This window comes from Folsomia candida, unplaced genomic scaffold, assembly GCF_002217175.1.
Source record: "Folsomia candida strain VU population unplaced genomic scaffold, ASM221717v1 Fcan01_Sc022, whole genome shotgun sequence".
Taxonomy (NCBI): Eukaryota; Metazoa; Arthropoda; class Collembola; order Entomobryomorpha; family Isotomidae; genus Folsomia; species Folsomia candida.
Window position 1 is genome coordinate 711,401 of NW_019091214.1, and position 70,370 is coordinate 781,770.

The following is a 70,370-nucleotide window of genomic DNA, read 5'->3' on the forward strand; positions in this document are numbered from 1 at the left end:
AATACACAGGTTTGGCGGAGATATTTGCATTCAAAGCAGAAAAAATGCGCAGGAAATTTGGAAAATGAAAAATATGCCAGCCTTTTGGTGCGTTTTCTCCTCTTTTTATGCAAATATCTCCGCCAAACCTGCGCATTGGCAGATAGTTCCATTTGCAAATTTCATACTAATTATATTTCTGATCGATTGACACTAGTTTGGTCCAAATCAGTGAGCATACGTTGGGAGACCTCCATTGTTAGTTACAATGGGATAGGAAATTGTTTTAAAGATAAAATTAACACATATAACTCCTTAGCTTTTGCATAAAATTAGATTCCCTGAATAAAATTGAATTTTAACCATTTTTCCATTTGCACTTTACTTTTGGAATTCAACACAGTTGGATCTTAATTATGAAACCGCTATAAAAATTTACGAAATATATTAACTTTGGCGTTAATATTTAACGAATTTAATGTGTTTTATAATAATTTTGTAATCATCTTGTTGTAATTGATAAATATAAAAAATTACACAGTGTGAGTGTGAAAAGTAGACAATCCGATCATTTGATTTTTTTTTATTATTCCATAAATTTGATAGAAACTGATAGTCTAAATTTGCTTGCGAAGTTTCTTTTTGTAAACTACATGTGCAAAATTTACACATTTTACGCTGTTACATGGATTTAAGTGCAACAGCCTTCAAAATTATTAATTTTTTTCAAGTTTCTCATTTTTCCGTGAGTAGAAACGTTTTCAATTGTGTGAGTTTTTAATCTGTAAATTTCCAAGAAATTATTGATAACTACATTTTTTGTAAAACATTCTCCCTCAATATATCTGAAACTTTAAAATTCGGATAAAAATTTATGGATAATATCAAATGTTGTACAATAAATTTAGTAATTATTGTTACCAAAATTGAGACATGCATGAAAAATCAGGGCAAAATGTTTCTGATTAAAGTCTAATTCGATATTTTATTTATTTTTATTTGCAATTTGGCAATTTAAGAGATGGGAAACGCCACTTCCATTTGTTGAGTAGTTATTGTGAAAAAATTGAACTCATATTCCGAGCTTTGTACACTTTGAAAAGTTACGAACTTTATAATGAGGTAATTCAGTTAGGCTTTGGTAACATTGTAAAATCGTAGAAATATGTATTTAATATTGCAAACAAAAACGCAAAAATATTTACGAAATGCATATGTACTTCAATAAACGTGAAAAAAACAATATGCGTAACGAAACTATTTGTGAATTTAATTAATTGTTTAATCAATGTCTAGTTCATGTTTGGATAATTATAATTAATGCATTATGCAACTAAAGCATAGGAAAGCATAGGAAATGAAGGAAGGAAGGACAAGTACTTAATTGATGAAAAAATTCTATCCTTCGCAAATTGTGTACACTGTTTTTTTCGTAATTTTACATTTTTTTTAGATGGATGGAGCGACCTTTTCAGCTGAGTAGGTTTTTATCTATGCTCCTAACAAGTTCTTACAAATTATTGATTAATTTGTTCGCAAAATTGTGGAAAATATTATAGAAATATCTTTTCGTATGCTTGGAAAATAAAATGGAAATAAAATATCGCATATATATTTTCGCAATGCGAGAGTTACACACCAGGTTTAAAATTTTGTGAATTTTAGGTTGCTCAAGTAAATTAGGTCAATTTTTTGTTGATATTGTTGAGGCAATTAAGGAACTTATTTGTAAGTTTGTAAAATCCGTGCGTTTTTGTAAAATAATTTACAAACTTTTACATAATAAAAAAGACGCCCGTGATCTGAGCATGTTTTACTGTTTACTGTTTACTGGAGTTTACAAAAATTTGGGAGCTAATTTTCCTCAAAAATATTTGAAAAATTTGGTAAAATTGTGGAAGTTTATAGAATCTACGAATTTTACAATCTTACCAAACCCTGGGTGAATTGTCTTATTATAAGATTCAAAACTTTGCAAAGTTTATAATGCTCGGAACATGATTATAATTTTTTCAGAATTAATTCAAACAACCCGAACTGGAACTTATGTACATACATACCTGAAGTTGTTAAACATTATATAAAACTACGAAAAATATGGAATTTGACTAATCAAAATCTTTTTGCCATGATTTTTCGTACATGTCTGAATTTTTAAAGAGGTAACATTTATGCAAATATGGAAGGGGAATCAGGCAAAATTATTCAAAATTTGGCATGTGTAAATTTCCAAGAAATTATTGAAAACTGCATTTCCTGGAGGACTCCACCCACTGTTCATCTCAGATTTTAAATTGATGTACAAATTTATGAAAAATATAAAATTTGGCGTTAACATTTTACGATAATTTTTGTGAGTGCAGCAATTCACGAAAGGTCTTGATCACTTCGTAAAATCGGTAAAATCGGTAAACTTATAATTTCATATGGGTAAATACTCCCCTCAATATTTCACCCAAGCTGCGTAATTTTACAGAGTTTATAAAAAAACCTGACATTTCTCCAATCACCCAACATAATTTGGAAAATGAAATCTAATTAAAATCAAAAATTCGACATTAGCCATTATTTCGCAAAATTGTAGTATAGTTTTTCATTTTTTAATTTTTCGCAATATTATTTTCGTTAAGCAGTAAGTATCAAAACTAGCTTGCTAAAATGGGCCAAATACGTCACAGGATTCCATCTGGGTTATGAAACTACTATAAAAATTTTGTAATTATCTTGTAATTGATAAATATAACAAATTACTAGACGGCGGATATGTATGTATTTATAAGTTTTTCATACCAAATCAGATCGTACTAAAATTTCGTATCCATCTAAGCACGATCGCAAATATTCAAACATAGTTTTCCATATTTTAAGGTTTTCGTACATCTTACATATTTTCATACATATTTGGTGGATTTTTCTAAATATAAATATTTTAGTAGATATTTCGAAGTTTTTTTTATGTAAAAATATGTTTCTTCATTCAGCAATTTAGGTTTCGTCAAATTTATATTTCATAAATGTAGCAGAAAATTTAAGTTGAAAAACATTTTTTATGTGTATATTTTCAGGTTTTTTAAGCACATATTACATACATACATATTTTGCGGAGTTTACAGACATATCCGCCCTCTGCAAATTACACAGTGTGAAAGGTAGAATCCGACCATTGTTTTTTTTATTATTACATAAATTTTTAAGAAATTGATAGTCTTAATTTGCTTTCTAAGTTTTTTGTAAACCATATGTGCAAAATTTACACAGTTTACATGTTACATGGATTTAAGTGCAACAGCCTTCAGAATTATTTATTTTTTTCAAGTTTCTAATCTTTCCGTGAGTAGAAACGTTTTCAATTGTGTGAGTTTTTAATCTGCAAATTTCCAAGAAATTATTGATAACTACATTTTTTGTAAAACATTCGCCCTCAATATATCTGAAATTTTAAAATTCGGATAAAAATTTATGGAAAATATCAAATCTGGCGTTAATATTGTACAATAAATCTTGTAATTCACGCAGGTAACTTTTTACAAAGTTATTGTTATCAAAATTGAGACATGTATGAAAAATCATGGCAAAATGTTTCTGATTAAAGTCAAATTCGATATTTTTTCGTATTTTCATGTGCAATTGAACAATGGATGGTTTCCAATTCCTGCTTAGAATTAATTTCGAATAAATTATATTAATAGTCGTATTCCTAGTTTTGTAAACTTTGCAAAGTTACGAATTTTACAATGGGACTCAGGCTTTGGCAACATTGTAAAATTCGTAAATTCTGAAAGATTTCCAAACTTTTACGAAATTTTATAAATATTTCTAAGGAAAATTAACTTCCAAATTTTTATAAGTCTACACTTCCTTAGGCCACAAGAATTTTGTAAATTTAGAAAGTCTGATAATATTAACTTCTTAATGACCAAGTACACATACATATTTCCGTAGTATTTTATTTACCGTTCACGGCGAAATCTACAAATAGATGTTACTGTATAAATTAACCGGACACGAAAATTTCTAAAAAAGGAGCATTTCTTTTGGACTTCGTGGAAAACTGAATGCTAAAAAGTGGATTTTTTCAACATTTTTCTTCTCAAATCTTGGAATTTTCCATAATGTTAAAAAGTTGATTTTTCTCGTTGTTTGTAAAAGAAAACAACAAAAAATTGGACGCTGGTAGAAAATTTTAATTCGTTATTATAAAATCAAAGGAAATTTTAAGAAATCAATAGTACGAAAGAGGTTAAAACAAATTTGGAATCATTAAAAAGAAATATTTTTTTTGTTATCTTTGTTACCTTTATTTTGTTGATACTTCCAAGTCGTTTTGTAACTTTTCGAAGATAGGAATATTATAAACTCGGTTAGATAGGCGATTTCTTCAGTGGAAAATTGAAGATTGAAAACTTAAAATTTGACCAAATCAAATGGGAAACCTTCACGCCGATTTATAAAACCTTTTTAAGTACTGAAAGATATAAATTTTACATAGGTATATATTTTGTCCGACACAAAGATATGAAAATTTGTCATGCTTTTAGCTAAAAAAATGAATTTTACTTTTGAAAGTTTTGTATTTTTTTTTCTCAAGTTGTAAAAAAAGATAAATTGGATCCCATGGAGTTTTAGTGGAAAAACGATGAAACGGTTTACTTTATTTGTCAATATTTCGAATGCTATTTGCCCTTCATTATGTTAAGACATGCATAGAAAAAGATGAGAAATTTGTCACAAGATTTTCGGAAAAATTGGTGGTAAATTATTGGAGATTCGAAAAAATTGTTGTACATAATTATTAGTTATTATGCAAAAGATAGTTTTTTATAATGCGGCAATTCACAAATACTTGGTAACTTTGTAAAATCCGTAAATGAATAAAATGTCAGGAATGAAAATTTGGCGATAAAAATTTAAAATATTTTTTGATAATAATTTAAGAAGTTTTGACATTTTTTGTGCAATATAAAGATTTGTACATTTTTAAGGATTTTGTGCAAAAAAATTGAAAATTGCTGCGGAAATTTTGGGTAATCAGTTAATCTTGGCAGCTGGTAAAATTCGACTTGGTTGGTTTGTGTATTCGAGTGTGCCAAATTTTAATGAAATAATGTAAATTTTTAATACATTTCGCAAATTTTAATCCAAAAAGTAACAAATTACTGACAATGCGATGGTGTGAAGTGTAACCCTCCGATTTGGATGAAATTTCGAAATTATGTGGTCCATGTCAATACAACTAACGATTCCTCCGGCAATTTGTGCGATGATCAGAATTTGCCAAAATATTTGAGGTTAAAGTTGAAAAATGTGCAATTTTTAACACGGGAAGAGAATAGAAGTTGAGTTTGCTTCCTCCACCTGGTAAAAATCGCCCGTTTTTCAACTTTAACCTCAAATATTTTGGCAAATTCTGACCATCGCACAAACTGCCTGAAGAAACGTTGGTTGTATTGACATGGACCACATAATTTCGAAATTTCATCCAAATCGGAGGGTTACACTTCACACCATCGCATTGTGAGTAGTACTTTGTCAGTACTTTGCTCCTAACATAATATTTTAAGGGATGATTTTCTGTGTAGGGATTTGACGACGAATTATGTATTTTCGTTGACCAAAAGTACTTATGGAAAATTTTAGATAGAATGTGTCGGATACTAATGAAAATTTATCCGTTTTATATTGTTGAAAAGTTTACAGAATTTACGCAATTCTGATATTTTTAGTTTGTCGAAACCATGCTGAGTTTAAAAATTTTACAAAATGTTCACTATAATGGACACAAAAATGATAACTTGTAGGAAATTTATTTATTTGTTTGTAATTTTTAGACAATTAGTTCCCGAAATTTGTGTAAACTTAAGCTTTAATTGGCTAATTATCATTCTTACATTTTTGGCCTTTTGAAACCTTGCTAAGTTTACAAAGTTTACAACGCCTTTATACTATAATAAATATTAAAGTGGTTCTTAAAATTTTTAGGAAATCAATTAAATTATGCATAATTTGTCCATAGACAATTTGTCCCCCAGGTTTTCGCAAACTTTATACATTTTACATAGTTAACCGCGATTCTTACATTTTAGCCTGATGAAACCTTGCGAATCTTCAGTTTACAAATTTTACAAAGCTTTCACTAATATAAAAACCAAAATAATAATTCCGATAATTTTTACGAAATCAATTAAATTATTCTCAATTTTTAAACAATTTATCCCCGAGATTTGCGTAAACGTTACAAAATTTACTCGATCAATGGCGATACTGTGAGCCATCCCCGGTCCGTTGCATTCTGAGTTCGATGACACGTTTGGGGATGGTTTTGAGGTCGTAGGCCAGCCCGAGGGTGGCGAAAAGGTCGATAAAAGCGGTTGCCGGTGAGAAGGCGTACAGGCCAAGTTCGGAAGCCTTGTAATCTTGAGGGTACACGTGGTGAAAATTATGCCTTGGGGGGGGAGGGGGGAATAATATGGTTTAAGTATGGGGCAATTCACGTCAACTTTCGTAAATCAGTAACTACGTAAATTTACCAAATTTTGACGAAACTTGCAACATCTCAAAGGCAATTTATAAAGTTACAAAGCCTTATACGAAGATAAAAGGCATGTTTTTTGTTCATATGTACATAGATTAATCTTCATAAGTTTACGTGATCACGGAGTTACGAAGGGTGACGTGAAATGCTTCTATATTCTTGTATTAAATGTAATGAGATTTAATTTTGTATGTATAATTACCACCCTTCACCCCCCGTCAGAATCGAGACCGCCATGTTTTCCGAAGGATTCAGCCCCCTGAGGAAAGAAAGCACGTATCAAGGAAGAAAACATCAAACCATTGTAAGAAATGGTGGAAACGTGGTTAAGGTATGCTTTTTTTGCTAAATTGAATTAAAATTCTATGGTCAAATTTATTAACAACATTATTTACAAAGATTTGCACATTGAAAAAAATATCACAACTTTCTTCATCAAAATTTTCGAAAAAAATAATATAAAATTATGAATTTCTTGGTAAATTTGGTTTATGAAATAAATATCTAAACCAGACATATTTCTGGCATGGCATGATGTTTGGCATAGCAAATTAAATTTTAGTTAAACGTTAGACAAATTACTAATACTCTAATACTATCTGAAGTTACAAATATTTGCATCAAACCATATAAAAATATTAAATTTGACGTTAACCAGCAACATTTTGCAAGTTTGCAAAAGTTTTGCAAAAGCTGGAGAGTATATTATTATGTAGAATAACGAAGTTACGCAATTGAAAAATAATTTATGGATATTTATCCATCTTTTTTTTTCAAAGTCATACTTTAAAAAATTTCAGATAACTAAATTATCTATTACTGGAAAAATGCGTCCTTATTCTTTGCAATTATTTCGAAACTTTGTTTCCAAAGATTTTTAATATCGCTTAGAAAGATAACTTACTTATCGTACGGTCCTTTACGATGGTACATGAAAAAAGAAGGAAAAAATCATAAAGTTTTTCATAAATTGTATAAAGCTTAAAAAATTTGTGAGCAAAAAATCTTACTTGGACCCCACAAATGCGCAGCGGAATTTACAAGCCCTGCAAAGTTAAAAAATACTACATGATTGTAATCTAGGCCACATAATCAATTAAATAAAATTAGAGTTGTAATCTATTACAACTCTAATTTTATTTTTCTCTAGATCTAGAAAAAATTGAGGCGATTAACGCAGTCATTGGTGACTTAAGTCAAAATAAGGTAGTAATGAATCATTACCATGCGGAATAACTATATGACTCTACCACGTCGGTTACGATTTGTCGTAGAAATGGTAATACTATGTTCAGGGAAATTCAAATTCATTACCAAATATTAAAGAAGTGAATACCATTATGTATTAAATTTGAATTTCCCTAAACTTAGTATTACCATTTCTACGACAAATCGTAACCGACGTGGTAGAGCCACATAGTCATTCCGCATGGTAATGATTCATTACTACCTTATTTTGAGTGTTTGTAAATCAAGTTTTGTAAAATAATTGTACAATTTTTTTTAATAATAAGACGCCCTTGATCTGAGCAATTTTACAAAAATTTATGTATAATCTTATTTTCGTCAGAAATATATATATATTTTATTAAAGTTCGTAATTTTGATCTTGCATATCTTTTGCATCATTAATGCACGAATTGCACACTAAATTTTTCTGGGCGTTTTTATCATACAAATTTTAATCGCATCTTTTTTTATATTTGGCAGACAATTTTGATTCTGTGAAGTGTGTGAATTGCTATTTTTTTCGAAATTATAATTTTAGTCAAGAAAAAAATTATTAATTTCTTAAAATTCGAATTGACATCTAGGAAAAAATTATAAATTTTGTAAAAAATTGTAAATTTCTTAAATTCGAAATGTCATTAAGCATAAAATTATAAATTTTGCAAAATTTGAATTGTAATCTAGGTATAAAAATACAAAATTCTTAAAATTTTGACATAAAAATAGGCAAATTTTCTACTTACAAGTTAAATGGAGCGATAACACGTATCTGAAACAGGTCGATAACCAACAGACCCACAGAGTTTCTCCAGGCCCAAAAAAGTACGGGATCACGGTTGGGATTCCAAAGGCGAAAATCGTCACAAGCGCGGAATAGTGGCGATGCTGGAACATAACGACGGGGTCCTTCGCCAAATCGGACATGTCGACGGTCGCCCCTTTACGGATGACGTCTGGATGCTTGCGCACCATGAGCCAGCCCATGTGCGCGAAAAAGAAGCCGCGCTTCGAATTATAAAATTGGTAAATTTATGAAACCGCTAAAATTTGTAAAACCTATAAAATTGGTAAAATTGGTAAAATCGGTAAGATTGTTAAAATTTGCGAAACCAATAAAATTGTTAAAATTCATAAAACAGGTAGAATTTATGTACCGGTAAATTTTTAAAACCGGTAAAATTAGTGAAATGCTACCCGTAGAATTGCTTAAGTTAAGATAAAGACATATTAGATTTACCTTCGCATTGCGGGGATCAGCATGAGTCTCGGTGAATTTGTGGTGGACGCGATGATCCCTGAAAAATAATTGGTGGGTGATAAGATCTTATCATTTCAAATTCTGGAAATTTGTCTACCTTAAAACACGTATTTGTGAAATTTTAATTGCAAGTTATTTAATTAAATGTATCATTAATACCTAACTAATTAAAGGATTTTTTCACGTTGCTCTCGTCTAACTTCACAATTTAGGATTAGTCATATCATACTCAACCCATTTGTTATCAAATTACCTGCACCACTCGAATATCGAATTCTGAAATAAAAATTACGAGCGTTTTAGTTAAACATATTTTCAAATTTGTAATATTGCAATATTCAATTATTGTTATACAACCGGTAAAATTGGTAAAATTTATTATACCGGAAAAATTGCTAAATTTCGTAAAATCGATAAGAATAGTAACATTTGTAAAACCGGTAAAATTTCAAAATTTTTTCCCCCCAGTGCTACTTAATTTATGGTCAAAAATATATTTGTATTACCAATTTGCCCTCTTTTTTGCCAATTTTTGTCCAAAAATGTTTTTTATAAAATGGCAGAACTTTACCAAATTTTTAAAACGATCCCACTCAATTAAAAAAAAATTATTACTTGTACAGCAATTGTGTCCCACCACATCAAAAGAATCTTTAAAGGTAAGCGAGCCTTGTACGCTTTGTGCGCCCAGAGACGATGCGCCCCCGCGGTCACGCCAGTTTACAAAATTTAAAATATAAATTAAACTTTAAGGTTTAATTGTTAATAAATCTTAAATTTTAAATATTAAATTATTTACCAATGCAGCACGCCCATCCATGCAAAACGGCTAAATAATCACAAATTTTATAATTGGTTACAATTTCAAATTATTATTTTTCTCTTAGATTTTGTACAATTTTCACTCCAAAAATAAAAATACGGGAAATATTAATATCGTATAGCTTTGGATTAGATACGTTCATATTGAAAAACGAAAACGGATTAGAAATGGATTGAAAATGGATCGAAATAATGAGGGAACTCACGTCACAGTTTGTAACCTTCGTAACTGTGTAAGGTTTGTAAGCTTACAAACTTTTACGAACTTTTACACACATTTCTAAGGAAAATTGACTTACGAACTTTTACGAAACTTACGCACGTCAAAAGCATGTTTTTGGTTCGTAAACAAAAGTTCGTAAATAATTCGAGTGTTTGAGATCTGAATTTTAGGTTGAAATTGTCTTAGAGACGAATTGTCCATTGTAAATTTTTTTGTGATCTCGTCCCGTCAACATGCAAATTAAAATTATTTAACCTCTTTAAGACTACTAATTTTTAAATAAGATTTCCCTTCGGTACGATTTTGATTTCATAAAGATACCTGATAGCAACCAATTAAAATTTTCCACCAGTTTCCAATATTCGAGTTTTTGATGAAAAACACGAAAAATCCACTTTTTAACATTGGTCGGTATAGGGAAAATTCCAAAATTTTGGGAGAAAAATGTCGAAATAAATCCACTTTTCACCATCGAGTTTTCCACAAAATACCGAAGAAATATCCTTTTTTTGAAAAAACTTTGGTGCCAAGGAAATTTTGAGAGAATGCAATTTTAATGATTTTCTAAAAATACTTTCTTCTCAAGTAAATCGTAACTTACATAAATAAATCGCGTAATTAATTTATTTGGTCAAATTCAGGATGAGATTTTTGTAATCTCGTAAAATCCGGAACGATACAACAATTTGTAGAAAAAGAAGGAAAAGCAGGTTTTTACAAAAAATGCATCGTAAAGTTACTTAGGCGTCTCCTTGTTTTGCACAAATTTTGGAAGTAATTAATTTTGCAAAATTTGCAATATCGGAGCAAAATATGTGCAAGTTTAAAGTCAATTCTTAATTTGGTAAGATCTAATTTTCTAAACAATTAGTGACAGATTAAGGTTTCTTTTCTCCAAGTTTATTTAAATTTATTTTCGTGTAAAAAATTTCTTGGATTAATTTTCGTGCAGAAAATTTATCCTCCTCAAAATTGTTGGTCAGTTATTCTCATACAGATAGTTCCGGGAATTGGTCTAAATTCTCGAGATTTTTTTTCGCCGAAAAAATTCCTGGGGTTTATTTTCATACCAAAAAATTCGAGAATTTGGTTTCAACAGAAAATCCCTGACATTTATTTGGGAATATCATGTCCAAATTTTGTTATACTTAAAAAATTCTGAGAACTTATTTCGATACCAAGACACAACTTCTTGACATTTGCTTACATACCGAAAATTCCGAGAATTTTACCAAACTTCTAGCAAATTGTAAGTATCCGGAGATAACCCCTTTGATAACCCCATGAATACCTTACCCCAAGCGAATGTGTTGAAATACATTTGTCCCGTGAGAATGATCCAGGCCCCATAAATCGCCATCGTGTGAATCCACAAGAGCAATAGGCTACTCCGAAGGACGGGCTGGATTTTGTAATCCGTGGGGTCATAGGCGTCCCCTTTTTCAACTTCCCGTCCTGTGTCCCCGTCTTTTTCGATAACTTTATTTTCTTCCTCCTCACTTTTAGTTACTCGTTTCCGCTCAATGGAAACTTCTTCGTTGTCAAATTTCATCGAAATTTCTGCGACTTCCTCAGGTTCCTCCCAGGGATGAAGAAGTGGTTCAGGTGGAGGTGTGGGGATGACTTTTTCATACGCAGATTACCCGTTTCCGTTTTTTGCAAATTTTGGCATTTTTTGGGGCAAAATTATTGCACTCAATGCAGGGCAGAAGGCTTATCTTAAATTTAGTTAATATGTATATGTACGTCTGGCTTATCAATTTGCCAATTTTTTGCTCAAAAACCGTACTGATCCACACCCCACGGCACGCATTCTTAAACTGAAATTACCTACAGATGCCAGTTCCATTCTAAATTTTCATTTTAATCCTGCAAAAATTATGCAATTTAATTAATTTGAAGTTCATGAATGAAATTGGATTGCATAATTTATTACGTTTTTAATTAACCAAAAATTATGCAATTTAATTAATTTGAAGTTCATGAATGAAATTGGATTGCATAATTTATTACGTTTTTAATTAACCAGGGTTCAAATGCTGGATAAGGTGAGATCGGTTATTTGCATAGAAATGAAAGTCTCTGACCCTCATAAAATGGGATGAAGTTCTCGTTCAAGGACGGGGTTTATTACGTATTTGAAGGCTTAATTAGTAACATGGTTGTTAAATTAAGATTACAATTTGCGTACTAAATTTTTTTATTAGTTTGAAAATTAAAATCGGGAGAGAAGATGTTGATGAGTTCAAATTTTGAATCTAATTTAATTTTATATTAACCAGGGTGTCAAACTTTCTAAATTTTTCGTCAATTAAAAGTCTCAAGTTTGCAATTTAAAAAAATCTATCTCAAGTTCCTTGCTAAAGATATCTCAATTTCCAAAATTCTCAATTTTCCTACAAAGATAAATCTCAATTTTCCCAAATCTTATTTTCCCTGCTAAAAACATCTCAATTTTCTTACTTAAATAAATCTCAATTTTCCTTACTAAAAAATCTCAATTTTCCCAAGGCTCAATTTTCCAACAATTTTCTTTTTCTGCAATGTAATACTGCAATTCCGAAAAATTGAATTCTAATTATATTTATATACAATACTTAATTTCTAAAGATATAATCGTGGACACTGTATCAAATCTTCAATTTGATTAATATTTATTTATTCCAACTATGTAAGTAGTTTACAAATTCGAAGATTTTTAATTTTCTTTTTTTAAGTTTTCAAAGTGTAAAAACGTATACACAATTAATTTACATGGTCTAATTCTTGGTTGGTAAATCCCAAACATTTCCCATCATTTAATAATCTTAGAAACTTTTCATTGAAAATGTTGTCCAAAAAATCTCTTTATTTCTTTTCATCTTTTTTAAATAATTAAAATCAGGCGACTTTTTTTATCTCTAAAAGCTTAAATTATCCTGATAACAACTTTAAATAATTATAAATATTTTTATATTACGACATAAACTTGGCCAGAATTTTAAAAAAATACTCAAAATTGTATTCAAAATTTTACAATTAAACACAATCTTGGCCAGAATTTTGTTTAATGATGTCGATACTCTGATCCATCTCCGGTTCGTAAAACTCTGGCTTCCACGATCCTTTTAGGCACCGTTTTTCGACCGTATACCCACCCAAAGTAGGCGCACATGTCGATAAATAGCGCTGTAAGGTTGGTGTGGTAAATGCCGAATTCAGAAGTCCGGTAATCTTGAGGGTACACGTGGTGGTAGTTATGCTTTGGGGTTATCAGAATGATAAGCATCATTAAATTGGCTAAATTTTAATAAGTTCATTCTTATCTTAAGAGTGGCTTTTTACCCATCCTGTAATTTCAAAATAATGTGTTTTATATTATTGTATTACACTGATTTTGTTGTTAAAAAGTTATGTATGTATTTGTACCTTCGCCCAACGCGAACATGGACACGTACCAACACTCCCGGGGACTGATTCCCCTGAAAATTTAAAGAAAATCAGGTTTAACCCACATTTTTAAACATCCCGCCATCGCGCGCACCCCAAAACAGTTAAAAAATAAAGTCAAAATCATAAAACTTCATCAAATAGACGGTCAAAAGCCTATCGTCGAACAACAAATTTTTCAAAGATAAAATTTCGAATAAAAATACAGTAAAATTTTTCAAACCGAACTTCAAAAAATAAATAAACGCTTTTCAATTTGCATTTTAATGTCATTGTGCTTTCCCGAGAATTTTAAGATTTTTAGACAACTTACTTATCATAAGGTCGCATCCCGTACAAATGCGCGGCGGAGTTTACCAACCTAAAAAATTATGAAACATAAATTTCTTCGATTTAAATTTTACCGCCTGCGGAATTTACTTACCACGTGAGATGTAACGCCAAAATGTATCGAAACATGGTCAACAGCCAAGAATTCAGCCAAGTTTCGCCCGACCAGGCGACAATCACGGTCGGCAGGATGAACGCAATTATCGTGATGAGCGGGAGATAATGCCTCCGCTGGAATGAGACGACGGGGTCGTTTTCCAAGTCGGACATGTCGACGGTGGCCCCTTTGCGGATGACGTCGGGATGCTTGCGAACCATAAGCCAACCCATGTGTGCGAAAAAGAAGCCTCTCTTCAAATTATAAAATTGGTAAAATTTGTAAAACCAGTAAATTTTAGTGATTTTCTAAAAATACTTTCTTCTCAAGTATCAATCAATTGTAGTTTGCAAAAAAATAAATCGCTTAATTAGGTCAAATTCACCATGAGATTTTTATGATCTCTTAAAATTTGGAACGATACAAAAGCTTGTAGATAAAGATCAAGAAGAAAAACTAGGATTACAAATTTTGGAAATAACTAATTTTACAAAATTTGCACGGTTACAAACATCGGAATGAATTGAGCGAAATATGTGCAAGTTTAAAGTCGATTCTTAATTTAGAAAGATCTAATTATCTAAACAATTAGTGAAAGATGGATTTCTTCGGCCACAATTTATTGTTTATTGTCATTTATTTTCATGTAGAAAATCACATTTATTTTCATGTAGAAAATCACGGAAATTTATCACTTCAAAATTTATTGATATTTATTTTCATAAAGTAAATTAAAGTTTGGTAAAGTTGTACAACCGATAAAATTAGTCTAATTCGTAAAACCAGTTAAATTTTAAAAAAAGATAAAATTTATAAAATTGGTAAAATTGGTGACATTTGAAAAACCAGTAAAATCCATAAAATTTATAAAGCCGGTAAAATTGATAAAATTGATAAAATGCTTGAGTTGCTTGATTTAAGATCAAAAACATATATTTCTTACCTTCGCGTTATGTGGATCGGCATTAGTCTCGGTGAATTTGTGGTGGACGCGGTGGTCGCGGACCCATTCGTAGATAGAGTTCTGTAATAAATAAGTTATCAGGTCAAAGGTCAAAGATCAAAGGTTAAAGGTCAGCACGTCAAATAGTAGGTCAACAAATAAACGATATGATCGATTTTGTTTATGCAAATTGTGTAACCTGCACAGAAATTGTTTGACAAAAGGCGAGAAATATTTGCAGTGGACGTGTCGCGCGGTACGAGCGGTGCGCCCAGTATCGATGAGCGCCACCCGTCGTCCCAAGCGCGCCCATCTGCCCGATAACCCATTCTAGAAGAAAAAAGAGAGAAATTCATAATTAGTATTATTTTTAATTGCAAAAATTTCTTTTAAAAAATTGTTAATTTGAATTTTTTTAATGCAAAAAATTATAGTTAAATTTATGCCAAAAAAATTTAACACCAATTTAGAAATTCTGTTTTATGTAAAAAAAAACTCGTGTGTATTAAAAATTATGCAAAATGTGCAAAAAATTCGCAACCCACGGATATTAAACGGTTACAAAAAAAGTATATTAATTTGTGTCAAAAAACAGTCCACCATTTTGCAAAAAAAAATCGTATGTAAATTCATGCAAAAAATGTGCAAAAAAATCGCAACTCACGGATAGCAAACGATTTTAAGTAAATCTTCCCCACGAGCAAGTTAATCAATCCCCAAATCCCCATAAAATGAATCACGCTCAAAATAATTGTGCTCCTCCAAGCAATCTCGACCCGATAGGGAACTTCTTCTTCCTCACTTTCGACATGATTTTCTACCTCAGACGACGCCAAAGTTTCGACATGATTGTCATTCTCGTCTGCAAAATTTTGGCGTGTTTTGTCCCCTTTCGTAATCACTCCTTCTTCGTTCTCCTTCGGACCTAGTTGTGCTCGCTTAAAAAATACGTGATTTTTCGACGCTGTGGACGTTTTTAACGCCATGATGTCTCAATTTCGTTCCCTTGTGGACACGAAGAGTACCGGAAACAAACTGGACAGCGAGACTTTCAAGGGATCAAAATGAGAACAAAGTTTAAGGGGTTCCATTGTTGTGCGGAAGGGATGTCGTCGTTATAAACTTCATAATGTCATGAGATATTTATCATGAGTTAGAGGACGGATATGTATCTATTTACGAAAAATTATGTACTTAATATTTAAGAATAAAAATCAACACCATTAATTTCAAAAATAGGTACAAATTTTATGAAAATTCTGATTTATTTTTTTCTACATATTTCGCAAATATTAAATAAATATTTCAAGCATTTTTCATAAATAGATTCTGGTCATCTTCATCATTAATTACTTGTTAAATATAATCATAAACGTTTAAAACAAAGTTGTATAGTAATTTTACAAAACTAATTCATAAAGTTTACGAAATACGCGTAAATTTCCAGAACTTTGAGTAATGATGGCGTCGAATCGAATAATTCTTAGTAAGAAGCAATACAATTATTACTTCAGGTTTAGCCTGGGTGACGCATTAATGATATCAGTTTACAAAAATCGGTTAATTTTGGTGTCTAAATTAATATTCATTTTTTGAAATTTTGAGTTTGCAAAGTTCGGTTTGTGGAAAAAACTAATTTTTGCAATCTATAAAATATTATCTGTATTATCTATAAAATATATAAAAAAAAACTATTTTTGAAAAAATATCCAAAAGATTTACACAATTTTCAAGTAATAGTGAAGAACATAATGTTTTAAAAACCAATAAATATGAAACAATACGTAAAAATGTTTTGAAATTTTTGTAATTTACCAAAGTTACGAAAAACACCCGCAAAGTTTGAGCGTCGGTCTTTATAAGATGAAAGAGTTGAAAATAAATACATATCCGTCCTCTGTTCATGACATCATGTAACAAATTCATGACATCTGACTACGCACGACCCTTGAAAAAGGAATAGGGTCCCGTTACTAAGGGTCTACGTGCGCCGGATAACCGGGTCAGTGTCAGGACAGGTGAGCCAGGAATAGAATCTTGACTGGGTTCGCGTATGTAAATATGGGAAAGTAAAAGGGTCTCAATTTACATATTTATGTGGTGGGCATTAAATGACCCTAAAATAACGTGACTCAATGCACATTCCATCATTTTTCGGGGGTATTCACTACGAGCTCAGATCGTTAGCAAAGAAACAAAGTTCGCAAAAAAATTGGCATGAATATTCATTTGGGTACCTTCAATGCTAGTTCGCAAAATGTTTTTTTTTCAAAATTTGGAATACGATGCAAGCGAGTACTGCATACTCCCAATTGTTACCCACCGTATTTTCTGTATGGGCCAAATTCGGCTAGATTTGTGGCAACGTTTTTGCCATTTTTTCACCATATTCTCATATTTTTTAAGGTTGGTCTTGATTTGAAATCTTTGGGTTTTAAAATTTAGTTTTTATGCTTTTCGAACATTTTTCACATCTTTACATCCGACCAGAAATTATGAAAATCATGAGCGATGCTTTTTTTAAAACGTATTTTCCTAAATACTTTTCTGCAAATTTTTAACTCAAGGTTTAGGATAACTTTTTTATTCGTCATTTTAAACTGCGTACGAACCAAATTGGAAAATTATGTCTGTACGAATTTTATTTGTATTTTGCCAATGTAGTATGCACCACCTTAACTAATGAGTAATTAATTGATTAATCAAAGTAAAATTATGATCAATAATTTTTATGAAATGTGCAACTAATAACGTAATAAAGATACTTATTATATTGATCACCAGAAGTATAATACTCTTTTTCTAACAGTAACAAAGTTCTAAAAAATTGGAGATTTCAATAATTTTTGGCAAGTGGGAAACAAATCTTAAGATTTACACAATTCACTCATTCTTTGTAATTTTGTAAAAATTTTAAAAATAAGTTTACAAACTTTAACCAAATAAAAAGACGCCCTTGATCTAAGTAAGCTTACAAAAATTTGTAAGCTAATTTTCCTTTTGTAAAAACTTGTGAGTTTTCGGAGGTTACAAAGTTACCAAGGGTTGCGTGAATTGCCTCAGTGGATAAGTTTTGTGAATTCATTTTTTTAATAAGTTTGACGCCGATGTTCATATTTCTAGCAGAATTAACTGCTATTACTCATTCAGGTTGATGCAAAATTGGGTGTAAGGTTACATTTGAAGAAATTTTAGCAATTGAAAATATTTATTATCAATTTTTTTTTGTTTTCATAATTTTGCATTAATAGCTGCGTAAAATATTGAGACAATTCACGCAGACTTTTGTAACTCTGTAAAGTTCGTACATTTTGTAAAATAAATTTAGAAAGGTTTACCAAATAAAAAGACACCCTTGACCTGAGCAAGTTTACAAAAATTTGCAAGCTAATTTTCTGTAATAATATTTATAAAAGTTTGTAACTTTACGGATTTTACAAAGTTACCAACACTGCGTGAATTGCCCAATTTTTTTATCAAAAATTAGTTTTTGACGATATGCATATTTCTTTGATCTCAGTTTTCAAGTTTTGAAATCTCTAAATTTAAGATGGCTATAATTTTACGATTTTATTTAACCTGGGTAAAACTCGTTTCAAAATCGAAAACTAATTTTACAAAAAAAAACAATACAAAACTGGAAACGTTGAAGAGTTAGGTTTATTTTTTAGCCTTTAGAAACATTTTAAGCAATTTTTAGACTTTAGGTTAATCTTGCCGTCGAATTTTGTATTTTGAGGAATTAGTTTAACTCATGATAAAATTAGATGGGATGTAATCGAACTCGTAAAATCGCTTTCAGAGTATAAAATTTGATTAAAAAATTATAGAAATTATTTTATGTTATCTATATTTTTTGAAAAATTATAAGAAATTATGAACAACATTTATCAATTTAGTTCCTGAAATTACAAGTACACTTTTTACCAGTTTGGTAAATGCTTTTTACCGGAACTTTTGGTTTTACCAAAAGTTATTTGTCCTTTGTTCCATACGGATTGATAACAAATTTAAGTCAGTTCATAGCGCTCGTTTTTACGAAAAACTGAAATTTTGTAATTGCGATGTAACAAATCCAACGATATTTTTTTACCAATTTTTCCGTCTTTTATAGCAACTGTAAGGTCAAAAATTTTAATATTATTTGGAAAACTTGGTAATCAATATTTCGTAATTTTAGATGTAAGATGGTAAAAATTTCGTGAAGTTTCGAACGAAAGTTTCATCTGAAATTTCTACAAGTCCCGTGGGTGATATGAATTTTATTCGCAATTTTGCCAATGCTTTAATTTCTGCACAAGAATAGTTGAACATAATGTAAAAACCGTTTAGGCGTCATTTAAAAATAATTCTAAAATATGGAAAACCTTAATGTACCTTTAGATAAGTGCGCTTCAACCTCTACAGAAACAGACAGAAGACATTGCGAAATATTTTTTTGCAAGTAGACCTCGCTTAAATCTTGGCAAATTTAAAATAAATCTGCGACATTTCTGCATGATCGTATTTTTACTTCAGCTTTGCATTATCTAACACTCGAGGGAAAACTGTTACCAAATTGTATAAAAAATTTTCAAATTTTGTTTAATTTTCTCTAGATTTTCCACAATTAAATCAACATTTCAATAATTCACAATGCGTTACAAAATAAGTAAACAATTTGATATAAATAAAAAATAGTTATAAAAAAATAAGTGGTGGAGATTGAGTCATTTCAATAATTTAGGAAAGGAGGACAAATAGTAGTTTACAAGAAAAATAGATTTCTAGGAAATTTTGGGACAATTATTCTTATTTAAAAAATAAGTAAAGGAATCCACTCTTTATAATCCCGTATGGTTGTCTGTCTGTCTGTCTTCCCGTTTATCGATTACGCTGGTAAAACAACTTGAAATTTTGCAGACACATAGAACATGCAAAATTGGGAATCAAATTCAAAGATGAGCAAAATTTGTGCAAAAATAAATAAAAAAAAGTTTTAGTGGTATTATATACCCACCTCAATTACATATTAGCAACAACCCGACTCAGGTAAAATAAGCCTGCACTGTGTGTTTTAAAATGAAATTTGACCAAGATTTAATTTAATTCAAGATGAGAAGCGGAAAGTGAATAAAAAATGAAAATCAATTTCTTCAATTGAACGAAGAGGACGACATATCTAATTCATTGACTCGGTACAAAAAATAGTAAAATAATTACATCGACGTTTAAAAAGATCAAAATTCTCACAATAAATTTGTGAGTCAAGGGCCGTCTCTGATGTTTTTCAAATGAAATTCATAATATTATGGTCAACAGTATGTAAAAAACACAATACAATACAATTCACAATAGATTCACAATAGTTTACAGCCATTACGGGATTACTCTAATTGCGAATTTGTAACAAAATAGGATGAGAAATACGATGATACAAAAATATGAGATTTTGAGAAAGATGAGACTTTTTTTACCCAAATTGAGACGAATCTCACCCTACCCACGAATCCACCACACCCGGCGAAGAACAAGCAAGCAGGTTCCTGCTGTTCCTAAAAAAAACTCGCCATTCCGGTTCGGCAACTATTGTTTAAAAAATTATTTTTTTAAACTATTTACAACAATACTATTAAAAATCCGGTAACATAACCAAATTACCTATTGAATTTTATGCACGAATTGTTTTAGCACTTTAATTTTAATTTTTCCCATCGTTTTTCCTTCTTCCTCGTACCAAAGATAGTTAAGAAGAGAATAATCTCTATAAATAAATTTGAAGGTAAAGGTAGTTAGTTAATTGGATAGTTAAATAGTTTGAAGAGGTTATATTTCCTCTCTTAGCTCAGTTTGCTTCGTAATTTTTAACGCTGTGTTTTGATTGGGTAATTTGTTAGCAAATTTTTAACAACAACTCGTGAAGTTTGGGATTTCCAAATTGGAATTCATAAAATTTCATGCTTTAATTTCATTTTTTCTTTATAACCCACAGTTCAAGGAGAAGAATTCGTTCTGGTCGCGGTTATCTGCATCTCAGGAAAACTACTTAAACTTCAAGCTGGATCTTATTATTTTTTAACGATATACTCAAACCACTACTCGGAAACTTTTGGAATATTTATTACCCAGTTTTTAATTACATTTCTGGAACAATGGATCAATTAAGATTGTGGTAAGTTAAAAGAATTTGTTTGGAGAGGATTTCCAGTCCAGTGCACAGTGCGATTTTACGTTGTTTATTATTTACACTTACACTTCTTCAATTAAAAATGTTTTTTTTCCATGAAACATAAAACATGGCAAAATCAAAACAATTCCAAATTCCAGACTCTTCTGGAATTATCAACATTTTACTCTTATCTAAAATTAAATTCTCTCATCTTCTTCACAGTCACGCGTCTTTTCCTCCTTCGCCATGGACCATGACGATAATGGCAAGGCATCCTCGTCATCTTCACTAAACGTAAAAAACTGTGCCGTCACTTTTGTGAACGAAGCTTCATCATCAAAAAGTCTACAAACCAAGCTTATCGACGCCTCAAAAAAACATTTTGAAATTTCTCCCGATAAGGAACCCCTTCTCCAAAAAACTTGTCACAAGCAACTTCCCGGCCCGTCGGTTGTTATCATGCCGAAGAAAGGCTCCACCTCCAAAGCTGCGATGTCCGCCGCTGCTGCTGCTGCAGCGGAAGAGGAAACTAATCGCCATCAGGACCCCCAGCAACCCGACATTATGCGGCAAGAGCCTCCCCTCCCGTTGAAACCGTTGAGAAGAGTGGGGCTCGGTTTTTTCGGGCTGATCGGATTTCTTGTCAGCTTTGTGGCAGGAATTATTGTTCTTCCACTGCTTATAGTGGTGGTCTTGGTGTTTGTCATCTTGCCCAGATTGGTGGTTCAGGTGGGTGTGGTTGCCCTGTTTTTGTTGAAAAAATGTGGCAAATTTTAGTAGAGGTTTTTACAATTACTCAATTTTTGATATACTTCATCATTTATTGCTGTTTTCAACAAATTTTTGACAAATTTTGTCTTTATTCAACATTTTTTCATCTTTCATAATAAAATTTTATTAATTTCGAGTAAATCTGATTGATTTCTAGGCCGTGATCTGGATCCGTTTCCGGTCTCAAGGAATCCGCCTCCTTCCCATTTCCGCATCCTTGTCCGCCTCTGGTTACGAGTTTTACACCGTGGTTGTAGTTTTACGGGGCGAGTGTCGTAAATTGACCGAATTTCGGAGCCTCTTCCAATCCGTGGTGGACGCTAAGGTCGGTCAGGCTCCAAAATATCCTGGTCTTGGGAGGAAACTCGTTACACGGTTAGGATTCAACTGTTGGGAGGAGGGACGTCCTGTCGACGTTTGTAACCATGTTAATCTCCTCGAAGACGACGATCCCGAAGGTCTCAGTCAGTCCAGATTGTTCCAATTGTTGCAGAATGACTTTAAATATGGCAGCTTTAAAGGTGAGTCAGACAATTTTATGTAGATTTGACTTGCTTGCTGCCATGTGGGTAAAATACTGTATATTGAACTTCATTCTTCCAAGGGCTTGGATTTTCAGGACTGTTACTGACACAAAAAGATAAAAATCTACATGGAAAACACAGCGTTGTACGAATCGTACGTATTTTGTGAAGAAACTAACTTTTTAGCGCTGTCAAAATACATTGTTTTCACGTTTTACTCAAAAAAACACGTATTTTGAAAGCGATAAAAAGTTAAATTCTTCACAAAACTATGTATTTTCATTTCATATGGCCGTTATATTCTCGGGGCAGATTCTCGTCTTTTTGTGACTGTCTGTAATAACCTGGGAAGAACGGAGTTCAAAATACAGTATTTTGACATCGCGTTCCCTGTATATTTTTCCACATAAACCTGAATTATTAATTAATTTGTGACGCAGTGACCCGCGCCGACGCTCCCCAATGGGAAGCCCTAGTCATTCCCCGGTTCCAGTATGACGTCCAAGTGGCTGACGAAGAGGACGGGCTGGTCCTCCTTCACCAAGAAATGGACTTTGACGAAATTCCGCAGGACGAGGTCTTCTACGCTGTCTCTTTCCGAGCGAATGCGGCCGTACTGAACAAACAGGAAACGTTGAGGATGTTCAAGGAGGATTTCATGGATAAAAGAGATGTATGTACATAATTTACACAATTGATGAAAATTGTTACCAAATTTACCAAATGTGTAGACAATTCACTCCGAATTTTGTAACGCAGTAAATTGTGTTAGTTTTGCAAATATTTTACAAACATCCGAATAGATGAGTTGCCTCATTTATTTACAAATTTAACCTTCAAACTTGTTTTGCAAATTTATCTAAAATTAACTAATTTTCATTCGTAAACTATGAGTTTACCGATGGTTTTTTACTGGGTTACAAACATCCCGGAGTGAATTAATCATTTATGAAGGTCACCTTTGCCCTATTTGTTTCTAGATTCATCCCCGTGAACAATTAAACGTCCCTCGATCCTTCAAGTTCAACTTCTTGGAACACATCATCATTTCCTTGTACTCACTTCTGCTCACTGGCCAAGTCGTCCTCGCCCAGATCTGGCGTGGGGTGCCGTTCTCCTTCGGTGAATTCAAAATGATCCGACCCCTTCGCGAGAACTATTGGATGGGGGGCGAAGCCGCCAAACACGACGCTTTCCATCTCCACGCCACCCGAACGATGAGTCTCGGAGGGATCCAGACAGCCAAAAATGTGTCCAGGACGAGCGTCATGTCAGTCTTGGTGTCATGTGCGGGTGGGTGAAATCAATTTTGATACAATATATTTTTTAAATTATAATTATCGCCACTTTGTTTGATATTTTTTGTTAGACTTAAGGGAGTTTTTGACAAATTATATTTTTATGTATTTCAAATTTTAAATCGTTATTGATTTTCGCAAGTTGTTGATTTTTTTACACTTCTGTCACGTTTTATGATAGCTTTTTGAACATAATTTTGAATTGTTGGCACATTTTTGGTGAACTTATAACAGATTTTTCAACTTTTGTGAATTTTTTCCCATTGCTTTTCCTGAATTTCAAAGAATGACGTTTGTTCAATTTACCGACGGTGGTGCTTTTAACGATTTTTTATTCCGATATACTTATGTACAGATTAGTAAATCCTGTTTTCTCAAGTTGCAATTTTATCTGCCAAAATACGATGTTTTCGATTGATTACAAATTTTGATCAGTCCCAAATTTGTGACCAAATTTATATTAAATAATTTTCTCGTTACAGGTGGCGCGGCGCGCAACATGCTCCTCTCGATGGACAAACGTCTCCCGGACCAGATGCGGTTCAGCATAAAGCAATATTTTTTTGGCTCCTCCACTCCCACCACGTTCAACTGCATCCTACCCTCGGATCCGTACACCTACCCGATCGATCGCCTGGGTCACGCGTTCTTCACCGTGGCCGGAAACCGGCATGACCTTTACATTCATGCAGCTAAGAAATCCATCTTCTCTGCCCTGCTGTGGGTCACGGGGGCCATGTCGGTAAAAGGAGGAAGAGCAATGTACCGCTGGCTGCACAATGTTCACATCCTCTTCGAAATCTGGGATCTTGGAGGGAAACCGTTCAGCCTGTTTAGCGGAGAGGATATCGTGGTCGATTTGTTCGCGTGGAATGGAATCGATGCTACCTGGGCGGGTGGGGACATTATTTACATAATAATTTTGAAATTTAGAAGAACTTTATGAAATTTTAGTATATTTTTTCTTTATCATCAGATTCAGCTAGTTTTAGAAATTTTGAACTATTTATTGCCAGTGTTTATTGCATAATCATTGTGAAATGTGCAAATATTGGAGATTAATTTTAGCAAATTTTTGGATATTATTTTTCGTGCAGAATTTGTCCTACCAAAATTTATGACATTTTTAAAAGTTTGTCCTAAATATTTAGTTTGCATTGTTTATCGAGGAATTTTTTTATGTTTGAAGTTCTAGATATTTCTGAAATCGTATTTTACGTTGTTTTTTTACGAACTCGTTCCCAATTTTGCATAATTTTAAATTTTGACGCTGATTACTAATTCCTAAAATATTTTCCTTTCAGATTTTGGCATCACGATGACCACTTACGCCGGTCGGGTGAAAGCGAACATTATCGCGGATCAAGGCGTGCTCGGCTGTGGGATGAAAATGCGGAAAAATATGATCGCCGACGAGTTTTTAGAGGAATATACACAAATAGCGTTCCCCTGCGATATTAAACCCAAGTATTTGTATAAGCCTCACATTTTAGGGAGGGAAGAGCTCTTTTAAGATAACTACTTATCTTTGATAAGACTTTTAATTGTATTATTATCTTGTCCTTTTAACGTATTTATTAATTTCTTGAATCTCACTGCTCACGTCCATTCCCTTTTAAGTTTGATTCCCTTTTTCATGCAAAATCCTGCTTTGGTTTTGACTACTTTTTGCTATTTTATATTTATTATCAATGATAAGCTAAAAGATAACGTAAGTAAGATTGCTTAATTATTGTTTCCTTAAAGTAATTAAAATATAATTGTGACATATGTAAAACAAGCATTGTAAGATTGTGTTTTAATAAATTCAGGTTAAAAAATAATCAAAAAACTCTAAATGGTTTCAGCCTTTTTTTTGAAATGCACCTGTACCCGAACCATGAACTTATCATTGATAGATAACTTAAACTACAAGGTAAGATAAGATGTTGCCAATTTAAAATAAAATGCGACATAAAACAAGCATTATTATTGAATTGAAATAAGAGATTCCTTTAATAAATTGTAATAAAGAAACAACAAAATGTTAAACTACGAGTCAGCCTACGTTTTTTTTTAATTCATACTTATTTAACCGGAAAATGAGAAAAAAGGTCGTCGTCGTCTTCGGATCGGATTTACAATCGGTTATCGTAGTCAACCTCCTGCTGAACGGCGAAGTCGAGAGCTTGCGAAAATACGAGAGCGTCTAAAAAAAAGTTGGAGAAATTTTAGATTTTGAATTTCCTTTATATACATTTTAACTTTTGAAGAAAAAACAAACTTACGAACTCTTCGCAGCTCTCGTGCCTCTCGGCAGCCACATTGTCCCTCGGCGAGAATGGGAACAATGGTATCATTATGAGGACACGGGGGAGAGCGATTGTTCCTTTCTCGCCAACTTTCGACCTTGGCATTGCCGTAGCGCACCTGTTCCATAGCGCTAGCCTCCATTGCTCGCTCCTCCTGTTCGTCACGAGCTTTCTTGAAGCGCTCTTCTCTTTCACGAGCCTCCTGTGGCTTCAAGCGCGCCTCGTTTTCGCGGGCTAGTTCTTCTCTCTTCAAGCGCTCTTCTCTTTCACGAGCCTCCTGCTGCTTCAAGCGTGCCTCGTTCTCGCGAGCCAGTTCTTCCTTCTTCAAGCGCTCTTCTCTTTGGCGAGCCTCCTCCCTCTGAACGCGCGCCTCGTTCTCGCGAGCTAGTTCTTCCATCTTCAAGCGCTCTTCTCGTTCGAAAGCCAGCGTCTCCTTCATCATGCGATCTTCTATTTCGCGAGCCAATTCTTTCTTCAAGCGCGCCTCATGTTCTCGAGCTTGCTCCATCTTCAAGCGGTCTTCCTCCATCTTTAAGCGCTCTTCTTCTACCCGAATTTCTTCCATCAGCTGCAACCTCTCTTTACGACATTGCTCCAAATATTCGCCCAGCTTGGCATCCTCGATCATTTCTTCTTTCTTTTCAAGTTCCATTTCTTTCTTATAGTGATAATCTTCTTTTAATTTCTTCTCCCCTTGTGCCTTTTTGGCTCTTTGTTTCCGTAAGAATTCAAAAATTGATCCGAGATTAAATTCTTGGATAATTTTGTCGCGAGCTTCCTTGTCAGGATCGTCCTCCTCGGCCACCACCACTACCTCCTCCTCCACCAGTTGAGTCCTTTCTTGACGACATTGATCAAAGTATTGGCGAACTTTCGCGTCCTCCTCGATCTGCCGGCGGTCAGCTTCTTCCTTCAAGGACAGCTTGGCACGGAATCGTTCCTCGTAGTTCGCACCCAGTTCAAAACCGACTTCAATTTCAGGTGTGTCGGGTCTCTCTGTCAAATAAAATTAGCAATTTATAAAGTTAACCTTCAACTTGAAGGCTTCAAGAGAATGTATTAATCAGTTATCAAAATCAAGTCGACATAACCAACCCTACCTTGCTTGGCGGCAAGGAACACCTCTTCCTTCTTGGCGACGACTCTATTTTCCTTCAGTTTGGCGACAGGAGGAGTCACGACGGACTTCTTATCCTCCTCTTCAAACTGGGCCAGAGTGCGGCTGAGTTTCACCTTTTTATCCATGTAGACCCGTTTGTCGACATCGTTCCACTGGGCGAGCTCCTTATCGAGAGCTTTTTCCTCCTCGAGTGCCTTATCGTTCATTCGCTGACGAAGTTCTAAACGTTCCGCGACATCGCCAATGATGACGGCTGCTGGAATTCCTAACTTTCCAGGGGACGAGGTCGTAGAAGAGGGCCGTTTCTTATAATAACTCATCTTCGATAAGGCCGATAACACTGGTAAGTTTGATAAGTTTGGGACTATCGGAAATCAATTAACGATAATTTAGGGAAATAAAAAAGACAAAATAATTAAATGGTGAATGGGTGGGATTTGCTTTGTCTTTTGTCTGCTTGCTTGCTTGCGGGAGATGAAAGATGAGAATTTGGATTTTCCAGACAAAACGTTCAGAGTGAGATTTCAGCTCAAATTCGCCTTGAAAAATGGAAACTTTTTCATTTTATTTATGGATTTGAAACGTTCAAAAATCGTTATATGAAATAGTGTGAAGAATTGCGAATTTTTAAAAAATTGAGAAAAACTGATAAAAAAGTCAACGTTTGTTTTTCGAATATTTTTCTGGTGTTTCAAATTCGACTTGGAAATGTAAACTTTTTCATATTATTTATGGATTTGAAACGTTCAAAAACCGTTGTATGAAAAGGTGTGAAGAATTGCGAGATTACAAAAAATGAAAAACTGACAAATTTTTTTTTCATTATTTGTCTGTTGATTAATTCTGTTTTTTATTAAATCGATACATTAATAAAATATGTATGTACGTCTTAATTGTTTAAATGCATTTTAACTGAATATGTATTTAAATGCTAAACGGAAAACAAGATTTTTTGAAAGGTGGTCAAAATTTGTAAAAATGCACTTTAACAAAGTAATGTAATTACGTAATTAAGGACGCCACAATTACATAAAAAACATATCGTCTTTTTTACAGGAAGGAGACCGAGTAGCTTATCCTTTTAACATGCTGATAAGACATACTTATCACGTAAATTATTACTTTGACAGAAAGTATAGGGGTTTAAAAGAAGGTGACGAAACGGAAAGTGTCAAATATGTTGGGAAACAGCTCCGTCTTTGTTATAAAATCGAAGACGAGACAATTTTTGGGAAGTAATTATCTAGTTAATTATTAATTAATTAACTCCTTGTTAAATTAAGTTACATATTATTTATCAATTTTTTACACTATTTTTTATACAAAATTACCAATCAATCTTTTCACCGAGTTTTTTTTCACGGATGTTTGAGTACTTTAAGTTTACGGAAGGTAACATTTTACATACAGTTTTAAAAAAGATTGTACTTTTCTTTTTACATTTAATTACATGTACTATATTGTGTAATTACTTAATTATTAGTCAATTTAAATATTCATACTGCACTAAATTTACAGGTTATAACAACAATTAATTGTTTAGCTGTACACATTTTAATTGGGCTGCTATTTTACGCCTCAGAAATCAATTTTACAAAAATGTAGGTATCCCAACGTATAATTGACGTATTTATGTTATACACCTTAATTTTATAATTAGCTAATCCCTCACTAATTTTAAATGTGATTTCACATTGTTTTTACATTCATGCACAAGAATTGCATACGTTTCACAAAAATTAACCTAATTCAAACAAATTGCATAATTGTACATGCATTTTACACACTTAACTAATTTTTAACAGCTCAAATACCAAAAATTTACATGCAACTTTTACATATGTATTGAAGTCATCGTTTTTTGTCTAAATAACGAAGTACTTATATTAATTTCGATCCAAAATTATTTCTTATTTCTTGTTTGACTCTTTATTATTCCTATTCGGGAATAATCTTTTTGAGTTCTTCGGCCGATGCAGTGTCCACTTTGGCGTAAAATTTCAACGCTATTGCGGTGGCTTTTAGTCCACGAGTGCTTCCCGAGGCCTGTAAAAGATGGAAACAATTTAGTTAGTCAATAGCAGTAAAATTATAAGCCTTTAAAAATTGTAACTTTGTGAGCGACAAGTCTCACGAAATGCGAAATACGACAAATTTCCCCAATTTGCGAGGTTTACGATAACCTTTAGAACCCGTAATTTATTTAGAATTTGCACTTACCGAAGAAGTAATGCTCATAAAGTTGAAGAGTTTCTTTAGCACGACCATGAGTGGGAGGAGGGCTCGATTTGGCATAGCGTCTCGTACTTTCTCCACGTATGGCTGCAATAAAATTTAAAAAAAACACAAATTTTAGATCTAAAATAGATATCTTAAAAATAACGAAAGGTTGAAAAAATAACTCCAAACAGAATGGTTCGTAAATCTGGCTATAAATTCCATATATAAATCTGCATACAAATATTATTTTGGCGTCACCGTCAAACTTTCTCTATCAACTCATCACAAAATTTATAAATATCAAATTTGATAAATTTCTAGAACCAAAAATTTTAAAAATTCCAATTTTAAATTTTATCAGTTCACATTAGTTCACAAAATGTAATTTCCTTACCAAATCGTCCATAACTAAGAATCCGATGAGTAACGAGATATAAGCGGCGATCAAACTGTTCTCCATGTGCTTTCCTGCAGTAGAGATCAACTGGTCGATCGTATCCTGAACGGAACCACCCCCACCGTCTTTATCCTCTTGGGAGTCACCTTGCGACTTTGGCTCTGTCCTCTTTTTCGTCTCCTTCTCCCCCGTCGTCAGAATGTTGTCGGTGTGCTGCTCCTCCGTCTTGGCGGATCTCTCGCGATGCAGAAACATCTCGATGAGGGCGTCCAACAGGGGGACGTAATCCGCAGAGTCTGTCAGACAGGATGTCGTCGAGATGGAAAACGGCGTCGAGTTGGAACTCATGGCCAGTGTGGCTTGTAAAATTCTCGACCGATTTTTACGACTCGTTTCTACCAGGTTGAGCAGGAGACACAGTGACTACAAAAATTGAGTTATACATAAACACATTGGAACATTAACTCCATAATTTTGGCATTAATTTCATTTCTAAAACTCACGTGCATCAGGAGATCAAAAACTTTCTCGTCTGGAAAGTGCTTCGTCATTTCGAAGATGGAATGGAGACAGAGTTCCAAAAATCCGGGAACTTCCATCATGATTTCACTCCCTAAAACTAAACCAAAAAAAACAATATGTAAATACCCCGAGATAAGTATCGCTTATCCAGCCTTACCAATCCCTCTGTAATCGTGGGACAAATTTACGAGGAGACGTAACAAGAGGAACAAAATCTCCCTGATCATGACGACCTGTTCGCTGTTCGCCATACTTTGGTCGGACCGCATCAAAAATTCGCGACAGAAGCGAAACATTTCTAAAAATACGGTGGGCGAGGCGGGCGTGCATTTGACGGGCAGACCACCCTCCACGTGGCGGGTCGAAACTTGCATTAAATACCTGTCAGAAAAAAATAATCAGAAATATATCGTAAATTTTTTCATAATTTTGTATTTTCTCCTACCTCTGATTATCTTCATGGTTGAACGTCACTCTGCCCAAGACTTCTAAGCAGCGGTCAATCTTCCGTAACCGCTCGTTGACAACTTCATCCCACTTTTCAGCCGAAATCTCCTCCACGACCGAGTTGAAACAGGACTCGACCTCACCTACGATCGAGTCCAAGCCGCCAAGCGTTCGCAGCTCGTGCTTCACCCATTCACCGGCACGTTTCGAAGTCAAGTATAGCAACGTTTCGAGCGCTAATTCCGATGCCTAGAAAAATAATTAATCTTTACTTTTCTGGTATAATTTTTGTCATGTGACTCACAATACAGTGGTTTTTGAGCTTCGTTCTGCCAGGGCTACCCACCAAAAGATGCGAATTTACATAGAGAATACAGAAGTCATACAAAAATAGGTCTTTTGAGAAGAAATTAACTTTTTATCGTTGTCAAAATACGTATTTGTTTAACTGTAAACAAATCATTTTGACGGCGATAAAATGTAATTTCTTCACAAAATCTGCATTTTCGTATGACTGCTGCATTCTCAGTGTAGATTCTCGCCCTTTTGTGGCGCTTTAGAACGAGGGTCAAAATTGTATTCACATTTTGATAATAATTTACCGTAATTTTCTCCAAATTCAGATGCTTCGCGTGTCCCCGCGCCTTCATTTCGGAACAAAGTTGGATAACGCGTTGACGATTTTTAGCATTTTCCACGTTCTCTCCTCCGTCGTCACCACCATCTGGCCCGAAGTCGGACTTGGTCAGGGCGAGGATAAGTTTGAGACTTTCGGTGTCCAAGTCCATATTGAGGCGATCTTGGGAGAGGACGAAAAGCACGGTGGCGGCCAAAAGGGAAAGAACAGGATGCGAGGGAGAGTCGTGCAGCTCGCGACAAAATTCCGTCACCGTCCCGTGCGCGCGAAGGTGCATCCGGAAAGCTTGGTCCATACAGCGCCCGGCGAGGGTGATGGCTGATAAGCAGCTATAAGAAAGATAAGACAATTCAGTACGGGAATCTGTCATATTTTGAAAACATTGCACATATTTTGGAAATTTTGTGACCTTACAACTTACCGATTATTTATTGGATGCTTATCCTTCAAATCGTCCAAAATGTACATCACATCGCCATCAAATTCATGAAATTCGCCACTCTCTTGCAACTCGTGTCCCGCTTTGACATTTCTCACAACCGTGAACAACTTCTTGGCGCCTCTGCGACACAAAACTTTCGTGTCTCCATCTTCATCTCCACTGTCGGCGTCATCCCCACCCTGCGATCCGGTCGGTTGGGACGACGAGATACGAACTTTCCTCAGAGTAAGATTACTTTCACCAGAAGCGTCGTCGCCACCGTCGTCAAAGAAATCTTCAAACAGTGTGGTTCCTACGATTTTAGGAAATCAAAATAAAATTCCGAAATTATTATTATTTTTTCCCCACTATTTTCTTACCGGGAGGATTATGCGCCGCAGTTTTGCTCTCTTCACTCCCCTCGGGCTTATCCACTTGGCCGAAGGTATGCTTATATACAGCATTCTTGGTGGGAGGCTTATCCGTTTTCGCCCTACTTTTGAAAATCGACGCTTTCTTGGGCGGCGGAGGAGCGACTGCCGCCGTAACCACTGATGATGGCGCAGCAGGTGCTGCCTTCTTCTGAGGCGATAAGTTCATCAACTCGTCGAAATTTTGGCTACTACTCTGCGAATCAAAGTACTGCTGAGAATTTGACGACACGGAAGAAGCTGTTGCATCTTCGGATTTCTGTGATGTCGACATGTCCACCGCAAAATCGTTTCCGCCACTCAATAAGTTCTTCATGGCGTAAGGGGACGAATTTATATTAAAATTTGTTCCGTTCCCGGCCGCCGGAGGGTAGAGTGGAATTGGTCGCAATGGAGCTTCCATGGAGGAGGATGACGACACGTCGTAACCCAGACTGTGACCCCCACCATTGTCTTCTTGGTCTTCAAGGTGCTGGTGGAGGTGACGATGTCGAGGGTGACGGTGATGATGATGATGTTGAACTTGACCTTCTTCTTCTTCCGGCATGAATGCACTCGGATCAAATCGTGACACTTTTGGGGGACTGATTTGACCCAGATTGGCTTTCCGGGGACTCTCCTCTTCATATGATTCGTTCCAATCGTCCTCTAAAATGGAGCGGATGTCAGATTTCTTACTTGGCTGAGAAGGAGGTGGCGTTGTCAAGGGTGGAGGGACGAAATAGGTCGTATTCCCACCGCCACCGAAGGAAGAAGAATTTGCATAAGTTTCTTGCTGTTGTGGTGGTGGTTGCTGCTGCTGCTCTTGTCCCTCGTCCTCCATGGAGGACAGCATTTGTGACAATTTTTGAAACTCGGCATCTTCCTCGAGTTTCTTTAACGTGTCTTCGCCGTGGTGATGTCCATGTGCCGCTGAACTTGCCTCTTGTTCTTCTTCGTGACGACGCGAATAACTTTGTTGTGATTCCTGTGGTGGTTCCTCGTTTTGATTTGTTACCGTCCCCTCATCCCCTCCACCACCACCACTTCCATACCTCGCCGAACTTCTCGTCACTCGGGACGAGGAACGTTTCGGATTCGGAATAACGATGACCGGTTGTGGTGGCGGTGATGGTGAATCCGGTTCTTTGTAAACTACCGGTTTTGCTACGGCAGTAGCATCTCGATTCTTTGGGGGTCGTCCCCTCCCCGGTTTCGTTCCCCCACTTGGAACAATCTTGACCTTTGGTTCCTTCACCTTCTTATCGACACGGGGTGGTCGTCCCGCCTTCTTTTTCTTGGTCGGACTGTCCTCCGACACCGAAACGAACTTTCCCTTGTCCTTAATAATTTTTAGCTTGATCGGTGGCGAGGAAAAGTTTTGCAGGGGCGGCGGTGATGGCGACGGGGACGAATGTTTTCTCTTATTCTTTTTCGGAGGAGATTTTTTATAGCTGGCGGACGGGGGGAGTAAAAGAGGCGCCGTGTCGCCCCCACCACCTCCTTTGTTCAGACTGATGCTGGACAAAATGGGGGGATAAGGGGATGAATTGTTGAGGTGCGCGGAGATGTCGGAGCGCGGATAGTATGGTCTGGGTGGGATGGAAGGGTCAACTTCGACCTCCATGGGGCCTCGCGATTTGAAAAATTTTCTTGGTTTTAGGATCGTCTGTTGTTGCTGGGGGTAAAGGAGCGGGGGTCCACCTCCGGAGGAAGATGTGGATGAGAGTGGATAATGTGCAGCGATGAACGGGTCAAGATGTGGGATTGTGGGCGGTGGTGCAAGTTCAGGGGCCATGCGGGGTCTCTTGTTTAGGGAGGAGAAACGGGACGGTTTTTCTGTAGTGTGTTCATAATCTTCGCCTAAATAATGAGGATTAGAAATTTAAAATAAAAACTTCAAAATTTCGAGATTTATTATTTTGTACCTTGCGAATCCAGACATGACATCCGTGTCGAGGTGAACTGTGCGACACCAAAGCGCCCTATCGCGCCGGCCGCGTGGGACGCAGCGGTGGGAGGTTTCTTCGAGTTGCTGCATGCTTTAATGAGCTTATCGAACTGGAGACCAGCACGCGAACTGGCGCGAGACTTTCCGTACGCCTTATACTTGGACATCTGCAAAGAAAGATATGAGTAAATTTTAATGTGTAATTAGTTATTTAATTAATTATTAGTTATGTTTTACCTTAAATGGAAAAGATGAACGTTCACTATTCGTTTAAAAAGCGGAGCACTATAAATTCACAAGTTTTTCACTCTCTCTCATTCCCAAAACTTTTCAAGGGCGAGAGATTCCTTAAAAATGGATAAAATTTATATAAATTGATAACTAGTTTGATTTAATTATTCATTTTTTAATGAAATTTGATGAAATTTAAATTTTTCTGGACAAAATGTGTTTTCAAGTAGTGAATGTGAACTGTTTTGATTTTTGGTGGCTCGCGTCAGTTTTCGTTCTCGGCCGGGCAAAGTGAGAGGCGGGCGATGCGAATCTCAAAAAGTGACATTGAAAAATTTGCAAAAATAATTTTGATTTTGTGCAAGTTTATAGTTTCTGGTAAAAATAAGCAAGAAATATTTTCAAATTAGTTAAAATAGTGTGAAAACTGCTATAAATAAATAGTAATTTGCAGTACAGTTCTTCACACTTGGTTTTAAATTAGAGTTTATTTTTTCCAAGTTTTTTGCAAATTTTTCGCAAGTTCTATCTTGTCAATTTAAATAAAGTTTGTGCAATTTCTCCCCCAAAAAATTAACTAGTAAATTAAATATTTAATAATTAAAGTACATGATGACTCAAAACCTGACGATCTTAATTATCTCCCTCATTATCGCCGTACTTTCTCTGCCGGCCCCTTCCACCGGGGACTCGGCGAAAGAAAATAAGTATTCAAAAGAAGCCAATCTCAACCTCAGAGAGTTGCGTGATCCGTTCCGCATGGCAAAAGTTAACGCCGTCTGGAACAAGGCGTTACACGTAAGTAAAAAAACACGATTAATTAATTAATACCTTCAATTAAATAATTGCACTTACATTTAACAGAAATTAACCGACACAAAGTTAAAATCCTTATACACCGATTTATCCGCGCATGATAGTGAACAAGTCAAGTTAAAACGACTCTTGAGCGATGGTCTCGACCAGGACGGACTTCAAGAAGCCTTGGTCCGCAAGAAGTTTAAAGGTGGGTCGAGTTACTGTCCCTAACTTATTTATCAACTAAATATTTGTGCGTATCTTGACCTTGTGGATGCTTTCAGAAATTCTATCGAATTACGGTCTCCTCGAACACTTTGGAGAATCTCCTCCCCCAAAAAAACAGCCAGGCGAAACTTTCTCCCGAGATCACAACGAAATCAACAAGTCTCTCTTCAAGGATAAGAAGCTGGCGAAATTGTGGGAAAAAGCGGAACGGTCAGGATTTGACGAGAAGGAACTGAAAGTTCTGAAACAGGAGTTTATCCATCATCAGGATAAAATCGATGAGTATTATTCCATCCTGGAAAGGGAGGACTTGACGAATAACGAGCATTCAAGTGAGTCATGTGGGGAGCATTTTTACATTTTCCTCCAATTTCTGCATAAATGTTGATAAGAATTTTACATTTAAATCAGTTTAAGATCAAAATTACTGATGTTTTTTCAAATGTTTCATGACTTTTCGAAAATTTTACATTTTTCCATGTTTGTACAAGTTTGATATCATTACTAATTTTTACGGAAATTTCGTATTTTGAAGTATACCTCAGATTACTCTAGGTTATGATCGTCATTTAAAGTTTGATTTCGGGTACAGTCTGTGCATCCTAGTGAGCGAGTGAGTTTTCCTCCTCACCACTTACCAGTAATGTAAATGATTTTTGTCACTAAAACTCATGGATGTATAAGGATGAAGCGACGAGAGCTCTTTGTTAATAGAGTAAGGGGGATAAGTTCAGGCCAGTGCCTGAGTGGTGGCGACTGTGTCCTATAGAAACTGATATAGCGAACTTGCACGCCACATATAGGACACAGGCCTTCTTTTCATCCAGCCTCAAATTGTGTCTCGGGTTCTGTGATAGTTATTATTTTCTCTGTCAGAGCGCTCCTCTTCATCCGTTTTGATCGAGTCTCCAATTTAACTATGGTGTTACGAGGCATTGCTAAAACTTCTAATTTGCAGCTAATACAAAATGGATTTATTTCATTTTGGTGGCAATGCATTCCTAAGTTTGTGCTTTATAATTGCCATGTTGCATAAATTCCATAATAAATTTCAGAGAAAAGTATTAGATTGGAACATGATAACCTCCATGTTCCTGTCCAATACTTTTCTCTGAAATTTATTATGGAATTTATGCAACATGGCAATTATAAAGCACAAACTTAGGAATGCATTGCCACCAAAATGAAATAAATCCATTTTGTATTAGCTGCAAATTAGAAGTTTTAGTCGGGATTTTGCTCCCTTTCTGGTTCGCGATGCCCCGTTTTGGGTGTGGGAACGGTCACTCTCAAAATCCAAAGCAACTTTTTACATGCAATTGCCTGTATTGTTTACATGAAAATCAGCTGCTCTCTTCGCCCCGCCCCCCCTCATTAGCAAAAAATCTCTCGGCACACAAGGAGACGCAACCGTCGTCTCTGTCTTTTAGTTATGAGATTTTTTCAACGTATATGCATTCTTAAAGAATAACCTAATTTTGAAAGGTTTAATTACGTCTATTGCGTTTTTCAGATTTTCTCGATCCTCTCTCCCCCTCTGAACATGAAGACCACCTCGACAAGTCTAAACTCCCCTCGAGCAAATATCCCACGGGGGAAGGTCGTCTCTCCAACGTGAACGATGTCCGCACCAACCACCGCAATATCAAGGACGGGTATGACATCCTGCACAAAAAGGTCGCGTCAGGTCCAAACTCACAAGAATTTGCGGAACCACGTGTCGCAAATTTATGGGAACTTGCCCGTCAAGGTGATTTCAATGAGGACGAGTTGGAATCATTACGGGTAGTAATAATAAAATAATCAATTTCAAAATTTCCGTTTTAAAATTTTATGAAATTTTATTTTTTTCCAGCAAGAACTAAAACATTATGAGAAACGGATGGAAAAGATGCACTTTTTCACATCTGAGCTCGCCGCAAAGAAGTTGAAGCACAATAATAATCCCGACAAGGAATTTCACCACACCGAGAAGGATACGGAATCTTTCTACGAGGATAAAGTAAAACGACATGAGCGACACTTAGAAAAATTGCACTCTCAATTGGAAACTAAAATTCTGAATCGACACCAAGACGGGGAACTTTAGTTTACTTATTTTATACATGTATGAGAATTAAGACAAGATGACTGACTTTTTGACTAATTAATTAATGATCTGATGATAATGCCATAATTGTATTTAGTCTTTGTGATGATTATTTTATATTGATGAGAAATAGCTGTGAATAAGGTTCCATTATCGAAAACTAGCTCTTCCGACCTGTACCAGAGACAATTTTACCAAATAAAAATTCCTGACTTCTTTCGAAACATGATTCATTTAGAGTTCGATACCTTTATTAATTTTGAAATGTTTCTCACCAGAAAAATTAGTAGTTCTACAAATTTTGACCCTAAGAAATATTCCAAATTAACCTCTTTAGGGCTACAAACTACAAATATTCAACTAATTTACATAATACTTACTCAAAAATGATCATGAGAATCTGCAAAAAATTAACAAAACTTGTTGTGTTACTTACACTAAAAACTACTAAATACTTAATTGTACAGGAGCACCCCAACTTAACTAACTAACTACTCCACTAATATTTACACAAATTAATTAAGACATTTATAATTACTTAAAATTAGAAAGAATCCGAACAAATTGTTGCGTTAATTACACTAACAATTAACTGTACAGGACCAGCCCAACTTAATTAGTTAATTAACTAACTAACCCACCAATAATTGCACAAGTTATTCATCATTATTTACACCAATCCACCATAAAAATCGGCCGCATTTTGTTTCGAGGATGACGGCAGGTTGGATTTCGACTCATCCTCCAGCGTCGGTTTCGACTTGTGCTTGACCTTTTCTTTCTTCCCGACCGTCATCGACTCAAAGTAGGAAACGTTCCAAAATTTTATCACCTCTTCATCCGATCCAATCGACGCGATGAGGTGACCGTCATTGCAAACGTCCATTTTTTCAATGGAGTAAGGAACCTGTCCCACGAGGCCGAGATACTTTTGGGGGTAAAAGTTCATGGCGCGGATGCAGCCGTCCTCCCCGCCCGTGAGGATGATCCGTTCCGTGATGGGAATTAAGGCGTTGATCGCTTCCGGCTTCTTTTTCTTCGTTTTCGCCCCAATTCCTGTATAAATGTCGGCGTGACGGCCAAATTCGTTCCAGTTGAAGACGTAGACAGAGCCTAGAAGAGATATATAACTGGTGTAAATATTTGTGGTCAAAATTTTACAAATTTTGAAATAAATTGATAAAATTATGGTATACGTATAATTGCATTAAATTAAATTAAATGTAAATTAATTTCTTCAAATTGGGCAACATTTCTAAAATTGTAAAGAAAATTGAGGAACGTTTGCATAAAATTGTTACGTTGCGTGAAATTCATTCCAAATTCAGATTTGAAAAAATATGAATTAATTTCAAAATTTCACAAAACCTTTCACCTTAAAATTATCCCCCTCAAAATTTCACCCCTACAAAATTACCTTGTCCATTCCCCACCGCAATTTTTGACTCTTGCTTAAAAAGTCCAATGCAATTAAATTCCGACTCATAAATTTCCGACTGCGTGTCGATCGAGCCGCCACGAATCCGGACGGCGAAAAGGGACCCATCCGTCGCCGTGCAAGCGAGCAAACGCTTTTCGTGGCTCGTTATCATGGACGAAATACAGTCTTCAGAAACTTTCAGATTCGCGTAGGAATTTCTGGTACGTAAATCCCACAAGAGAAGATAGCCGTCGTCATCCCCCGTCGCGAAAGTGTTCTCGTCAATCGAGTACAGTGAGCTAACGGCGGCTCTGTAATTTAAATAAGTAATTAAATATTTAGTTGGTTTAGAATGTCAATTAATTTAATGTTTGTACGCACGTCGTCGCCTGTTTGATCCTCCTGTCCAACCGGAGCCCTTCTTTGACGTCGTAGATATGCAAATCGTTCCCATTTCCGCAGGAGGCGAGCATTATTTTGTCCCCATCGGTGGTGTAAGTCACCTCACGGCAAATTCGACCTTCCTCCAAGGATACCGAGCCTATAAGGGTGTTGGCCTCGTCAGAGTACGAGTACCTGGAGGAACAATGAATTTACCAACTTAATTAAGTTCACCATCATATTTTTAAAGTATGCAATAACAAATCAAGTTTCAATTTCAAGTTTACGAATATATCATGATTTTCATTTGCAAACTTACGAGTTTACGCAATTTTGGAAGAGTTTGCAGTGTAAAGCTCTTCGAAGTTAATTAAGTTTTGAAACTTTTATGTATTTGTAAACTGAATTTTTAAAATTCAACTTCACAATATCGAGTTTCGTTTAAAAATCTGAATTTACACAGTTTACAAGCCTCAGTCATTATCTAATTATTACAACTTTGACAAAAAAGTCGCACGTGTGGCGTAAATTTTCTCTGTAAACTCTGCTATTATTTTTAGATTCAAGCTTCTACAGTTCCAACCCTGATTTTCCTTCATTTCATAAATAATCTGTGTAAATTTTTGCAAAATTACACTGTTTACAAGTTAATTAATCATTAAAAAACTATAAACTCGTCCTCACATTCTGAGATCCCCATCGAACGTAGCGACCGTGAGGATGTCCTCACTCTGGTGGAAACTCATGCACGAGGGGGAATGCGGCGAGAGGTCGAGATCGGGGGGATGGTTCGCCTTCTTTTTCTCACGCGCGGCCTGGATGGATTTTATGACCGGGTCGTCCTCATCAAGGTCGGGATCCTTGTCGTCCATTTCTTGACGTGACGATTTTTTGTCGCCATCCTCGTCTTCAGAAGAGTCGGAATCGTCCTCATCAAATGAAGAATCGTCTGAGGAATTTTTGTCATCATTTTGTACGACTTGAGTTTGGTCATCTGTTGATTCGACGTCCATGTCAGATCTGGAGTATTTTATAATTAGTTTATAATTGTTTACGATTAATTCATAATTTTATAAAATTCTTACTCTATTTCCGAAGATTGTTGTTGACTATCGTCGGAAGATTCTTCTACCCAGGTTGTGGGGGTGTGTTTCGTAGGAGTGCCTGAGTTTTCAGGGTTCTTTGCCAACATATCGTTTCCAGTAGGTCAGGTCAGGTCAGGTCAGTTAAGCGGTATGGGTTTCTTGGCTTCGTCTTTCTTTTTTTGACAAAATTTACGAGAAAATTGTCCAACGGAAAGAACCCGGAAAACGAAACGGCTCAATTGAGCAAGATCAATGTAGTGGGTAGGAAGGGTCACGGGTCACAAGTTAAAAAAAATTGTGATTTACAAAATTTCCAGGAATTTTGATAAAACTGTGGAACGCAGAGCAGAAACCTCGTGCGATGCTGACTTTTATTCAATCCTGACACAAACCCGGTTGGGTCCAAGGCTACCCCAAAACTGGATTTTGTTCACGTCTCAGGTTAGAAATCTGGAGAAAAAAGATCAAAATTTTGTTAAAATTGAAAAATTGGATTCATTTCTCTAATTTCATCACACACACGAAGAGAACACTCCTTTGTGCAATATTTTATCATAATTTGCAATTTTTTGCAATTTTTTTGCACAAAAATTGATTTGTCTCAATTGTCTGAGATTACCCATTAGTAGTATTTTCACTTCATAAGAATCTCAATTTTCCCAAAAATTTACCCTTTGCAAGAGAAATTTGCAAATAACAATTTGCAAAAAATAGATACACAAAATTCGCAAACAAAAGCTTGCACAAAATAAAAACAAAATTCGCAAAAACTACTTAGTCGGTAACAAAACACGACCACGCTTGCAGTTTCCACAATCGCCAAACTCCAACTAGTTGGACAACTTTGCAAAAATTCGTGAGGTGTTTGCACCCGATTCTGACATCAAGGTGAAACTCGACTCCTGATTAATTTTAAAACAGATCTGCCCATTTAATCCGTCACTAAATTCCACTATTATTACGTAAATTGGGGCACTCATAAAAATTTCTCCAATTTATTCATAGATACGCATCACCCAATTCAAAGGTAGATTTGTATATGCATTTTTAAAAAATTTGCAAACATTGCAAAAACACGGGAGGGTGAAACTATATTTACATATAAACAACCTATTATTGCATAATAACTGGCGTTTTTCTACCTACGCCTTAACATAATGTCCACTTCGAAGCTATATTTATTTCGCAAAATTTGCAAAACATTGCCAAAACAAAGTATACATGCAAAACAACTTACATAATAACTGACCTTTCCCTACGCCTTAAAATAGTAACAATTTTGCAACGAAACTCTCCCACACAAAAACAAACGTCACTCACATAATTTCGCCAATTTATCTCTCCAATTAGGAGCTATATTTATTTACAAAATTTGCAAAAATGTGAGACAAAATTTGCAAAAATGTAGGACAAAATATGTATGCAATTTACTCAGAAAATGGTCAACCTTTCCTACCTACACCTTGAACAACTTGGCAGTGAAACTTTCACCCCACGCAAAAAGTAAAAATTCTGTCTGGCTTCAATTCGCGAATTAATGGCGACATTTCCATTCCTCGATCCAGTTATCGCGTATCGATTATTTATTCTACTTCTGCTGGGTCGTTGTATAATGTCAATAAATAAGCGAGGCAATGACCACACACGCAACAAAAACTGGATTGAGGTAGGACTGTCGGGTTGTCCGTTTATTATTATTTTATGGTCTTGTCGGTGTCACATCCTCATTTTTTATGCATGTCGCGGATCCTGCATACAGGGTGTCATCACCAGAGGACGGCTATTTAGTTATTTTCAACTTTTTCATTAGGTGCTGAGAGGCAAATTTTGTGGGTGTGTTGACTAACTCGCATAGATTACAAAAATTTCAAATATTTTTTACATAGTGTGACATATTTCTAGGTTTTCAGACGTACAAATATTTCCGCTATTACTTTTTAAAAATGCATAAATTTTTTTAAAGTTTTCAAAAATGCATTATGTAGATAAATGCATTGTAAATGTGTTGTAAATATTTCTAAGATGTTAGACTAAAATTTTTGACTAAAATAAGTTGAATCACAAATAAACAAAGCCCCAAAAAATGGGAAATCTTAGTGAGTCAGCGCAATCACAGTTAATAAATAAAATTAGATTGAATAATTTTTTCATCACCGCTCTCGGTATCATCTTTCCTGGAAGCATTAATTAATCATTTAGAATAATTGCTTCCACCCTCAAAGGGTCTGGAGATTTCATCAGAATAAGAATTAACAGAATATCCAAATTTATATATCGAAATTGTAGACTTTCAACGCTTTCTAAATTTAAACTTCGCAGTTCACAATTATATTTCATATCGATTAATTTAGCCAACTTCTCGTTCAATAGTAAAAACGCCATCTTGTAATCTCAATTAATTTAATGACTGCAAGAGTTCATGCGTATGCAAAACTAAATTTACAGTGGGCCAAGTAAAAATTATCCCGAGAGCGGTGATGCAAAAGTTATTCAATCTAATTTTATTTATTACCTGTGATTGCGCTGACTCACTAAGATTTCCAATTTTTTGGGGCCTTGTTTATTTAAAACTTGTAATTGGTTGTCAGAGACATTATTTTTACTGCACAACCGCCGTTATTATCGGCACCCTGAATATTTTTGTTAAATTTTTGATTTTCAAACTTGAATAACGCCGTTATTTCTCAACCGATTTAGGTCATTTTGCGCTTAAAATGTCCGGAATGACTTTGACTAAAATATTTGCAATAAGCGAGCATGCTGAGACACACCACTTATGAATCATAAAAATAAATATGTTTTCAGGGGAACATTTTTGCACATTTTGGCACATAACTTGGGTAAAAATCAAAAATTCGCCAAGTCGACTAGCACATCTTTTCTAAATTACCTAAAAATGATCTGTGCAAAATTTCATCAAAATCGGTTGAGAAATGGCTGAGAAATCGACTTATGTCACTTTTTTTGGGTGGGGTAAATGCATACTTAGCAAATTTTTGTCGTTGTCAGGTGTTTGCCTCACTAAGAAAAATGCAGAGCACGGCAAATATTTGAAAATACAAATTTAAAAAAAATCTTCTTTTTGTTTCCTACATACATATTTCGTAAATTTTTTGCCATTTTTTGTAAATACTTTGGCTTTTTTTAATAAACATTAAATATGTACATATTTCTTCTATTTTTTCTTAAATACATACCCGTCCTCTGGTCATCATTACCTTTTCGTCAGGTCAAAAACCTGCCTAGGTGCTTATTCCCAAAAATGTATTGTATCCCTACCGCACGACCCTCGTTCTGTAAATACGTAAGTTTTCCACTTTCTCATTCATTTGTTATTCTAGATTGCGTGCACGTTTTCCTGTTATTTTTCCACCTCATTCTTAAAGGTGGCCTAATCATACTTTATTTATTCGTTACTAACCTGCGCCAATGTTGCACACCTTTTTAACTAGGGCGCAAGTTGGTAAATAATGCAGCTGACGCCCTACATGCGGTGTGTGACACTTTCAACTCTTATTTGTACGAAATAAAATTATTTAAGGAATTTGGAGCCACCTTAAAATAAACAATCTAATCGTTTTGCACGGAATAAATTATGTTGTTGCCAAAATGGCAGGTTTTGTATTTTTTGCTATTCATGCTCATAATATTTTTTATGTAGGGCTAATTTGTCCAAAGAATTGTTAATTTAATACGAAATTATGAAAAATAAGGCATTTTACAAATTTTTTTGTACGGATTACATTTAATGCCAGATTTACTCGACGTTTTCAATTTTTAAAATATAATTTTATATAGTATTATTAAACAAATAGATAGATGACTGGCATATCACAAATTTCCGAAAAAAATACAACGCAATATGTTCCTGTATGATAATTCGTCGTTTTTCTAATTTTGCCACCCACGCCCACAATTTTTTTATGAAAAACAAAAACCATTTTGTCAAAAAAAATGTTAGTTGAATCCGAAATTGTAGAAAAAAGAAACGAATCCTACTCAATTTTTGCATAGATTTTTTATGCCAGCTTTCTCGCCGGTTGCAATTTTCTGTGAATATTCTTTAGTGACGTGTTTATTTTCAGGTGGGGCTGGTGTGTTCTCCAGATTACTAAAGGGAGGGCAGCCTGGTGGATACGAATTTGGCCTTGAATAACCCCGGAACGGTTTGTCGTAGCGGGTCAAAATTTTGAACAGACGAGCATGTTATCCTCAGATAGTTGTGTGTAAAATTTCAGCCCTCTACTTTCAAAAATGCCTCCCGTACAGCCCCCAGAAGTTGAGACACTCATTTCAATTTTTTCCAAACTCCGTCTAAAAAATTCGGTCTCCGCAGAAAGAATTTCTTTTTAAGTATCCGAACCCAAAGAAGTCTATTTGACTTATATCAGGGGATTGTATAGGTATTTCACTATTCGAAATGATTTTTATTTCTAATCTAGCTTCAAGGTCATTTGCATAATCTTGGGTCAACTTTATCGTCTGGGAAGACGCTGCGTCACGATAAAAATTACCTTATTTATGTTTTTACCGTGCTATTTAGGAAAATGTTACTCTAAAAGTGGTTTCGAGACACGGTCAGCATATTGCTTTGCAGATTTCTTCACTTTTTGGGGGACTTTGATACGTGGGAGGACACCACGATCGGACATTGCACCCACAACTTAAAACTGTTTACAAAAGTTCTCCTCACGGGGAAACACCAAATTCCGTGAATTTTTTTTCGGCATTTGTCGTGTAGTAAGCTCTTCGAGCTCAATTAGTAACTTGTAGAGAAAATAGTGCTTCGTCAAATGTGACAAATAACTCACTCCTATTCCTCAACAGAAAATTTAAATAAAATTTTTTGTAAGCACGAGCCAGATTTTTTCTGGAACTATTTGAAATGACTATCTCAGCTTCTGGGGGCTGTGGGGCAGGCATTTTTCAAAGTAGAGGGCTGAAATTTTGCACACAACTATCTGAGGATAACATGCTCGTCTGTTCAAAATGTTGACCCGCTACGACAAACCGTTCCGGGGTTATTCAAGGTCAAATTCGTATCCACCAGGCCGCCCTCCCTTTGGTAGTTAAAATTTTGTCCCAAATTTCAAAAACAAAAATTACAATTTACATGTCTATAATAATTCATCCTATTTTTCGCATTTTTTTGTGACCCCATGCTCACAATTTTTTATGTAAAACCAATCTGTAAAAAAATTAGTAATTTGATACGAAATTGCAAAAAAGACATACATCATACTCAATTTTTTCCATGGATAAAATTTAATGCCAACTATTCTCGCTGGTTTAAAATTTATGAGAATATTTTATATTAAAATGTTCATTTCCAGGTATGATTCACATTATTAGGGAAAAATTTTTTAAAAGTTGCAATTCGTTTTTTTTGCTACAAAATCTTTTTCTGAGATACCAAAATTTGTCAAAAAATTAATTGATTGCGAAACCGAAAACAAAATTCATCCTACTCAATTTTTTGCATGGATTAAATTCGATGTCAGATTCTCTCGCAGATTTAGATATATTTTACAAATCAATTAATTAATTAATTATATGCCGTTTGATTTCCTGGTCGCAAAATGCAATATGTTCCCAAATGATAATTTCTCTCAGTTTTTAAATATTTTTTGCCACCCAAGCCCAAAATTTTTCTGTGAAATATTCTTGTCAGAAATTATTTATAAAAGGCGAAATTGCAAAAAAACGCAACCTACTCAATTTTTTCGATGGATTAAATTTAACGCCGTTTTAAATTTTCTGAGAATATTACATTTCATGATGTTTGTTTTAGATGGAAGCCCAGGATTATTAAAATTTTGTAGCAAATTTCTAAATAAATTATTCTAACTTTTGATTATTTTTATATAATAAATTCCTCCTATTTCTTCAATTTTTTTACCACCCATGCCACTATCTTTTATGTTAGACGAATTTGTTTAAAAAAATTTACCTAATGGAAATTTAAGAAATTTTTTCACGATTTTTTAAAGAAGTATTTTTTGTATTTATTTCATTTACGTCAGGTTTGCTCGCCGGTTTCAATTTTTTGAAAATATTTTATATTTATCTGTTCATCATTAGGTAGGATGAGGCCGCACTTGAAACTTTGGTTCAAAATTGCTATTAAATACGTTCGTATATAATAATTCCTCTTAATTTTTAATATTTTTTTCCACCCATGTCCAGAATGTTTTTGTGATACTAATTTGGCCAGAAAATGCTTAATTAAATAGAAAATTGTAAAAAAGAATGCATACACCTCAATTTATTTCATGGATTAATTTAATCTCAAACTTTCTCGCCGTTTTAGATTTTCTAAAAATATTTCGTACCATAAACTATTTATTATCAGGTGGTACGGTTCTTTGTTACAAATTTCTAAAATTTTATGGTAATCATCCTGCATTTTGAAATGGCGTTGTCAACTTTTGAAAAATGTGTCTGGTTTTGAAAAATGCCATAAAGGTCAAAGCTCACTTTGCAAATTTCATTGTGATTTTTTAGCGATAGCTCAATTCGATATATGAACATTTTCATATTTTGTATACTTCCGAACGATTTTTTGAACAAAGTAGTGAATTTTTGAATAAGACGAGGTTGGAAAAGTTTAGCATTGCGCTAACAGGATAATTTTAAAAAATCGTTAAAATTCGCCTTTAAAAATTCACTACTTCAAAATAATCGTCAAAGTTTACAAGATATCAAAATGTTCATATCGAGTTGTGTTATCAATAAAAAAAATAAAGCCTCCAAAAAAAATCACTGAGAGTTGAAAAGTATACTTTTGGGTCAAAAATTGTGATTGACATTTTTCAAAATCATGCTCTAAATAACAATGAGTAAAATTTACTCAAGGTTGGGTAAAAATGACACAACAGGTAAAATTTGCCCAACGGTGGGCAAATTTTACACTGCTTTAGACAAATTTTACCTTTTGGTTGTGTCATCCTCTTTTTTACCCAACGTTGAGTAAATTTTACTCATTTTTATTTAGAGTGCATGAATCTTAAAGCCTAGTATTAACTTATTTTGGTTTTGGGCGAAAATTTTAGAATATTTCATCGAGAAACTCGAGATTTGGGCGAAAACCTAACTATTTTCCTGAATAATGTGTGCTAATAAGGTCACGGTATTCACCTCTCGGATATTTTCAACAGAGACGATCTCAGGTGGGAATTACATCACTCAGATATTTTAATTTTGAGCACGTTAATTAAAACATTTAATTAAAGCTTACGATTTTTAAAAACTAGTTGAAGAAATAGGAATTACAAAATACATAATCTAAATGTGCAAAAGATAAATGATGACAAAATTTTACTCTGGCTAATTTGCTTCAAATTTTGTCCGAAAATGGACTACAGTCGAAAACTTTTTCGGCTCACTTCAGCCGATAAAATCAAGTAAATTTCGGTCGGGCGAAAAATCGTCGCAAGGTTTCACCCGAAGTATTCTATAAAAATCATTCGAATATTTAATAAACCTTTTCATACTAAATGTAGCAAAGAGGTGAAGCCACACGGTCACACAGTCATCTTAAGTCAAAACCATGCCAATTTTTGAAATCCTCGCCCTAAACTACGTCTAAAACGGTCAAAATAAATATTTCTCTGAGTTTAATTATAGTTACGCAAGTCGTTATTCCATCTCCGAACTGGAATAACTTTAGGCAAAAAATTTAGGAATTTGTGGATATTGAATACAAAAAGTCCTAAATATTTTGCTCAGCACTTGCTTAGAATTTTGCCTTAAGCAACAATATTGAATACAAAATAAATTTGCTTAGGCAAATTGCTCTTGCCTAAGCTTTGCCTAACGTATATTGAATTCCACCCCATATATATAATTCCTGCCCATTCATGAGGTGAACGGAGACGATGTCCTCATTGAATTAAGTGTACGTTTCCAATGACAGTATTTCCCAGCAAAAATTGGAAGGTTACTATCTTTTGAGTTATTTTGTGCAAAACTAATGTGTCAAACAATTTTAATTAAATTTGCAAAAAACGAATCTAACTCAATTTTTTGCATGAATTATTTTAATCTTATGTTTTCTCGCCGGTTTAAATTTTCTGAAAATGTTATTTATTAAGCTGTTTATTTTCAGGTAGTTAGTATTAGTTTGTCAAATGTCAACAGTATTAAAAACTTTGGCCCAAATTTTTAAAAATATACTATTCAATAATAATTATTTAATAATTTTTATTCCTATGCATTAATTTCTCCAATTTTGTAATATTTTTTTGCCAACCACCTACGCCTACAATATTTTTTATGCAAGACTAATTTGTTAGAAAAATTATTAGGTAATAGAAAATGCGAAACTACAATAATAGAACTCATTTTTTTTCATGGATTAAATTTCGCCGTTTCAGATTTTCTGAAAATAATATTTTACAAAGTGTTAATTGTTAGGTGGCATGTTAGATAGTTTTGTAATAAATACGTAATACGTAATAAATCCTCCCATTTATTAATATTTTGAAGACCCACCCGCACAATTTTTTTGTAGGTTCAGCAAAACATTTTCATAAATTTAATTCAATTCTTCTCGTTGTTGTTAATTTTCTGGAAATATTTGTGTACGAAATTGTTTATTTTCAAGTCTCTCGAGATTATGATACAAATTTGTAAAAAAATGTAAGCAAATTTTTGTGATCTGCCCTCCTCTGATTCGATTTATGTATGTTTCCTAATCCCAACAAAACCTGGAAAAGCTCCGCAAAAGGTTAACGATGTGGTCGATTTTTTAAAGAAATTATGGCCATTTTATCGTTTGCAATAATTAAGGTTGTGAGATACCTTTTGACCGCTGAAATCGATCACATCTTTTCTGCACGGTCCAAACAATATGCAAATTTAAGTTATGCAAGTATCACTCTTCTTGAAGATGAAACCAGTTTTAAAGAACAATGTTCCTGGTCCGCACAATGGTTTCTCTCTTCGCAAAAATCCACCATGCATGCATGCCAAAATTCTTGGCCAGATTTTTGTCAAAATTTTATTTTGTAATTAACGCATTGTTCATTAACTAAAATTTATTCTTGATTTATTCATATTTAATAATTCTTTTAGAATTAAAAATCACACGAGTTTTGTCGTCTCGTAATCTTTACGGTACAAGCTAATTTGTGTCAGATTTCTTCCCCGGTAGAAATTTTCTGGAAATATATTTTTTCAAATTACTAATTACAAGGTGTTATATTAAAATTATGTAGCGTGTTGTTGGTGCAAGTATAAACACGTACAAACTTTGTCATAAATTTTAAAAAAAACTAAAATTCAGCATATTTCTATATAAGGATTCTTCCCATTTTTGCGCACCCACGCCTATACTTTCTTTCCATATAAGATTAATTTATCAAAAAAATTAATTGCACTGCAAAAAACACATCATCCTGAAGTTTTTCATGGACAAAATTTTATGTCAGATTTTTTCCGTGTTTGTAATTTTCTAAAACTATTAGATTTTCGAAATCGATTCGTGTTAGTACAAACTTTGTCCTAGGTTAAAAAAAGGTCAATGTTTACTTATAATAATTCCTCCCATTTTTCGCACCCACGCCCACAGTTTTTTGTATATTTGCCGAACGAAAATTTTTCGAACTATTAAGGCGAAATTGCAAAAAACGCGACTTTGTTATTTTTTCGCATAGATTAAAATTAATGTCAGATTTTCTCGCCTGTGAAGAGGTGATCTTTGCCAAATCCTTATTGAAAAACTGGTTCTTTAGATATGCAACTCTTACTATCTCCTTTTCGTAGTTGTGTTAGTGATCAATGATCACTATGTCAAAAAGGCAACTCTTATAATTCTTACAACTCTTACCACCCAATAACCGGTTAGACATATAAGTAGACTAAATAGGTATACGTATGGTATATAAGTAAGAACAAGAGTGACCATCGACAGCGAGTCGACTGCCTGTATCTTGATACGTGCAATAAAACCTGTCCTGACTTTGTCTCACCAAATCTCACCTTGCCTCCAAGACGCAATTTATTTCCATGTACAACAACGACGACGATCGTCTCATCTGCCTCACCACCACCATCAATGCAGTGAACCCCCCCCCATAAACGGAACTTCACATTGGTACCCACGGCGGCCTCTCCTTGTCAGAAGGAGAGAAGGACGCCGCACCCCCTCTCTCAAAATCGCCCCATCTTCACGACTGCAGTGTGACGAAGTGTCATCACTACAAAACGCGCCATTCCCTCTCTACCCCCCATCTTCACGACGTCGGTGTGACAGACTGTTGGTTAGTAAGGTAAGTAAAAAAAAATTTTCCATGACTTTCTAACCACCCCCTCCACACTCTCCCCCCTTCACCATTTTACACGATCCACCATTGGTCGGTACTCCGTCGATATTTTACAGAAAAAAAATTTTGAGTTCCCACCACCGACCATACGTCCACAATTCCCTAGAATCACGTACCTGTCAGAAATAAAAAGGACGGGGAGAAGTTTGGGGAACACTTCTTGCCCACAGGGGCTCCTACATTTCAAGTACACATAGAAGACTGTATGAATTTATTTCCCTTGACTGCGGAGACAGCAAGGACGAGGTCGTTTTTCAGTCCTTCTTGCACCTAGTAGGCCACAGTAGCCATTTTTTTCTCGCCATTAAGCGTATTTTTCTAATTATCGGTTCACGCTCCGAGGGGCGCCGATATATTTTGAAAATCATTTACCCTGTGACAGTAAGTCGTACGCACCCCATTGTTCTCTCCAGCCGTTAGGGCATCCTCCGTTTCATTTAGCGTGTTGGTAGTTATAGCTCTTTTTTCCCATACCTGACACACAGCACTTTGTAATAAGAGAGAGCGGCAGCTCGTTCAACTCGACCGCATTGAGGATAATTTCATTTCTCAATAATTTCATTTTCATTTCTCAATAATTTCATTTTCACCATTACATCGATATTACACATCCCAAACCACTAACCCCACATCGGCCTCCCCGAATCCTCATTCTCCTCCTACTTACCGGTTACCTATAACCACATACGATCCACATTTTCATCCGGCAGGCCCACTAGACCAATATTTTTCGGCGGACGAGTCGGCCTTACATCTGAATTAACCCCAGCATCATCTCACACTCTTGGTCCTCATAATTTTGGTGCCACGTCGATTGGCCAATCTCTCCCATCAGCGAGGAACTTTCCAATTTCAACATCTCGACCCCAAATCGAGGTTGTTCCGCATACTTTTGGTGCCACGTCACTTGGCAAATTTCTCCAACCTGCCACCCCCTTTCTAATTTCAACATCTCGACCCCAAATCGAGGTTGTTCCGCATACTTTTGGTGCCACGTCACTTGGTCAATCTCTCCAACCTGCCACCCCCTTTCCAATTTCAACATCTCCACCTCAAAACGAGGTTGTTGCTCCTCACCACGATATCATTTTGAGTCCAAGACGTTCACCCCAACCAGAAACTGCTTCTCCTTCATCACCTCTCTCTTCTGACCCCGATAGCTAAAATCCAGTTTCGAGTGCAAATCAACTACCTGCAGCATCCATCACTGCGACTTTTTATCTCAAAACTAGTATCTTGCCTCCCGCTACTTTCTATCCTCAACCAAACGCCAGCCCCCAACGTCTTCCACCAGCCACCACCGTAGTCTACGAAACCCCCTGCACAACGACTCCGTGCCCATCAACCCCTCAATCCTTATTGGTACCACAACATCTTTTACTCCACCTCCCAGCAGTGGTTGAGACCCTGCCCAAAACACCCTTCCGCTCTTCAACCACCACCAATTTTTCCTTTCATTATTGCATCACCCACTCTTTTCCAAATGGGGACACCTATCAACGACATCACCATCTCTCCAGGATGTTCACCCCTGACAGATACTAACTCTCCTCCTTTTTCCCACAAGTCTGTCCTAATACGGAGTTGGAACCTTTACCAACCCCCGCGGCACCTCTCCCTGATAACATTTTTGTGCCACCTCACATTCTACCTTCCTTCCAACCTGTACCTCCACACCATACCAACGCATTCTATCGACCACCTTTCCCTCCCTCGCATATCTCGACCATTGATGGCGACTTCTGCGCCTGCCCACCACACATCTCTCACATCGACAATTTGACGGGGTGGCCCACACCCGCTACATCTTCTTCCTACGATGCAGTTTTCGTCCACCTCATTCAAGCCTTAAGGTTTACTTCCATTCAAGACTGTAATGCACACCCCCCATTCGTCAATCCCCGATCGACCAACGACCCGCACTTCGTCTCTCTCTTAGCCCAACAACTTCCTTCCCAATTACAACAAGGGATTGGTACATCCGACATGAGGCCTCATGTAGTCTCTGCAGGTTCAGATTCTATTCATATGTTAGATGCACCTCGCCCTCGCTCCTCGGGTCAGCACATGACCTTCCCAGATTCCCCACCGACGGGTGGTTTTAGACACAATAACTACCAACAGCGCACCTCACAGGGTAACGGTAACCGTAACCATAGGGGTAGATCTTCGTATTCCATCAACCGTGGTGGCGGTTTCTCTACCCGCCAGAATGTACATAGCCAATTCCACATCACAGCACCTTCGAATCACTGGCAATCCAGGAATACAGAATTCCGAGGCACACATCACATACAGGATGGTGACGGCCGTAATTTTGGTGGAGGTGGGAGAGTCCATTCTCGACGACGCTACAAACCCAATACTAACCGACCTCGTAGTGATAATCACTCGTTGTATTCTCCCCCTAACGCACACCCCCGCCAATCACGTTCTAACTTATTGCCTATACACACTAACTACACTCCAAATCGCTCCTCCTCACATACACCAAATACCTGGCGACCAGATCTATTAACTCGACTTAATCTACCTACCAACCTCTCCCGACCACTTTCCAATTCTAACCCTCTACCTTCTTCACCCAGCCAACGCCTCGCCCCCCACACTGCCGGTGGCAACATTCCTTTTCCTTCATGCCCCGATTGCGTCGCCTCACGACACACGAATTTCTCTATCCCACATACTTTTAAACCATGCAGAGTTTGACCAACCTCTGCCCCTCGGCAACGTTCTCAATTAGATCACCATATTACACTAGCTGTATTACTTATATACGTATCACGGCGAACCCAGGATGGTCCCCTTGACTATCCCCGTAATACAATAGTAATAACTAGTAATAATTACCGGTCACCCAGATAGTTGTATTAATTCTATACGTATCACGGCGAACCCAGGATGGTCCCCTTGACTATCCCCGTAATACAATAGTAATAAATAGTAATAATTACCGGTCACCCAGATAGTTGTATTAATTCTATACGTATCACGGCGAACCCAGGATGGTCCCCTTGACTATCCCCGTAATACAATAGTAATAAATAGTAATACTTACCGGTCACCCAGATATATATATACGTATTATAAAACCCACCCATAGGATTTAAAAAAAAAAAAAAAAAAATCCACAAGAGAATTCTTTCTCCTGTGTATTTTTTTGCCCTTTTCCATAGGTGATTTTCGATATCTAGGATTACGTAGACATCCCACATTCTTTTGTACCATATAACTATTACTTAGAAGCGAAAACCGGATAGCCTACCATATTAAACAGCGGTCGCTCTATGGTCCCCACAACCATTCGCCGCATTAAATATATAAGAGAACTCACGACGCGATAATCATAAATCCACAGGAGAGTTCCTTCTCCTGTGCATTTACGTTGCGTATAGACCTCGATGGGCATCTCCTAATGAGTATCCTCACTCCCCTACCTTAAGATTTAACTCTAGTAAGCTCCTCCTGGTCACCTTCGTCTGCACATTTTTTCCAGTATTAGGCAACCTTCGATCTGTCATTCAACCAGTAGCGAATTGTCCGCTCAATTACATTAGTTTTCTTTCTTAATCGCTACTACGTACCTCCCCGTCTGTTCACGAACCACGTACGCGACTCAGCAATACGTTTAGTATAACGGTATCTTCTACACTACCTCTATATACTCAATACCTCACCTCACCGGTTGACTCAACACTTTACTCGCCCCCGATGTTATTCTCAATCCATATACCTTGTGGACCAACTGGACCACAATATTACTCTCCTCGCTTCAAGGCTCATCTCCCATGCTGATCACAAACAATTAGCCGTCTCACTTACAACGATCCGACCCCCCGACCACAATCTAGCTCCACCCACCAACCCATATTCTTCTCCCAGACGACACTCTTCACCTCGCAACCTGCAGTATCGCCCCAGACACTGGCTCCTCCGTCTTGTATCTTCCACCCTGTGACAGTGAACGACAAACAGTTCATCAAGACCACACAACTTCTCTAGAGGAGGATTTCATCCTCCCGTGCCATGGACCACCAAGTTCCCAAGTCGCCGAAGTCCACCTTCTCGTCCACCCAATTTCGGGCGTACAACAACTCAATCCTCATGCTGACCTATCTAGAAGAAATGCAATTGGCCTCCGAACTTCTCCGACTTTTTGATGCGAACTTTTTCTTCACCCGCAACCACCTCCTCCAAATGTGTGGAAAATTTACGTCCAGCATTTCACCTCCACGCCCATTTAATTTCACCGACTCTACAGCTGTGGATGAAAAATGGTACAACGAATTTACAGCCAGACACCCGGAAGTATTCCGCAACCCCAATATCCTTACCTATTATGGCGCTTATGGGTTCTGCACACGACACAATGAAAAACTCACCATTGTCCCCCCTTCAAAACTCATAACGGTGCCAGATCACGCCGAACCACCCATCCAACCTGAGGAAACTCCTCCAATCCCCCCACTCTACCCGAACATACCCTTCCCAACCACTTCCATCCACTCCCTCACGTCCTGTGCCGGCTACCAGTAGGCCAGCCCCACCCCAAAATTCAACCCCAGGCTCTCCATCAATGCAATCTCATCCAGCCGATCCGCCTCAACAATAAAAATACTTATAATTTCTTCGCGCCATCCGTTGCCATACGCCGCCACGCCGACATATGCCAATCACATTTTCTTTAACAACCAACGACAACGGATTCTTTTTCTCTTACATAGATCCAACCCACCTCCTCACCCCACTTCTCCACCTCACCCAACCAGCGTGACAACGTTCCGACACCTAGATTCATATGGGATACGAGTCATATCCCACAACTTGCATCGGATCCTCCTTGCCTAAATACGCCCCTTTACGTACATACTTCCCGCATACACAACCCCCTTTCAATTTTTTTTGAATCAAAAGGACACCTTCCACTCACCATAAGTTGGCCTCATTATTTTCTCGCCTTCCATTTACTCTGGAAGTTCCCGATCTCCCTTCTCCTACTTCAATGTTTTCAACAAGTAACCCAGACTTCCCGACTCTGAAAGTGACGACTCATCGGTGATCCTCAACTACGCCTCATCAGCTCCAATCCATTTTTTTCACGACGATCATTCTCCAACCGCATAACCCACAATAACAACTCATCACAACTTATCCACATCTCAACCATTGGACTACAACCATTTGCCAGTGCGCTCCCAAAGACCAAAACACCCCACCATGGATCCACTCCTGCCATGCTTACCCGACATCACTTATCTCTCCCAACAGAACCGCCCGTACTCGATTATCTTGATGCTGACGGACGAGGAAGAACTTTTATTGGTCTCCGAATTACGTCGCCTGTTCAAAATAGGACTCCACCTCACCCATCTTCACCTCAAACAAATTTTTTATGTATTCGCCACAACAGTGAAACCCCTACGCTCCAACAAGTTTTGTCACGCCACTTCAACCGTTGACATTGCGTGGTTCGACGAATTTTGCAATAGACACCCAGAAATTATCTCCCACCTTTCAGTCCTCACCCACCAAGGCGCTTTCGACACCTGCAGCAGACACAATCAAGCTTTGCTTACCCTCCCCTCCTCAGCCCAAAATACTGGTGAGGCACATGGGTCACCAGTTATCACCCCCACGACCTCCCCTTCCTCAAATCTACCCCCGAATTTTAAGACACGTCCCGGAATTCTATCTTATTCCGCCTCTCGTCGTCACTCCACACGTCCCATCAGATATCGACCACGCCATAGACTCTTACACACTTCCGGCCTGGCGCAACAATGTTCCAATCCTCCAAAGACCACGCCCCCTTCAATTTACAACGGATATTTCTTTTCTTTACACCGTAGACCTCCTCACTTCCAACCCCGTCGAACACCCAGGAGTCACCCCGAATTTCCAAAAACTTGACAACCAACCCCGTAGAACACCCCGGAATCACCCCGAATTTCAAAAATTTGAATACCAACCCCATCGAACACCCCGGAGTCACCCCGAATTTCCAAAAAACTTGACAACCAACCCCGTAGAACACCCCGGAATCACCCCGAATTTCAAAAATTTGACTACCAACCCCATCGAACACCCCGGAGTCACCCCGAATTTCCAAAAAAACTTGACAACCAACCCCGTAGAACACCCCGGAATCACCCCGAATTTCAAAAATTTGACTACCAACCCCGTCGAACACCACGGAGTCACCCCGAATTTCCAAAAAACTTGACAACCAACCCCGTAGAACACCCCGGAATCACCCCGAATTTCAAAAATTTGACTACCAACCCCGTCGAACACTCTGAAGTCACCCCGAATTTTCAAAAAAAACTTGATTACGAACCCCGTCGAACACTCCATAGTAACCCCTACTTGACTACCCACTCCCTCGAACATTTCGGACTCACCATGAAGTTCTAAAAAACTTGACTCCTAGCACCGCCCAACCTTCCTGCGCACCTCCGGATTCACCTCGACGCCCCCTGCACATAGTGGATACAAAGATTTGCTGTTGTTATTCATAGGGATTAAAATCGACTCGTATTTTTATAATTTAATAAACTTTGTAGATTATCACGAATAAAACTATGAAACTATGTAAATTGTCTGTGAATGAAGGATATTGAAATGTTTTCTTTTTTTGCACTTCCAAATTCCAAATTTAAATCCATCCAAACATGTGAACTCTATTATTTCGCAGTTGTTTTTTCAAACTATTTAGCATTGATAGTTTATTTAAAAACGCTATTTCATTGCATTAATTAATTGAAGATTGCTCCAATCCTCACCTCAATTAATTAATTAATTATAGACTTTAATTTAATTTGTTAAGGAGACTCGAATCTAAAAATTATATTTGATTTATTCATATTTAAAATAATTCTTTTCGACGCTGGTGTTTTTCATTCGTAAAATGGAGGATTAAAATTGACGCCGATTTTTGTAATTCGTAAACTTTGTAAATTTATGCCATTCGTAAAATGGAGGATTAAAATTGACGCCGATTTTTGTAATTTCGTAAACTTTGTAAAATTCTGCCATAAATTAGTGCAAAATAAACTTTATACATGCATTCATATACAGCTCTGTCAAATAAATAAATGACAAAAAAGGTTTCTCCCATTTTTAGCAAAAATAACGTTCAAATATTTCCATAATTTCTTAAATATTTTGACATTTGTCACAAATCTTTGTAATTAATTAATAATTATATGGCACCAAAAGATGATCTACTTATCTCACTTCATAATCCTGATACTACAAAATTTCTCTTTTCGGCGTTATTTTTATTCAATTTTGCTTTTAATAACGTTAAGTTTTGCATTCGTGTGAAATGAAACCTATTAATTTTGAAATTGACAAATTTTGTATTTAAATTTTAAAAAACACGACAATTTTATAAACTACTAGCGTATAGCCCGGCCAAGGCCGGGTTCTAGAGTGGGGGGTGTGCCCAAAGCGAAAAATCCGTCATACTATACTTTAAATAATTCGCAGTGAAGACTTTGTCATACTACATACATACATCAGAGTGAGGGTTTGCCCAAATCATACTGCATTTTAATTAACCTGGTCACAGTACAATTTAATTTCCCCCTGTGGGGGTAGTTGAATAGTTAATTACTTAAATTCCCGTCGCGTGGGAGTAACTGCATAGCTAACTATTTAAATTCCCACGCTTCACGCTCCCGTTAAGTTCCATAAACCCCGTTAACTTCTACAATTAACGCCAAGCTATTGACGGATTCGGATTCAGCATCAAAAATACATTCGAATTGATATGCGACATAACGAATAAGCCATATTTGGACACCACGGTCACGGCAAGGTCAGGGGGGCCTCGGAGGTCAAAACCATTAATGGCGTTGGATTCAGCGTAAAAAATACATTCGAATTGATATGCCACTCGCTGTGGGTGGAGTTTCTCAAACTAAAATAATTAATTAATAATGTTTATCAAGATCACTTATCATGATAACCACTATTGATGAGTGATGTATGTATGTATACTGCTCACTCACTCAATTTACTTGCACACTGCAAATATACAAAGACATTTAATTTGAGATTGATGGCAAGCGTACGTGAAAGTCACGTGCAGGCGAAGTGAGACTCATGCAGAAAATTCATGCATGCAACCGTTGCTCCGCGTCCTTCTTTGTCTCCTCTACGGGGCAATTTGCATTGAGAGCCACAGGGACCCAGGCAGAACTTAACACTAACGCTTTATGGAAGTAGATGATAAAACAAGTTTTAAAATAATAGAGCTTTTGATCTATTTTGGCATTCATCATCACGCACATTTTTGCGAACAGTTCGCAAAAATCGCAAAAACATTAGCCATCCAAAAATCCGTTCCATCTTATTATTTGACTTTTCCCTACTTAATTTTTTTTCTTTTAGCCGCTCTTATTTGTTGTTCATATTTTCAAATCGAGGATTAAAATTGATGCAGACTTTTGTAAACGTTGTAAATAGTGCTACAAACATGTACAAAATAAATTATGAGGATCTTTGATTCCGCTAAAATTAGAATGGTTAATTTTTGCAACTCTAAATTTGCAAATGCATGCACAGATTTGGGCACTAAATATTACTGCGGATATTTTGCGGTTTGCTCAGAAATATTAGTTCAATTTAACCATGAATTAACGACGTTTCAAAAATGAAATATAACCATTAAATTTAATTTCTTCGCATTTAAGGGCCTGGGGGAAGTTGCTTAGAAATCACGTCAACTTTGACGATAAAATTCAGCAATGCACAAGAGGGCAGATTTTTTAAATTATGTTTAATGCGTTAATCATATCTTTAGATCTTACTTGAGTTTTTTTTGACGATCTGCCCTCTTGTGCAGTGGAGATATTTGGTCGTAAAGTGAGGACAAATTGGCTTAGAATTGCCAAATTAATGGCAGGAATTGCATTTTGAGTATCCATGGAACAAAAGAAACAACTTTTTTCAAAAACTTGAGGGACTTGAGGGAAACTTTTTCAAAAGCAGTGACAAAACCAAAGCTTTTGAACGTGAGTGTCCCATAGAAACGGTGTCAATTAATTGTGGTCGTAACCTAACAGAGCGATAATAATCTTGGGGCCCTGGCAACTATTGTTGCTAACATAAAATCAAGTAAATCTTCCCCCGGGCCCTTAAGATAATCCTTTTCGACGCTGATGTTATTCATAATCTGATTTTAACAGTTGAACTGAAACCCGCTACAATTTTCGCAAAATGTGGAAGTTACATTACATATGCCTACAAAGGAGGACGCACCCTTCTTATGAGAAAATCCCCCCCCGCGATATTTGGCCCAAATTTTGATATGTTGTACACCTCGAGGCGCTGATCAAAAAATGTATTGGTCCCTAAGCCCTAAGTTCGACCGGAAACCGAGGTCAAAGGTCAGTGCACTTTTTCGCTCGAAACCCCACAAACCGTATATTTTTGGAAAGCTGGGGACCTCACCAGTCCGAATATATACCATAATAGGGTCAAAGATCAACCCTTGACCTTTCGAGGTCAAGGATTTAGGGGGCAAGGTGACCCTTTGCGGACCTTACGGATCTCTGGCTGCACTCCACCCTAGTGCATGACAGCAAGTTTAGTCGACTCTATCGCCGTTGTATGTACAACTGTGTTGCAAGAGCAATACATGTTTGCAATTTTTTAGCTTGACCTCGAAAGGTTAAGGGTTGACCTTTGACCCAAGTATGTCGTATATTAGGACTTGTGAGGTCCCCAGCTTTCTAAAAATATACGGTTTGTGGGGTTTCGAGCGAAAAAGTGCACTGACCTTTGACCTCTATTTCCGGTCGAACCAGGTCACTTAGGGCTTAGGGACCAATACATTTTTTGATCAGCACCTCGAGGTGTACAACATATCAAAATTTGGGCCAAATATCAGGGGGGGGGATTTTCTCATAAGAAGGGTGCGTCCTCCTTTTGTTCCCAACATACATAAAGAAAAAATATGTGAAAAAAAGTGGTTTTTTTTAGATAGATAGAGTTATTAGATTCTGATTGACCTCCGAAAATTTTGCCTAAAAACTGTCTAAAAAATAGCAATTCAATAATATGTTCCTATACAATAATTTCTCTAATTTTTCAATATTTTCTTGCCTCTCCACGCCCCAAATTTGTCAAAAAAGTTATTAAATGAATACAAAATTGCGAACAAACACATCCAACTCAATATTTTCATGGGTTAAATTTAATGCCAGGTTTTCTTGTTGGTTTGAATTTTCTGAAACTTCTAGATTCTGCTTGAGCCATAAATTTTTGTCTGGTAGGTATAAAACAATTACAGTTCAATTTTTTCCTGTGTGATAATTTTTCTCATTTTGTTACACTTCTTGCCACCCACGTACATAATTTTTTGTTTAATATCAATTTGTCCAGAAAACTATAATATAATTCAAAATTACAAAAAACAATGGACCCAACCTAATTTTTCATGGAATAAATTTTATGTCAAGTTTTCTTGCCGTTTTAAATTTTCTGGAAATACATACATCACGTTTCTTACTATGAGGTGAACTTCCTACTGTTGCGGGATAAATTTTATTACAAATTGAAAAAAATACAATTCAATATGTTCCTATATAGTAATAATTTCTTCCAAATTTTCACGCGCACGCACTCTTTATAGGAGACCAATCTATCAAAAAATTATTAATTGGATGTGAAAAATCTCATCATTTTTTCTACGGGTTAAATTTAATGCCAGATTCTCTCGCCGTTTTAAGATTCGTAGAAATAGTCTACATTAAATTGTGAATTTTCAGATGAGTCGGAATTTTGAAAATTTTTTTAAATTGTTATAAAACTTCTTTTCTAAATTTCAAAAATATAAACTCATGTTTCTAATAGAAATGTTCTATACAATAATTCCTCCGTTTTTTATATTTTTTGCCCCACACCCACAATTTTTTTATGCAAACCCCAAAATCTCAAGAAATCACTAATTGAATACGAAATTGCAAAAACCCGCATCCAACTCAATTTTTCGCATGCATTAAATTTAAATTTAATACCAGCTTTGCTCATCGTTTCAATTTTCCGAGAATATTAAATATCACGACTGCCATTATTAGGTATATTTATGACCGTAATTGTTACCGAAATTTCTTTAAAATGTGCAATAATACGTAACTCCAGCTCATTCTTACGTATAATGTGTGATTAAGAAGACCGGATTCTATTGTATGTTTCTCAACACAAACTCGAATTTCTACCAGAAAAGGTTAACGATTTGGTCGATTTTTTCAAAATTTTTACCATTTCTCCTCATTTTTCGTATGATATATACTTATCTAAGGTTGAAGGTATGAAATCACTCATCCTTTATGCATGGTTCGAACAACATGCAAATTTAAATTATATAAGTATGACTGAATCTTGATGATGAAACCAGTTTAAATTTTAAAAAAAAGACAATGATCTTGATCCGCAATGCTTTCTCTCTTCGCAAAACTGACAAGATTCACCATGCATGCGAAAATTTTTGGCCAGATTTTTGTAAATTATTTTTAGTAATTAACGCATTCATCTAAAAGTTATCTTGGATTGATATTTTTCATATTTTTTGATAATTGTTGTAGTTATTCAAATTTTGGGTTAAAATTCACGCATTCGTAATCGTGAATTGATAGAAAAAACGCATCCTAACTGTTCCTACTAAATGTTTGCCAGAGTTTCTCGCCGTTTGCCACTTTTTCGAAATATTTTTTTAAGAAGTATGAATTACAAGATGAAATTCTTGATTGCTTGATTGCAAATTCTTGATTGATTCTTGATTGATTGATTGAAATTCGCCCACGATTTTTTTTGAAATTTTAATCTCGATCGAACGTAGAATTTGCAATTTCAAAATTTCAATTGCATGCAAAAATTTGGATAATATTATTTTAAGCGGATTTTTGTAAAAAAAATTCGCACCATCGTTAATTAATAAAATCTGCTCGACTCGTTATATAAAAGTTATATTAGTTATGACGATTAAAATCCACGTCAATTTTTGTAATCTTGCAAAATGCGGATGTTGTGTATGCTAAAAAATTTTGTGATGAAAAAAATAGGTTCAGCCTGTGAGCAAACATCTCTGTTAGTTTGTGGTATATGTGTAGCCTGATTTTACTTCTTAATATTACAAATTTGGCAAAGTTTACAAGAATGTTCGTGAAATTTTAGCTATTTAATTTACAGTTTCAAAACAAAATAATATGTATTTACCTGTATTATGTATTTATACACCCTCTGACATTTGATTTTAACAAATTTGGCTTAAATCTCAACCAAAATTAGGTACAAATTTATTTTTGTCCATGTCATAAAAAAATTTAACTTTTCATGCATTTTACCTCTTTAAAAAGAATGCTTAAAACCCAATCCTAAGTTTCCCCTGGTTCCATTACAATTTTCATAATATGCAATTCTAACTCGCATGCAAACCCAACTGTTATCACTGCCCTCACGACCCTCGTTCTGTAAATACGTAAGTTTGCCACTTTCCGATTCATTAGTTATTCCAGATTGCTTGCACATTTTTGTGTCATTTTCCTACCTCATTCTTAAAGGTGACCTAATCATGCTTTATTTATTCGTTACTAACCTGCGCCAATGTTGCACACCGCTTAAAAACTAGGGCGCAAGTTAGTAAATAATGCAGCTTGCAGCCTACAAGCGGTGTGTGATACTTTTAAATGAATTTGGACCTACTTTAAAATAATAAATCTAATCATTTTACACGGAATAAATTATATTATTGCTAAAATTGCAGGTTTTGTATCTTTTGATATTCATACTTACAATTTTTTGTATGTATGTAGGACTTATAACCTGATACTTCCCTAAAAAGAGGTGGTGCCTAGAGGTGAAATGGATATCCATTTTATCCAATCCATTTGGAATCCAATCCAATCCATGGATATGGATTGGATTGGATAATCAGAGATCTGGATTGGATTGGATGGATTTTTGGTTCTGGAAAAATTATGGATTGGATTGGATTGGATAATCGGAAATCTGGATTGGATTGGATGGATTATCGATTGTGGAAAAATTATGAATTTTTACTGTGACTTTCTGAATAGAAATCATAACCAGAATAGGTGTGTATATCACGGTAGTATTTTTTTAAATATAGTTTTGCTGATTTTGTAAATATTATATCTATGTTTTTATACTGGATTCTATTGGTTTAATTTAAAACTAGTGCTGGATAATATAGATTTTTTGTTTTTGGTTTGAATTGGATTGGATTTTTAATGGTTTGAAAGTTATGGATTGGATTGGATATTTTTTTACAAAATTTCGAATGGATTGGATGGATTGGATAAATCCAAATGGATTATGGATTGGATTGGATATTTTTTTACAAAATTTAGAATGGATTGGATGGATTGGATAAATCCAAATGGATTTTGGATTGGATGGATTTTTCGTTTTGGTAATCCATTTCACCTCTAGTGGTGCCGGAAATATGCTCATGTGTTGTGGGAGAGCAGTGACGAGCCGACTGAAAAACTCGTACATTTACAGAAATTTATTTATTAATAAGTGAAAAATTGAAGTATTTACAAAGATGTATGTACAAATCATGCAGAGTGCACGAAAAAGAGTGACTGTAGGAGTCAAAAGCTAAATCCTAAGTGAAGTAAATTTTCTTAACAACTAAGGAGGAAGAGAGCATCTCTCATCATCCAAAATAATATTGAATTAACCTATTTGTCTGGTGTCTCTGTTACATCCTGTAACAGAGACACTCTTATCTCTAGACATGATAACTCCTGTCTATGTCTACTAATGTTTCTTCGAGTTCTTGGTGGCCAACCGAGAACTCGAGCCAATTAAATATTCATGGATATTTATTTTGAAGGACATGTCCATCCAGGTCGTTGATCAGACGAGCCTGGGTGGATATGTTACAGACTAATTTGTCCAAAAAATCGTTAATTGCATACGAAATTGCAAAGAAATTAGGCACTCTACACTCTACTGAATTTTTTCTACGGATTAAATTTAATGCTAGTTTTTATCGACGTTTTAAAGACAGTTATCGAAATTGATGGTAACCGTGGGCCCCTTTGCATTATTTTTTATTAATTTCCATGCAAAATGCTGGGCCCCCTTATTAGACATAAATATTACTTTTGGTTGTGTGGTAACAAAATATGAATTGATGAGAAAATTAATCAAGAGGAGAAAGCGTATATATTTGCTGCTGTGCAAGTTGAGATACATAATTAACAATGCAAAAAATCTGTAGAATTTTATTTTATAACTATTTTTTCGTTTTCTTTGACATTATGAGCATCATATTTAAGAGTTGCACATGATACATATTTATTATTACAAATAATGACAATATACATGCATGTCAAATGAAATGGATGAAATAAATAAATATGTACATATGTCAGAACATATGCATGGTGGAGGTTAAGACTGAGTTTCGCCCTCATCTCCTTAGCCGGCTGCCAATGTGGCTCAGTGAGTAGAAGAGTTCCTCACCTACTTAACCGTAGTAGCGGGCTGAAAGTCGCACCGGTCAGGGTGCGAGTTCGAATCCAATCCCCCCCACTTTCTTTGTGGGGTTTTTTTGTATTTACAAACAATGTAACTCTTTTTTTATTTTTTTTGGAAATATATATTATTAGATTTATGAACTCAGATTATTTATTAAGACATTCATACATATTTCATCAATACAACTATAAATACATACATATTTCATACATATTTCATACATACAACTTAATACAATGAATAAAATGATCAAAAAATACAAAATGTTGACTTAATTACTAACTTAAATGATTGTGCGTTAGAGAGTAAAATGATTTGAAGTGCATACATAACTTTAATACAAAAAATTAAGCTAAATCTTTTGCGTCTCAGATCGCTGCCACCACTTCCATTGGACGCCCGGCGTCAAGTATTTCCAATTTTCGCTTCCGCACGTTGATTGTTGTTGGGGTTTGATACTTCTGGTATCCCAAGTACCACAGCACCTTTTAAAATACAAGATAATCATTTATTTACCAGTTACGATAATTTGCATGGAACAATTTTAAATTACGGTGCAAATATGTGAACAGCAACCCAAAGTACGTGCGCCTTGTTTGCATTTGCAATAGAAACCTTTTATGGCGTCAGCACCTTCATCATTGGGGTCGGAAGAATATTCGATCCAAAGATCATGGGCTTTGTTCGCCGTAAATCTGGATTCGATCTTGGCTCTCACGATGTTGGGAAACTCTGAATTCAGCTTGATTTCGAAGTTGGTGGAATTTTTCATGTGTAACGTCGCATATCTTTTGGCTAATCCGATTTGATACACTCCAAGTGTAATATCTTCCATGTCTTCGATGGAAAGTTTCGGGAATTCTGGAAATTGATCCAGCGAGGCTTTTTTCCATTCCTGGGTCCGCCGATCCATTTTCTCCACTTCCACTCGCTTTTGTAACACATTCTCCTGGTCGACGAGTTCCAGGGCTCGTTCGGCTATCTTGTCATGTTTTGGGGAGTGAGTGGAAAGAGGAGGACAGAAACAGTTGATAAGCGCGCATCCAATTCTGAACAACATTGGAAGTTTTTCGAGGTATCCTGAAATTGCAGTGTAGCAAGATTTAAAAATTGCATCCCAATCATACAATCGTTGACATGAATACATAACAATTATACAAACTTACCTCCAGGGACGGTTTCTCTGAATAACTTGAACTTTTTCTTAATTCTCCCGTTCACTGCTTCCACCAGCCATCTAACCAGGGTTACTCGTCTTGACTCATTTCCTTGTGTAGTAGTAAATTGCTTGTCCTCTGAGTCCATCAGTTCTGGCATGTGTGTAAGGTGTCCAAGACGAAGCAGCATCTGAATCACGTCCCTAAACCCCCTGTCCAGAATGTGGTGATCCCCGGGTTGTAGATAAGGAGAATCAGGAGGTAGCTCTGACAGGATGGATTTTAGGATCCCAGCATCATTATTTTTACCTGCGAGAAGTAATTGCGGATCAGTTGTCAGTCCAGAATTTGTCATATTTTCCTGATTTATTGTTAAAATCCACTTACCGTTAGCATAATAGGGACCACACGCAGCCAATATATACCCAGATGGAAGAACGATCATAAATGGTTTGACCAAGTTACGCTTTTTCTGACCAGAATACGTGAGTTTCTGTAGATGAAAATCCGCTGGCTTCTCAATGTAGACATACGTTCCGTCCATGATGAGAAATAGTTTGGTCGGGTCGTCTTCTTTAAATAACTTGGAATATATCGGTCTGGAGTGGTCACGAACGGCTTGTTCACGAGACAAGTGCTCAAATCCAAGGTACTTCTTAACGAAGTTGTTGTCCAAAGCTGTTGCCACTGCGTCAATGGTTTCGCTCACGCAAGACTGGTTGGTTATTCCAAATAGACTGCCCAAGACTTTCTACATAGAATGGAATAAAAACATTGAGTACTAATTTTACTAAATTCTGCTATAAGAATAGATTTTATATATTGCACCTGAGACAAGTTGTGGCGAAGCAGCATTAGGAAGATGGCTAAAGCATTTCTGGTGCTCCTGTTCACACTGTTATGGACGTGTCCGGATATTTCTGTCAGCAACGAATTAAATTGGATCTTGGAGAAGCCGACAAGGTTGGGATAGTCGTCCTTATTCACGTCAGTATAATCATCGAAGTTGTAGCGACGTCTTCTAGCACCTATCTTGTATTTGTTACTGCTGAGATTCAGAATCCACTGTGCAAGCTCTTCATCCGACATCAAAATACCATGCTTAGTCGGGATGATCAAATCCATCGCTTCATCCGTAAAAAGTTTTCTCTCAAGGTGTAAAGCGCAGCAGCGATTATCATGTGGGATGTATATTTCTTTCTCTGTCCAAACTTGAGTGATGGCGGATTTGGGAATTCGATGTCTGCCAGAGTCGTTATTGCATATAAAGCACCGCTTCTGCGTGGATCCAACAGAGTTGATAGTCGGAAGTCGCCGGGATTTACTTGACGTAGAGCTGGACATCGATACTTGAGAGATAAATGAGTCGTGACCTTGAGAAGAAATGGTTGATGCCTGCGAATGATTTCCGGTCGTGGTCATTGTGATAGTTGTTCCCTGAGTGCTCCATTCTGACACGACTTCGCTTCTGCCGCTGATTGAAATAGCCATTGGGAACTCATCGTGGGATGCAATATCTTGTCCACCTGGTACATAGATGAGATGGTTACTATCTTCTTGTCACAATTAAACATACTTCACTCACTATTTAAATGGAAGTCATCTAGCTCCATATCCAGTAGTCCATACTCGAAACGATCAATCTCTTGCTGAACAGCTTCGTCGTCGCAACCATCGCGAGCATCTTCATTGCCACGAACAGCGTCGTCCTCACCACGATAATAATCTTCCTCTCCGCCACGAGAATCATCTTCTTCAGCGCCATGAGCATCATGTTCCTCTCCGCCACGAGAATCATCTTCCTCAGAGCCACGAGAATCATCTTCTTCAGCGCCACGAGCATCATCTTCCTCAGAGCCACGAGCATCATCTTCCTCTCCGCCACGAGAATCATCTTCTTCAGCGCCACGAGCATCATCTTCCTCAGAGCCACGAGCATCATCTTCCTCTCCGCCACGAGAATCATCTTCTTCAGCGCCACGAGCGTCATTTTGTGCGACACGAACACCACCTTCCTCTGCGTTAACTTCTCCGCTCAGATTGGCCCTCCGTTTCGACCTTGTCTGTTCCGGAAAAATTGGTACAAGGGTTGGAGCAATTGGAGTTTTCCGGACGAAATTCTTCAAACCGAGAGGTTTTAATTGACCCCGTATCTGGAATTATATTTAATTATTAAATAAGCGTCCATTTATACAAATATCAACTTACCTTCATATAGCATCCTTGACAAATGATCTCCTTTTTATCGCTATCGTCCGATTTTCCATTCATGTAAGCCTGGTAAAGTGGCCATAATGAAGGCTGCCCTAATCGACTCCGTTTTTGGGTGGTAGTAATATGATGATTACAATCTTCCATGAAACACTTTATATTTGGCATTTTTGAAGTAGTTGGTGCGAGATGATATGTGGGGTGAGAAGAAAGTTTTCAGAAGTAATTTTTTATTTTGCAAAAACATCACTATTGATTGTTGATTTTTTTTATTTTACAAAAAAAAATCAACCATTAGCAACAAAATGTATGAAATAAATCAGTAAAAAGTGGGTTACATATGAGAAATGCATGCAAAACTATGTATGGTTGTGGTCAAAAATCATGGTATCGTAATTGCGCCGGTTTTTTTATGTTTGTATTTTCTCAATCTTCAACACATTTGCAATTTAATAAAAATAGACTCGAAAAACCGGCGCAATTACGATATCATTTTATCCGGCCCCAAAGTTGAGCATAAAATTCGATCACTGTCTTTTCTGAAAATATAATTTTATAATGTGTTAACTAGATCGTACACAAATCTACAATTTATTATGTTGCTGTACAATAATTCGGCCGGTTTTTTTTAACTTTTTGCTATCCACGCCCATATTTTTTGTGTAACACTAATTTGTGTCCAGAAAATTATTAATTGAATGCGAAATTGTAAAAAATGCACACAACTTAATTTTTTAATGTCATGTTTTATCACTGGTTTCAATTTTCTAAAAATTTAAACTTAAAAAACACATTAGTAGGTTCTGTTCAATTCTATGAAACGTGAGTCCCAAATTTCTGAAAAAATACAATTCAATATGCTCCTCTATAAAAAATTCTCACATTTTTAAATATTTTTTGCCACCCATGTCCATTTTTTTGTAATATCAATGTGTTCAGAAAATTATTAATAGAATGCGAAACTGCTGCATCCAACTCAATTGCTTCATGGATTAAATTTTATGTCAAGTCTTCCCGCGGTTTAAAATTCTCTGAAAATATACATAAAAGTATGTACATACAATATTGCAGTTTGCGGCCAATTTGCATGCGGTGATACTTTCAACTCTTATTTGTATGAAATCAATTACTTGAGAAATTTGGTGAATAGTTTTAGTCAACAAGTAGTGCCCTTTTGGCCTTCACAGGGCGATACCTAGGGAGCTTTGTCCCTACAGGGACGGTCACGGCGGCATCTCTGACGGCGAAATCTTTCAAGTCTTCTTACACGTTTTGTTATTGTATTGAATAATATCTTCGTTTTAGATAACAATAAAATTTAAAAAAAAAATTAAAAAAAATAAATCTAATCAGTTTTCACGGAATAAGTTTTATTATTGCCAAATTAGCTGGTTTTGTATTTTTTGCTATTCATACTCAAAATGTTTTTTATGTAGGACTAATTTGTCGAAAAAATTGTTAATTGAATACGAAATCACAAAAAATAAGGGAACCTACTAAAGTTTTAATACAGATTAAATTTAATGTATTGTATTGTATTGTAAACCTTTATTCAACTGTCAACAAATATCAGCTAATATAAGCTGGTTTCCAATTCATGACAGAAATGCTATAATTTAGAAGCACTAATCTAATCATCTATAAATTAATAATAAATGTAACAATTCTTGTTTCTTGACAAAAGCAATTCTTTACACTGCTGTACGAATTTAGGAAAAGTTAAATTACTTTCCCAATTACGTGGAAGAGAGTTCCATAATTTTATGGCACAAAAATTAATTGAATTTTTTGCTATAGAAGTGCGAACACTTGGGACTTTAAGGAGTGGGAAACTACGCTGTGACCTCGAAGAACTCTCACTTTCTCTCAGATATTTAAAAGCATATTTAAGTACATATAAATCTCTACGTTCTAAAATTGGGAGA

At 35.8% G+C, this 70,370-nt stretch overlaps 7 protein-coding genes across 10 annotated transcripts; 2 read left to right on the forward strand and 5 right to left on the reverse strand.

Annotated features, from left to right (window-relative positions):
• Window positions 1–5,767: 5,767 nt before the first annotated feature.
• LOC110858823 (stearoyl-CoA desaturase 5) lies at window positions 5,768–11,837 on the reverse strand. The gene is made up of 9 exons (XM_035858967.1): window positions 11,341–11,837; window positions 9,615–9,828; window positions 9,253–9,275; window positions 8,979–9,036; window positions 8,485–8,746; window positions 7,522–7,557; window positions 7,416–7,428; window positions 6,714–6,770; window positions 5,768–6,421 (listed from the first exon to the last, which is right to left on the reverse strand). Exons 2-9 carry the CDS (start codon window positions 9,639–9,641, stop codon window positions 6,229–6,231), a joined length of 669 nt encoding a protein of 222 aa, XP_035714860.1. The 5' UTR covers window positions 9,642–9,828; window positions 11,341–11,837; the 3' UTR covers window positions 5,768–6,228.
• A 1,035-nt stretch (window positions 11,838–12,872) lies between these two features.
• Window positions 12,873–16,019, reverse strand: LOC110858687 (acyl-CoA desaturase). The gene is made up of 8 exons (XM_022107537.2): window positions 15,508–16,019; window positions 15,043–15,173; window positions 14,844–14,924; window positions 13,898–14,154; window positions 13,787–13,834; window positions 13,453–13,505; window positions 13,369–13,373; window positions 12,873–13,285 (listed from the first exon to the last, which is right to left on the reverse strand). Exons 1-8 carry the CDS (start codon window positions 15,827–15,829, stop codon window positions 13,091–13,093), a joined length of 1,092 nt encoding a protein of 363 aa, XP_021963229.1. The 5' UTR covers window positions 15,830–16,019; the 3' UTR covers window positions 12,873–13,090.
• Window positions 16,020–20,336: 4,317 nt separating this feature from the next.
• Window positions 20,337–25,415, forward strand: LOC110858712. Of its 3 annotated transcripts, none has more exons than XM_022107568.2 (8): window positions 20,337–20,465; window positions 20,815–20,994; window positions 21,214–21,720; window positions 21,920–22,283; window positions 22,727–22,959; window positions 23,267–23,579; window positions 24,067–24,480; window positions 24,889–25,415. In XM_022107568.2, exons 3-8 carry the CDS (start codon window positions 21,238–21,240, stop codon window positions 25,095–25,097), a joined length of 2,016 nt encoding a protein of 671 aa, XP_021963260.1. In that variant the 5' UTR covers window positions 20,337–20,465; window positions 20,815–20,994; window positions 21,214–21,237; the 3' UTR covers window positions 25,098–25,415. The 3 variants fall into 3 exon arrangements, with proteins under 3 accessions (XP_021963260.1, XP_021963261.1, XP_035714861.1); XM_022107569.2 differs by lacking the exon at window positions 20,337–20,465 and adding an exon at window positions 20,502–20,604; XM_035858968.1 differs by lacking the exon at window positions 20,337–20,465 and adding an exon at window positions 20,559–20,707.
• Window positions 25,416–25,549: 134 nt separating this feature from the next.
• Window positions 25,550–27,479, reverse strand: LOC110858701 (trichohyalin). Its single transcript, XM_022107553.2, has 3 exons — window positions 26,976–27,479; window positions 25,852–26,871; window positions 25,550–25,772 (listed from the first exon to the last, which is right to left on the reverse strand). The coding sequence occupies exons 1-3, from the start codon at window positions 27,313–27,315 to the stop codon at window positions 25,702–25,704; spliced, it is 1,431 nt and encodes a 476-aa protein (XP_021963245.1). The 5' UTR covers window positions 27,316–27,479; the 3' UTR covers window positions 25,550–25,701.
• Window positions 27,480–27,820: 341 nt separating this feature from the next.
• On the reverse strand, window positions 27,821–34,483 carry LOC110858700 (protein wings apart-like). The gene is made up of 11 exons (XM_022107552.2): window positions 34,238–34,483; window positions 33,978–34,167; window positions 32,020–33,912; window positions 31,640–31,952; window positions 31,184–31,547; window positions 30,580–30,830; window positions 30,292–30,515; window positions 30,116–30,231; window positions 29,610–30,035; window positions 29,216–29,317; window positions 27,821–29,041 (listed from the first exon to the last, which is right to left on the reverse strand). The coding sequence occupies exons 2-11, from the start codon at window positions 34,165–34,167 to the stop codon at window positions 28,934–28,936; spliced, it is 3,987 nt and encodes a 1,328-aa protein (XP_021963244.1). The 5' UTR covers window positions 34,238–34,483; the 3' UTR covers window positions 27,821–28,933.
• Window positions 34,484–34,535: 52 nt separating this feature from the next.
• LOC110858728 (alpha-2-macroglobulin receptor-associated protein) lies at window positions 34,536–37,575 on the forward strand. Its single transcript, XM_022107589.2, has 5 exons — window positions 34,536–35,029; window positions 35,096–35,237; window positions 35,314–35,589; window positions 36,771–37,042; window positions 37,113–37,575. Exons 1-5 carry the CDS (start codon window positions 34,841–34,843, stop codon window positions 37,344–37,346), a joined length of 1,113 nt encoding a protein of 370 aa, XP_021963281.1. The 5' UTR covers window positions 34,536–34,840; the 3' UTR covers window positions 37,347–37,575.
• Window positions 37,576–41,041, reverse strand: LOC110858727 (WD repeat-containing protein 55 homolog). 2 transcript variants are annotated; one of them, XM_022107587.2, is made up of 6 exons: window positions 40,904–41,041; window positions 40,233–40,682; window positions 39,832–40,167; window positions 39,148–39,342; window positions 38,764–39,077; window positions 37,576–38,459 (listed from the first exon to the last, which is right to left on the reverse strand). In XM_022107587.2, exons 2-6 carry the CDS (start codon window positions 40,337–40,339, stop codon window positions 38,017–38,019), a joined length of 1,395 nt encoding a protein of 464 aa, XP_021963279.1. In that variant the 5' UTR covers window positions 40,340–40,682; window positions 40,904–41,041; the 3' UTR covers window positions 37,576–38,016. The 2 variants fall into 2 exon arrangements, with proteins under 2 accessions (XP_021963279.1, XP_021963280.1); XM_022107588.2 differs by lacking the exon at window positions 40,904–41,041 and having other exon boundaries at window positions 40,233–40,311; window positions 40,539–40,675.
• Window positions 41,042–70,370: the final 29,329 nt, after the last annotated feature.

Coding starts and splice junctions, on each gene's coding strand:
- LOC110858728 (XM_022107589.2), top strand. CDS start 34,841: ATGATGACTCAAAACCTGACGATCTTAATTATCTCCCTCATTATCGCC. Junction 35,030..35,095: donor TCTGGAACAAGGCGTTACAC/GTAAGTAAAAAA, acceptor TACATTTAACAG/AAATTAACCGACACAAAGTT. Junction 37,043..37,112: donor ACGAGTTGGAATCATTACGG/GTAGTAATAATA, acceptor ATTTTTTTCCAG/CAAGAACTAAAACATTATGA.
- LOC110858712 (XM_022107568.2), top strand. CDS start 21,238: ATGGACCATGACGATAATGGCAAGGCATCCTCGTCATCTTCACTAAAC. Junction 22,284..22,726: donor TAAATATGGCAGCTTTAAAG/GTGAGTCAGACA, acceptor TTTGTGACGCAG/TGACCCGCGCCGACGCTCCC. Junction 23,580..24,066: donor AGTCTTGGTGTCATGTGCGG/GTGGGTGAAATC, acceptor TTCTCGTTACAG/GTGGCGCGGCGCGCAACATG.
- LOC110858687 (XM_022107537.2), bottom strand. CDS start 15,829: ATGGCGTTAAAAACGTCCACAGCGTCGAAAAATCACGTATTTTTTAAG. Junction 14,155..14,843: donor CCGATCCACATAACGCGAAG/GTAAGAAATATA, acceptor TATAATTTGAAG/AGAGGCTTCTTTTTCGCACA. Junction 13,835..13,897: donor TTGGCGTTACATCTCACGTG/GTAAGTAAATTC, acceptor ATAATTTTTTAG/GTTGGTAAACTCCGCCGCGC.
- LOC110858701 (XM_022107553.2), bottom strand. CDS start 27,315: ATGAGTTATTATAAGAAACGGCCCTCTTCTACGACCTCGTCCCCTGGA. Junction 26,872..26,975: donor GTTCCTTGCCGCCAAGCAAG/GTAGGGTTGGTT, acceptor TTTATTTGACAG/AGAGACCCGACACACCTGAA. Junction 25,773..25,851: donor ACGAGAGCTGCGAAGAGTTC/GTAAGTTTGTTT, acceptor ACTTTTTTTTAG/ACGCTCTCGTATTTTCGCAA.
- LOC110858823 (XM_035858967.1), bottom strand. CDS start 9,641: ATGTGGTGGGACACAATTGCTGTACAA. Junction 7,558..8,484: donor GTTATCGCTCCATTTAACTT/GTAAGTAGAAAA, acceptor TTAACTTTGCAG/GGCTTGTAAATTCCGCTGCG. Junction 6,422..6,713: donor CTGACGGGGGGTGAAGGGTG/GTAATTATACAT, acceptor TCCCCCCCCAAG/GCATAATTTTCACCACGTGT.
- LOC110858700 (XM_022107552.2), bottom strand. CDS start 34,167: ATGTCCAAGTATAAGGCGTACGGAAAGTCTCGCGCCAGTTCGCGTGCT. Junction 30,232..30,291: donor CCACGATTACAGAGGGATTG/GTAAGGCTGGAT, acceptor TTTTTGGTTTAG/TTTTAGGGAGTGAAATCATG. Junction 29,318..29,609: donor TCTTAGTTATGGACGATTTG/GTAAGGAAATTA, acceptor ATTTTATTGCAG/CCATACGTGGAGAAAGTACG.
- LOC110858727 (XM_022107587.2), bottom strand. CDS start 40,339: ATGTTGGCAAAGAACCCTGAAAACTCAGGCACTCCTACGAAACACACC. Junction 39,078..39,147: donor AGGATCAAACAGGCGACGAC/GTGCGTACAAAC, acceptor TTTAAATTACAG/AGCCGCCGTTAGCTCACTGT. Junction 38,460..38,763: donor TGCGGTGGGGAATGGACAAG/GTAATTTTGTAG, acceptor TATCTCTTCTAG/GCTCTGTCTACGTCTTCAAC.